At 36.9% G+C, this 72089-nt stretch overlaps 1 protein-coding gene across 1 annotated transcript; it reads left to right on the top strand.

Annotated features, from left to right (window-relative positions):
• The first annotated feature begins 24259 nt into the window (after positions 1 to 24259).
• LOC132904289 (uncharacterized) lies at positions 24260 to 27279 on the top strand. The gene has a single exon (XM_060954221.1). The coding sequence runs from the start codon at positions 24506 to 24508 to the stop codon at positions 25700 to 25702; it is 1197 nt and encodes a 398-aa protein (XP_060810204.1). The 5' UTR covers positions 24260 to 24505; the 3' UTR covers positions 25703 to 27279.
• Positions 27280 to 72089: the final 44810 nt, after the last annotated feature.

The following is a 72089-nucleotide window of genomic DNA, read 5'->3' on the forward strand; positions in this document are numbered from 1 at the left end:
TTAGAAAGAAAGAAGAGTATAAAGAGGATTTTGATAAAAGGCTATCAGAAGACTTTCAGTCAAATCTGAAAGTATTCTGGAAATCCGTAAGGTCAGCCCGAGGAAAAACTATAACCAGAGAGCTGACTAAAGATATGGAAGGACTATTTTGAGAGTTTATTTGAAAAAAAGGAAGAAAATAAGAAAGAGTTCTGCTATAGCGAAGAAAAAGAGAATGAGATGGAAGGCGAAATTGAAATGTTTGAAATTGTGGAAGCACTTAAGAGTATGAAAGCGGGTAAGGCTGCCGGGTATGATAGAGTGTCGATCGAGATGCTTAAAGCAGGAAAAGGCGTCGTAGCTAGACAGTTGTACTGCCTTTTCAATTTGTGTTGGAGGAGCGGCCGAGTACCAAAAGATTGGTGTAAGGCTGTTATTGTGCCACTTTACAAAGGAAAAGGGTCACAACTGGACTGCAAAAATTATCGTGGTATAAGCCTGCTTAGCGTCGTCGGCAAATTGTATGCTAAGGTATTGATTAATAGAGTCAGGAATGAAACTGATGACAAAATATAGGATGCTCAAGCGGGATTTCGAAAGGGAATGGGATGTACTGATCAGGTCTTTTCTTTGCGGTGCATAGCCGAAAAGTTTTTGGCCAAGAGTCAAAAAGTCTATTGCACATTCGTGGATTTGGAAAAGGCCTATGACAGAGTTGAGAGGAATGAATTGTGGTCAGCACTTTCTATGCATGGGGTGAGCAGTCTCTTGATACGAGCACTGAAATCCTTATATGAGGATTCGAGTGCTTGTGTCAGGATAAACGGAGCGCACACTGAGTGGTTTAAGATTGAGAAAGGTGTTAGGCAGGGATGTGTTGCGTCACCGTGGCTGTTCAACCTATTTATGGATAGTTGTTTGACAGATTTGAAAGAGTCTGAAAGTGGATTAAGGATGAATGAATTACTCGTCAAATGTCTGCTCTATGCCGACGATCAGGTTATACTGGCGTCATCAGCGGAGGAGTTACAGGAGATGGTAAACTGTATGCATGAAGCTTTAAAAGAGAAAGGAATGAAAGTGAACGTAAGTAAAACTAAAACACTGGTTTTTGAAATGGAGAAAGAAATGACAGCATGTAATATTTTGATTGGAGGAGAAAAAGTTGAGCAAGTGAAAGAGTTTGTATATCTAGGATCAAAGTTTACATCAGATGGCAAGTGTGATAGTGATATTGAAAGGAGAGTGAACGCGGGGAACATGGTGAATGGAGCTTTGCATGCCTTTATGAGCAGTCAGTAACTATCCAAAAAGGCTCGACTGGCTGTGCACAGGGGCGTGTTGGTCCCGACATTAATGTATGGGAGTGAAAGTTGGGTATGGCAAAAGAAGCACGAAAGCAGAATAAATGCAGTGGAAATGAGAGCGTTAAGGAGTATGTTGGGTGTGAAATTGAGTGACCCGATAAGGAACAGCGTGATAAGGGAATGTTGTGATGTGAAAGAAGATGTAGTTACAGGAATAGAAAAGGGTATGTTGAGATGGTTCGGTCATGTGGAGAGGATGAATGAAAACAGGTTGACTAAGCAGATATACAAGGAGAGTGTGGAGGGAAAGGTCGGGGTGGGAAGACCTAGACGAACATATCTTGATCAAATTAAGGACGTCCTGGTGAAGGGTCAGGTCAAAAGTGCCCGAAACCGCCGAGCTTGCATGAAGAGAGTTATGAATGTGGATGAAGCAAAGGAAGTATGCAGGGATCGTGGCAAGTGGAAAGAGGTAGTCTCTGCCTACCCCTCCGGGAAAGAGGCGTGAGTTTATGTATGTATGTATGTATGTATATAAGATATAGTGGAAGACCAAGAAAAAAATGAAAGTATAAAAAAAAGAAACAAAATCTAATACACAAAAATAAAATCTATTATAAGAAAATAAAGAAAAATGAAAAGATTATCCTCTCAGAAGAATTTAGTAAAAAACTTATAAAAAAGGTGCATGAAGATTTATGCCATACTAGCTGTGCCCGCGACTTCGTCCGCGTGGAATAGTTATTTTGTGCATCTTTGAAGCCCTCAAGGAGGAATAATTTTCCCCGTTTTTTTCACATTTTTCATTATTTCTTCGCTCCTAATAGTTGCAGCGTGATAATAAATAGCCTAAAGCCTTCCTCGATAAATGGTCTATAAGACACAAAAATAATTTTTTAAATTCGAACCAGTAATTCCTGAGATTAGCGCCTTCAAACAAACAAACAATTTCTTCAGCTTTATAATATTAGTATAGATTATGCAAAAAAATTGATGTACCTACGTGAGTGCGTGTTTGAGGATGCTATTCAATCACGAAAATTCTACTGGATGGATTTTGATGAAACTTACGTACACGGGAAGAATAATGCCTAGAATAGAACATAGTTTATTTTTCTTACAAAAGCAAAGTCCCGGGGGCGCAGCTGTTAAAAAACATATAAATTCTAAAGGCAAAAAAAGGAAATTATAATAATGGAAAGTTAAAGTATCTCTTTGTATACAACATTTGCTGTCTTGCCCATTGGAGACATCACAAATAAACTGTCACAGCTGGTGACCCGCGGAAAGCGACGTAGAGCTGTCCGTGTGAGAAGCAATTCGTCCTGAGGTCGACTCCGGCTGCTCCAAGCGTTTGACCTTGCAATTTGTTAATTGTCATCGCGAAACATATAGCCACTGGAAGCTGAACACGCTTAAATTGAAATGGAAAGTTGTTGGGAATGAGGGGAATGCGTGGTATAAAAATAATTTCACCAGCTGCACAACCAGTAAGAATTTTAGCTTCTATAATATTGTTATGAAGCGAAAATGTAATTGTGAGGGCAATGTTAAAATATTAAGGGTTTTGAAAAAATCTCTAAGTGAATCTATTTGTTTTAAGCCGTAGATAGCTCGAATTGCCCTTTTTTTTGTAAACTATAATAATACTTTTAATTCTCATGTGGCGCCATCTCGTATCCGGTAGTCAAAAAATAAATATCTAAACCACGGGAACTAAATCAATGGTGAAACGGTAAGTAATGGCGTTACTACATTGTGTGTTATTCCTGCTAATCTTGAGCGATGCATTGTCGCCGATGCGGGGCGCGTCAAACTACCTACATAAAAAAAAATCTTCTCAAAGATGTGGTGAAACGGTAAGTACTGGCGAAACTAAATCAATAAAAAAAAGAATTTCTATTAAATTGAAAATTTTGCCAGCGGCTACAATCGTGTTATTTCTTAAATTCTCATGAGGCGCCATCTCGTATCGGGTGGGAAAAAAAAAATAAATATCTAAATCACGGGAACTTAATCAAAAAACAAAGCATAATGAATTAAATCAATAAAATGCTATTTTTTAATCATCATCATCATTATAAATATGATAATTAATTATTTATAGCTCTTTATATCGATTCAAAAATGACGAAGTTCCATACAAACTTGCACCCCCTATTTCTTCCTCTTGGGATAGAATTTCAGGATAAAAAGTAGCCTATATTCTAATCCAGGTTAATAGCTATATCTGTGCCGAATTTCGTTCAAATCCGTTCGGTAGGTTTTGCGTGATGCGCGTACAAACATACAGACAGACAGACGGACAGACAGACAGACAAAAATTCTAAAAAAAATTGTTTTGGCTTCTATTGACCCTAAAAAGACCCCTTATAATTTTTTTTCTTAAATATCTTCAATGTACAGACAAAGTTGAGTTACAGTTTTATTATATGTATGGACTATTTTTTTAATCATCATCATCATTATAAATATGATAATTAATTATTTATAGCTCTTTATATCGATTCAAAAATGACGAAGTTCCATACAAACTTGCACCCCCTATTTCTTCCCCTTGGGATAGAATTTCAGGATAAAAAGTAGCCTATATTCTAATCCAGGTTAATAGCTATATCTGTGCCGAATTTCGTTCAAATCCGTTCGGTAGGTTTTGCGTGATGCGCGTACAAACATACAGACAGACAGACGGACAGACAGACAGACAAAAATTCTAAAAAAAATTGTTTTGGCTTCTATTGACCCTAAAAAGACCCCTTATAATTTTTTTTCTTAAATATCTTCAATGTACAGACAAAGTTGAGTTACAGTTTTATTATATGTATGGATGTCCACACATATTTTGTAAAAGTATCTATTACAACTAAAACATATTTATATCCTTTGTTAAAATAAGAATATTTCTGAAAATCCATAAGATCAGCTTGCAATAAGTCGTCTATTCCTTTTATAATTGTAAATCGACGAGGAAAATTTCTTCTTGCTGCTTTATGAATTTCATCCACTATGTTTTTTTTTGCTCATTGTGTTGGTTCAATTTAAGTTCAATTAAATTATCTCTTTCTTGTTTTGTATAAAACGATTTTGACAAACGGTCTGATGTAGCTTTTTCCAATTTTTTTAAATATCCATACATATAATAAAACTGTAACTGAACTTTGTCTGTACATTGAAGATATTTAAGAAAAAAATTTATAAGGGGTCTTTTTAGGGTCAGTAGAAGCCAAAACAATTTTTTTTAGAATTTTTGTCTGTCTGTCTGTCTGTCTGTCCGTCTGTCTGTCTGTATGTTTGTACGCGCGTCACGCAAAATCTACCGAACGGATCTGAACGAAATTCGGCACAGATATAGTTAGTAACCTGGATTAGAATATAGGCTACTTTTTATTCTGAAATTCTATCCCAAGGGGATGAAATAGGGGGTGCAAGTTTGTATGGAACTTCGTCATTTTTGAATCGATATAAAAAGCTATAAATAATTAATTATTATATGTATGGATAATGATTAAAAAAAATAAAAAAAAAATAGCATTTTATTTATTTAATTCAATTTGCTTTGTTTATTTAGTTCCCGTGGTTTAGATATTTATTTTTTGACCACCCGATACGAGATGGCGCCTCATGAGAATTTAAGAAATAATACGATTGTAGCCGCTGGCAAATTTTTTAATTAATTAAAAATTCTTATGGAGATAATGTAACTGTATCTGATGAAAGAGTTATCAATTATTGCCTTTGTTCGCTTCAAGGTGTTGTCTTATCAATTGATGGCCATTATTTGAGTCACTACGGTCTTCCGGAACCACAGGAAACCTCTGACGATCCACAAGTGAGTCGCAAATATTCAGCAGATACAAGTTATGACGCTGTTGCAATGGCTGAGATCGTAAATAATTGTATTGGGATGATTTCCGATGAGCAAAAGTCTGTGTTTGACAACGTATTGAGAAGTGTTAACGAAGAGCAGGGTGAAACAATTTGCCTTGACGCGCCTGGTGGTACAGGCAAAACCTTTTTGACTCGCTTATTACTGGCTGAGGTCAGAAGGCAAGGAAAGATAGCGTTAGCTGTTGCGTCTTCGGGGATAGCTGCCACCTTATTACCTAGAGGGAAAACAGCGCACACTATGTTCAAGATCCCTTTGGACCTGGATATAAATGAGACTCCAGTTTGTGCAGTGCAGTGTCGCGGAACAGCGACAAAGCAAAAATACTTACTAGCAGAATGTAGCCTAATCGTTTGGGACGAATGCACCATGGCTCATAAAAAAGCAGTGGAAGCAGTCGACCGTACGCTTAAAAATATCCGGCGAAACAATCACATTATGGGAGGTACCACTGTATTATTTTGTGGTGATTTCCACCAGACTCTACCCGTCATAAGCCGAGGTACCAGAGCTGATGAAGTAAGCGCATGTCTCAAACGTTCCATACTCTGGCCTCAGGTTAGGAAATTAAGTCTAACACGTAATATGGGAGAATATGGGTGGTAATCCTCGAGCGCAAGAATTCTCAGATGTGTTATTAAAAATCGGTTATGGTACGTTGCCTGAATCGAACGGATTGGTGACTCTGCCAGAGAACCTCTGTCAAGTAGTTACTTCGGTGGAGGAACTTATTCATTTCGTTTATATCTCAAACCTATCTCAAATAATTCATCACGAGGATTCTTGGATATGCGAGCGAGCAATCCTAACACCCAAAAATGAGCAAGCAGCTGCTATTAATTTAAGTATTTTGAAAAAAAAATATGGGAGCGAGGTGGTATATCAATCCATAAATACAGTTTTAGATAGTACCGATGCTACAACTTATCCGGTAGAGTTCCTTAATTCACTTTCGGAATCTGGACTGCCCGCGCATACAATTGCACTAAAAGTAGGCTTTCCAATTATGTTGCTACGCAACTTAACCCGGCCGAAACTTTGTAATGGGATTCGTCTTAAAGTGATGTCGCTTCAGAACAATATTATAGAAGCTGAAATACTTACTGGTTGTGCAGCCGGTGAGATTGTTTTTATACTGCGCATTCCCCTCATTCCCAACAACTTTCCATTTCAATTTAAGCGTGTACAGTTTCCAGTGGCTATATGTTTCGCGATGACAATTAACAAATCGCAAGGTCAAACGCTTGGAGCAGCCGGAGTCGACCTCAGGACGAATCGCTTCTGACACGGACAGTTCTACGTCGCTTGCTCGCGGGTCACTAGCTGTGACAGTTTATTTGTGATGTCTCCAATAGGCAAGACAGCAAATGTTGTATACAAAGAGATACTTTAACTCTCTATTATTATAATTTCCTTTTTTTGTCTTTAGAATTTATTAGTTTTTTAACACCTCCGCCCCGGGACTTTGCTTTTGTAGGAAAAATAAACTTTGTTCTATTCCAGGCATTATTCTTCCCGGGTACGTAAGTTTCATCAAAATCCATCCAGTAGAATTTGCGTGATTGAATAGCATCCTCAAACACGCACTCACGTTGGTACATCTATTTTTTTTGCATAATATTTGTTTATGTCAATGTAAGGCTCTTTATCTAAGCAATCTTTTTATGAAAGCGAAATTAACGCAGGCGAAGCCGCGGGCAAAAGCTAGTACTTGTATATTATCATTAACCACTCTTATTTCTTTTCTTAACTCTTGTAGTATATTATCGACGTATGCTTTGTTCACTGCTTCATCGGCTTCATTTGGAGATGAAAGACCTTTTAATTTAGATGTTTTCAAATCATAGTGTCCAGCATCAGTTTTCACCAATGTATCGTTTAAAGTGTCGATAAATTCCAATAATCGCAAACGTTTATGGACGTGATGACCGAACTTATCTACATTCATTGCTGTCTTGATGATTAGAGATCTCGAATTATACTGCTCATTTTCTGTGGCGATAGCTTTGATGTTCTATATTTATAATTCCAGCTTCTCGTAATTCTTCTATGACTGCAATAATTTCATTATCTACACCACTATTGCCAGCCGCTCGTGATCCTAACAACAATTTTAATCGTTCTACCAGTTCGTTGGGATCATCCCAATAAACATAATCAGTATATTTTTTTACTTTTTTCAGAAGTGGAATACCTTTTCCTTGAGGGAGACTTTCTACACTTGAAGTCATATGTTTTGAGAATTTAAATAAAGGCTTAATGACATTAATGTATTTAAAACCTTTGTTACTGTTTATAGGTTTAGATGACTCATAATTACGTCGATGTGCATTAGTATCAATTAGTAACAATTTATAATTTTGCAAGTCCTCTTCTCTGACTTTTTCTAGATCAGGTTTCCTTTTAAATAGTAACTCTCTTAAACCATCTGTCTTCTTTAAAATTCGAGTTCCTATTTTCAGAATGTTATCATTATCGAAAACACGAATATTATATACGCGCCGCCCGCGCGCCCTCTCGCCGCCGCCGCCGCCCGCCGGCGACACGCCCGCGTGCACCGCCGCCCCCATCCGCTCGGCGAACACGACGTCCCGCTCCTCCAGGGTGATTCCGAGTTTGGCAGCCAGGACCGTCACCGTCTGGTAAATGTTCTCACCCTTCACCTCAGGGAGTTGTCCGATGTCAAGATCGGAGAGCAAGGCATCCTGATCGCGGTCGTTAAGATCAGACTTCAGTTGAGCAACTGTTCCTTCTAGCTCAGAGATCCTCTCACTCCCCGCTCCATCCACCCTTCCCTCAAGGGCCCCCAACCGCCGATCAAAACTATCCAACCTATCGTTGAGCCGCGAAAGGTTAAAATTTAAGGTGTCATATATACCGGACACGTAGGTTTTGATCTCCTTTATCCCCTCCATATCCCTGCGCATCTCTCCTATTTCCCCCATGAACCTCTTCAATTCTAGCCGCAAGCTGTGCGACTCCAAATCAGCTGTAGGAGTGAGAGACACGGAAGGAAGTGGTAAGCTCGGACCAGCAATTCAGGCATCCAGTCCAATCTCCAGGCTCCCGCAAACACCCTTTACAGGCGTAGAGCTATTATCCCCCTTCCGCTGCTTCTTTTTACATTCCGGGCACACCCATTCTTTGGGTGTATTTGCCTCTGGTATCGCAACGCATCCCTTGTGGTACACGCGAGGGCATTGTGTACATTCCATAGTACCCGTAGCGGATAGAAATTTGCCACAAGATCCACACTTAGCCATTGCAAAATTCATTAAATTATCACAAATCTTCATGTTTATACATACATACATACATACATATGATCACGTCTATATCCCTTGCGGGGTAGACAGAGCCAACAGTCTTGAAAAGACTGAATGGCCACGTTCAGCTATTTGGCTTAATGATAGAACCGAGATTCAAATAGTGACAGGTTGCTAGCCCATCGCCTAAAAGAGGAATCCTAAGTTTATAAGCCTATCCCTTAGTCGCCTTTTACGACATCCATGGGAAAGAGATGGAGTGGTCCTATTCTTTTTTGTAATAGTGCCGGGAACCACACGGTTTATAATTGTAATGCTTCAGGGTCTCAATAGATGGCGTTATTGGTTTGGCGAGTCCCGTATATGTACCGTGTATAATTTTAACTTATGAGAATTTAGTGAATAATGCATCCACTGTTTGCTCCTTTTGTTAATTATCCAATAAGATAACCCTTGAAATTGTTTTAATTATTCACCCATGTAAAAGTTACCCTCCGATAAATTGTTAGTGCAATAAGTTGCCGCAATCTAGACTGCTCACACTAACACACTTTATAGGGCAGGAATACGGCTGCGCACACTCACACTACAGCTTAGCACACAGAACTAACGTATGAACGTAATAATGCAAAGAAGAGAGACTATTTACTATTTTTACAGACAGCACTAATTGCAGAGGTATCCACTCGCACGCGAATCCGTGACGTCACTCCTTCCTCAGATTTGCCGAATTGCTTCCAATATAAATTCCATCAGTTCGCTGCATTGATTCCAATATATCGTGTTTCCTCGGATTCAATCTTTTGATTTCCATACCTACGTTGCGTTTTCTCAGATTCGCAGCATTGATTCCAATATGACCTTTATCAGTTCGCAGCATTAATTCCAATAAGTCATGTGTCCTCAGGTTCGCAGCATTGATTCCAATATGACCTCTATCAGTTCGCAGCATTAATTCTAATACATCATGTTTCCTCACGTTCGCACCATTGATTCCAATATGACCTCTATCTGTTCGCAGCATTAATTCTAATATATCATGTTTCCTCACGTTCGCACCATTGATTCCAATATGACCTCTATCAGTTTACAACATACGTTCCAGTACATAATTTTTCTCGAATTCGTAGTCTTGATACCAATACGTTGTATGTCCTCAGGTTCGCAGCATTGATTACAATAAGACCTCTATCAGTTCGCAGCATTAATTCTAATACATCATGTTTCCTCACGTTCGCAGCATTGATTCCAATATGACTTCTATCAGTTTACAACATACGTTCCAGTACCTCATTTTTCTCGAATTCGTAGTCTTGATACCAATACCTTGTATGTCCTCAGGTTCGCAGCATTGATTCCAATATGACCTCTATCAGTTTACAGCATTAGTTCCAATACATCATTTTTCTCGAATTCGTAGTCTTGATACCAATACGTTGTGTACCCTCAGGTTCGCAGCATTAACTCCAATACCTCTATCAGTTCGTAGCATTAATATTTCTCGAATTCACAGCCTTGATTCCAATACGTCGTGTTTTCTTAAATTCGCGGCATTGATTTAATAAGTCTTGTTTTCTGAAGTTCGCAGCATTCGTTCAAATACATCGGTTTTCAGTATTTCCTCCAGATCATAGATTATAGCGTTGATTCCAATCTGACTTCTCCAGTTCTTAGCACTGATTTCAATACTCCATTTTTCCTAAATTTTTTTTTCAGCACTCAATTTTGATTCATGTCGTATTTCCTCCAGATTCCAGCATTGATTTTGATGTGTTGATTTTCTTCAGCTCGTCCTACTTTTACTTGCTGCGTGAGCTTGCGGCATGGCTTCCAATACTAATATACAATATTATGAGAGTTAGTTATGTCTTCTAGCTCCAGCTCGGCAACGGAGGCCGTATTTTTGTGACGTGGTTCTTTTCTATTGCATTGTGTTTGTATTATTATAATCTGAGGTTATTAGTGAGATTGACGCGATCTGCCTTTTTGTGTTTACTGTCGCGTTTTGCTAGGATTCTACCTAACCATTTTGATACGCCTTTATTTTTTTTGTTTTTCTGAATATTTGTTCTCTATTTCATTTGTTTTATCATCATATTCAATATTATATACTATGTATGGTAGGTATGTCATGTTTCTATTCGCTACGGGGCGAACGTTCGTTTGAATTTATATAAAGGTTCCATGCAGCAGATGGTCCAGATTAATTTTATTATTTTACAATCGATGATGATGTTGTGTGTGCGTTGTTGGTTTTATTTTATATAATGGTGTTCTTTAAGGGTTGGTAAGATCTGTGGAAGGAAAGTTGTCTGGAAATATAAATGCATTAGTATAATTAATCTTGTGCAATCTGAAAAACAAAACACAATGTAGTGAACGGTCTAAGAGCCGATTTTTTGTAATGATCCCAGCTTCTATTGTTTTTGCCAGATGTGAATTTTTCGTCCCTTGGCATTGTGGAGCAGGTAGCTGGAATGTGATAGGAGAACTTTCTATTTGACCAACTGCCCAAGCGGCCTTGTATTTTAGTATTGTTTGGATTTAGTTATGATTTTTAATATGTAGATTTTAGGTTTATGAAAGCTCACGTGGTAACGGTATCAGGGAATTGGACATACAGAATTGTTTTTAAACAACCTAGTTAGTCTTAGTAATAAATATACCCGTTAAGTGTCTTCAAGATAGAAAATAGAAGCATATACTTACGTATAGAAAAAATATTTCTTATACGTCCTTGAATAGAATTAGGTACTTAAGCGACATCAAGTGGTGATATTAGTTTTGGCTTTATGCAGTTATAGAAAATTGTTAACATCTGACGCTTGTTTTTGGCTGCTTAGTACGACAAAAGCCAATTTAAAAAAGGAAAGATCTCACCAGGTTTTCTGCCACACGAACGCACGTATAATCAGCTAATCTCACACATCACAACACAACACTTCGCAATACAGTTTATGCAAACCTTTATATAATATTATAAGGTTTGTAATTTCCCGCCAAAGTAGCCTAATTGCAACCGGCACTGCAAGTGGCCAACAGATGTTGCAGTCTATTGTGCTGGACACGACCGTGTTCGTCCGATGTCCAAACAAGACCTAAATCTGTATTGCCCACCTTGTCAGTAAATGCAAGGGCAGCAAGTACAGTCAATCGGGGTAAAGCCAATCTCCTGTTTGATTTCCTTCTACCCAAAGGTTGACTGGAAGAGATTGCTTTAGCGATAAGTCCGCCGTTGTACCATCTATATCTGCTTTGTGTTGTTTTGTATGTTTTATTCTTATGGTGCAATAAAGAGTTTTATCTATCTATAATTCACAAGTTCGTCAGTTATGGTAAGGATATAACGAATATATAAGGATGTAACGAATGTTAAAATTGGTACTGTAGTGTTGATACATGAAGACTATGTTCTTCCATTACGATGTCCAATGGGAATCATAGAAAAGACTTATCCAGGTGCAGACGATACTGTGAGAATAGCTTTAGTTAAAACTCAGAATGGTTTTAATAACAATACCGCATATTCTCAAATAGGGGGTGCAAGTTTGTAGGGAACTTCGTCATTTTTGAATGGATATAAAAAGCTATAAATAATTAATTATCATATTTATTATGATTGAAAAAATAGCATTTTATTGATTAAATTAATTATGCTTTGTTTATTTATTTAGTTCCCGTGGTTTAGATATTTATTTTTTGACCATCCGATACGAGAGGGCGCCACGAGATTTAAGAATAAGTACCGATGCTGCAAGCATCGGTACTTATTCTTATTCGTACTTATTCGGTAGAGTTCCTTAATTCACTTTCGGCATCTGGACTGCCCGCGCATACAATTGCTCTAAAAGAAGACATTCCATTTTGTAATGGGACTGCCTTAAAGTGGTGTCGCTTCATAACATTATAATAGAAGCTAAAATTCTTACTGGTTGTGCAACTGGTGAAATTGTTTTTATACCGCGCATTCCCCTCATTCCCAACAACTTTCCATTTCAAATTAAGCGTGTACAGTTTCCAATGGCTATATGTTTCGCGATGACAATTAACAAATCGCAAGGTCAAACACTTGGAGCAGCCGGAGTCGACCTCAGGACGATTTGCTTCTCACACGGACAGCTCTACGTCGCTTGCTCGCGGGTCACCAGCTGTGATAGTTAATTTGTGATGTCTCCAATGGGCAAGACAGCAAATGTTGTAAACAAAGAGATAGGTACTTTAACTTTCCATTATTATAATTTCCTTTTTTTGTCTTTAGAATTTATTCGTTTTTTAACAGCTGCGCTTCCGAGCTTTGCTTTTGTAAGAAAAATAAACTATGTTCTATTCCAGGCATTATTCTTCCCGTGTACGTAAGTTTCATCAAAATCCATCCAATAGAATTTGCGTGATTGAATAGCATCCTCAAACAAGCACTCACGTAGGTACATCAATTTTTTTGCATAATCTATACTAACATTATAAAGCTGAAGAGTTTGTTTGTTTGAACGCGCTAATCTTAGGAACTACTGATTCGAAATGAAAAATTATTTTTGCGTTGAATATACCATTTATCGAGGAAGGCTTTAGGCTATATAACATCACGCTGCAACTTTAACGAGAAAACAAAAAATGGACTATGTGAAAAAAACGGGGAAAATTATTCATCCTTGAGGGCTTCAATGATGCTCAAAATAACAATTCCACGCGGACGAAGTCGCGGGCACAGCTAGTACTTAATAAAAAAAAAAAAAAATAACCATCCATGTTAAATCCAACAATGGTATGAGTCCGAGTCAGAGATAGGACTATTATAATAAACAAAAGATGATAGTCGTAGCTTAGCAGGCGTGCTACGTAACTTATGCTGTCGTACATAAGTAAGATCGTAGCACTCACTAGATTCAAAGCTACGACACGGCGATGACGAATCTCGTAGATGTTCATAGCACTAAACTCTTAAAACTTGATGTATTGAAGCGTCGTAGTAGCTGCAGCGGTGGTGGGACTCATAGGTGGGGCGCCTTCACACGGAGTTAGAGAAAGATAAAAAATAGCAACCGTTTCTTCCCGCGGGGGTGAGGTGAGGGCCCCGCGCTCGCATTTATTTGCCGCGGACAGTTTTTTTAACCGCGCACAATGGAAAGTTTTATTATTTTTTCGATGATGATGTATCGAAAAAGCGCACTTATTACAAACGTATGTAACACTGTTAGTTGCTTGCACTATATAAATAGTATTAAAAGGATAATTAGCGACACGACCACTCAGCAAGCAAGTCACGGACGAAGAGGACGAAGAAGAAGGAGATGTGTTTTAGGATGATGAATATCGACGATATACGACGGCCGCCACAGACGCAGCGGTAGTACGCTTGTCTGTGACACCGGAGGTCCCGGGTTCAAATCCCGAATTCGAATGTTTATCTATATAAGTATTTATTATAAAATATAGTATCGTTGAGTTAATGTCTCGTAACACAAGTCTCGAATTACTTCGAGGCTAACTCAATCAGTGTAATTTGTCCCAAAAAATAAAAAAAATATAAAAAAAATTTATACAATACATTGATCGTCAGATCTTGCTATGAAGAGCCAGTCATCAAAGCTCCGCAGAGCGAAGTAATCTAGTGACTGTTAGGGTAGCGGTAAAACAATTATTGAGGTCACTGAATTTTTGGTTTAAAGTGTAGATTGAAAATCCGAAAGGAAGAATAAGCGGGAAGCGAGAATGTGAAACGCACAACACGATCCTTAAATTCTTGTTTGTTGACTTCTTGGGCCCTGGCCAGGGGCCTCTTCTTCTTGTTTTAGGAATCAAAACACGCACTTTTACTATTTTTATTAATTGTGAGCGGAGCGGTCAATATGCGGCCGTATTTTTCTTCAATCACTAGTTTAAATTTTATGTATTCTATGGCTCCATTAATAAGCCATCAAGTGTTTTCGACCTCCGAAGAAACCACATATGCATCACTATCGTATTGTGCGGAATGCCTCCGGCGCGGCGCCTTGAGAAACATCGCTTTCTCAAAAAAAAAATAAAAGGAAATCACTCATAGAGTAGCGTGAATAGTAGTTAATATTAATGTTAACTAAAACGGGGAAAAAACATAATAATAACCAGGATTGAAGTGCATTGCACGTAATGGCATAATAGCGGGGAAACCAACGGGGTCATACTTCGTGCTCGTGAAACCGGGGCCGCACCTCTGTGCATTCTATAGCTGCTTTAAGGTGCTGCATCCTGGCCGCTGCATGGTGGTTTATTTAGAAAAAGACCGACATCCGCGCGGACGGAGTCGCGGGCGAAAGCTAGTTTCAGGATAAAAAGTAGCCTATATTCTAATCCAGGTTACTAACTATATCTGTGTCGAATTTCGTTCAGATCCGTTCGGTAGATTTTGCGTGATGCGCGTACAAACATAAAGACAGACAGACGGACAGACAGACAGACAGACAAAAATTCAAAAAAAATTGTTTTGGCTTCTATTGACCCTAAAAAGACCCCTTACAATATTTTTTCTTAAATATCTTTAATGTACAGATAATGTTCAGTTACAGTTTTATTATATGTATGGATGTATGGATATGGAATATGGATGTATGGATTAATAATTTTGCCAGCGGCTACAATTGTGTTATGTCTTAAATTCTCATGAGGCGCCATCTCGTATCGGGTGGGCAAATAATAAATATCTAAACCACGGGAACTAAATAAATAAACAAAGCATAATTAATTTAATCAATAAAATGCTATTTTTTCAATCATAATAAATATGATAATTAATTATTTATAGCTTTTTATATCGATTCAAAAATGACGAAGTTCCATACAAACTTGCACCCCGTATTTCATCCCCTTGGGATAGAATTTCAGGATAAAAAGTAGCCTATATTCTAATCCAGGTTACTAACTATATCTGTGCCGAATTTCGTTCAGATCCGTTCGGTAGATTTTGCGTGATGCGCGTACAAACATACAGACAGACAGACGGACAGACAGACAGACAAAAATTAAAAAAAAATTGTTTTGGCTTCTATTAACCCTAAAAAGACCCCTTACAATATTTTTTCTTAAATATCTTCAATGTACAGACAATGTTCAGTTACAGTTTTATTATATGTATGGATGTATGGACTAGCTGTGCCCGCGACTTCGTCCGCGTCGAATTGTTATTTTGAGCATCATTGAAGCCCTCAAGGATGAATAATTTTCCCCGTTTTTTTTCACATAGTCCATTTTTTGTTTTCTCGTTAAAGTTGCAGCGTGATGTTATATAGCCTAAAGCCTTCCTCGATAAATGGTATATTCAACGCAAAAATAATTTTTCATTTCGAATCAGTAGTTCCTAAGATTAGCGCGTTCAAACAAACAAACTCTTCAGCTTTATAATGTTAGTATAGATTATGCAAAAAAATTGATGTACCTACGTGAGTGCTTGTTTGAGAGAGGGCACGCCACGGTAAACATTGGCTCCGTGATAAAATATTTAAAATAAAATTGGCGAAACATGTTGTGAACAAGGACTTAGTGAAAAACCTACTAATTAGTACCCAAATCAGCAGTACAAGTGAAATTATAACAATACTATAGTGGATAAGAAGTGATATTCAATGTTAAAAACTCAAATGTAAAACAAGTGATTTAAAACCCTGGTGAACAAACTTTTCATAAACTTGGTTAATTTTGAAGACTGTGTAACTGCTTATACAATAAAAACTAGAAAGTAATAGTGCATATCAGCCATAAACACCAAATAACATTTTAAAATCAGTTATAAATTTAAAACACGATAAGTAATGTCAACATAACGAGTGACTCATCAGCTGTTCGCAACATTTGATATACCTGCTAACAAGTTATAACTAACACAAAGCAACAAGCAACGATGCAGTGCTGCGCAAGAGCAGCATAACTAGCGCCATCTGCTGATATTAAGTAAAATCATTACTACAAAAAAGTAACCAGGATAATGCTGCTATTTCACCTATTTGCGAACTAACTTCACACTCTCATAAATGTATAGAGGGCGTTACTTAAATATTAAGTTGAAATTTAATTTTATTGAGAAGTTAAATAACATACAATAATGTCTGCAGAACATGTCACCGTTAGGAAACGAACTACCAATAATACTAATGTTCTAAATCAGTCACATGACAACGACTCATTTACTTCCACAATGTCAGACCTTAGGTCAACAACCCCTACTGAGTTAACTTCAAATCCTAATGAAATAGAAGAATTGAAGTATACAGTACAACAATTGCAAACTCAATTAAAGAACGCAGACAATGAAATATGCAGATTATCAAAAGAAAATAATAATTTATCAGTCATAGTAAAAACTCAAGAGGAAAAAATTAATGAGCTGACAAACAGCTTCGGATCTCATCAATATATACCAAAGACTCCAAATTCAAAGCGGAAAAGAAACAGAACCCGTTTGAACTTCACTAATACCGACTTGAAGAATGCGAAATTAGATATGAGAGACGAATATGAAATATTATCAGATCCACCGCGAGAAAAACCTACAAGAACACCATTGCGCAAAACGAAATCAAATACAAAATTAAACAAAAATAAACTTTGTATTATAAGTAGCAAAAATAGCAATGATATAATTCAAATACTTGAGGAAACAGAGTTCAATAAAACTTTTTCATTTTGTCACTATATTAAGAATGGTGCTAGAATAAGTGATCTACTTTCAGGAATAAATAAGAAACTTGAAGGTTTCACTAACAAAGATTATTGCATTATTATGATAGGAGAAAATGATTTTAAGACATCTCAGCAATATGCAAATTTAGTATTTTACATAGGTGAAATCCTCAGAGACATTAAACATACAAATATAATTGTGACATTACCTACCTACATATGTGGGGCAATTATATATAATTGTAGAGTAGAGAACTTTAACTCACTTTTGACCCTAGATGCATATAGAAATAAATATGCATGGATATTTGACTCGAATGAAAACTTGACATTGGATATGTTCTCGACTTCTACAGGAAAAATAAAGAGAAATGGAATTGGAAATATTATGGAAAATCTAAAATTATTAATTCAACATATTGAAACAACAAACAAGTCCGGTTCGCCAGACATCACTTTGACATCTGTATCTACAAATGTTTCACAGTCGACACCGAACCAAAAAACCATGTCATATCAATCTCAGGATCTTTTTCGTGTATAATACAATAAATTTATTACATCAAAATATTGACGGATTAATAAGTAAATCAGATTTTATTGCTGAATGTTTGGACAATTTTCATAGCAATGGGAATCAAATAAATATTTTATGTTTTACAGAACACAACATGATGCCTTGTGATGTGGAGTTCCTTAATATACCCAATTTTAATCTAGGCTCATTTTATGCTAGAAATAATAGACATGGCGGGTCGTGTATATTGATTCATAACAACATAAATTACAAACAGCTAGATATAGTGAATAAATTCTGTGAACCCAATACTTTTGAATGTTGCGCGGTAGAGTTGATAGATCACAAAATTATTGTAATATGTTTGTACAGATCACCAATTCAAAGCAATGTTGGAGGGTTTTTTGAAAGACTTTACAAGTTACTGCAATTGTTTGGCTATAATAATAGCAAAAAAGTAATCATTTGCGGTGATTTCAATATAAATATTCTTCAAGATTCTCCTACTTCATTGAACTTTCAGCGTCTAAGCAACGAATTTAATCTTAAAATTGCAATAAAAAAACCCACCAGACCTAAAAGTGGGACATGTATCGACAATATTCTGTATAGCATATGTGGATGCAAATTTGAAATAATTGAGCTGGGTGTTTCAGATCACACAGCCCAATTAATGACTTGTCCAGTAAAAAAATCTTGTACTTTAAAATACTGGTATACATTTAAACGTGATTATAGTCAAGATAATATAAGTCTCTTCAAAAATTATTTAAAATCTTTAAGTTTTTCTGAATCGTTTAACTCAAATGATGCAAATGAGAGTTTTGACAGTTTTTATAATCTTTTTACACTTTTTTATAATTTATGTTTCCCAACAATTAGATGTAAAGTATCCACAGAAGTCAAACCGAGGTGGATTACACGAGGCATTAAGCTATGTAGTAAAAAGAGGCGTGAAATTCTTTGGAAATATAGATTAAAACCAAATAAAACAACGAAGATTAAGTTTAAACAATACAACGAAAGATATAAACAAATTATTAAATTAACTCAAAAAGCCCAAAACAGTCATTATATAAATACAAATCGTAATAAGTCAAAGGCAACTTGGAAGGTTATTAATTCAATGAAAGCTAATATACCTAGAAACTATATAAAAGGAATACATATAAATAAGAAATACACAATTAATGCAAAATTAATAGCGGATCATTTTAATAATTACTATGCAACATTAGCCCAAGGAAATGTATCGAAATGGAAATGTAATAAATCAATCTACAACTCTAAATCCAGTAAATCTGTTTTCATGCAGCCTACTATACCAGATGACTTAGTCAAAGTTATAATGAATCTTAAAAATACGAATAGTACTGGATATGATGAGATTCAGACACGTATATTAAAAGAAATGGCACCTACCATAGCTCCCGTTTTAAGTGACATTATGAATAAATGCATTGTAAGTGGAATCTTTCCAGAAAAATTAAAGATATCTATCATTAAACCATTATTTAAAAAAGATGATAATACCAATGTAAGTAACTACAGACCGATAGCATTGTTATCTATTTTTTCTAAAATCTTCGAAAAGGTTATATATGACTGCCTATATGAATATTTTGAAAAGAATAACATCTTTTGTGAAGAGCAAATGGGATTTCGAAAATGCAAAAACATTAATATTGCAGTTTTCAATTTTCTCAATAAAATTTATCATAACTTGGACAATGGGAAACCAGCGGTATCAATGTTCATGGATATGACCAAAGCGTTCGATCATGTAGACCATGACGTGCTGCTTAAAAAACTTTTTGCTTATGGAGTTAGAGGAAATATATTAAATTTAATCAAATCTTATCTAAAGGACAGAAAACAATTGACTCAAATTTCAAGAATTGATATAAGATCAAAAACCGAAAAAACGTACTCCTCAGGCTATGTAACCGCACAATATGGCGTTCCACAGGGCGGAGTTCTTGCTCCTTTGCTTTTCCTAATTTATATTAATGACTTTCCTCAAGCCATTACTCATCAAATGTCTTTATTTGCAGACGATAGCACTGTAGTTTATAATAACGGTACAATAAATGACATTCGAAATGATATTAATGATAGTCTAATTTTAATAATTGATTGGTTAAATAGAAATAATCTAAAGATAAATTTAAATAAAACTACTATAATGAATTTTAAAATACGGCCAAAGAATACTATGACATTAAATATTAATTTTAATGGAAATATTTTACAAGAAACTAATGTAACTCGATTTTTAGGACTAATGATTGATGATAACTTGACATGGAAAACTCAAATTGAATTAATTACCAAAAAGCTGCATCAATTTTCATATGCTCTGTATATGTTGCACAAAGTTGCCAATAAAGCAGCTCTTCTGACAGCTTATAATGGTTATGTTGCTTCCACATTGCGATATGGAATCATATTTTGGGGTAATGCGACAAACTGGCACGAAGCATTTGTAGCTCAAAAGAAATGCCTACGAGCCATATGCAAACTAAAACAGCGTGAAACTTGCAAACCACATTTCCAAGAATTAAAAATATTAACGCTACCGTCACTGTATATTTATGAAGTTGTCATGTTTGTAAAACACAACATTCACTTGTTTGAACAAGTGAATAGTGGTCGCCGTCGTGGCAAACTTTACCTTAAGCAATGTAACACTGTTTTTTTGAATAAAAGTGTATTTGCGATGGCGCCTAAATTGTACAACTCTCTGCCTAATGATATAAGAAATATTGAACATGTCAAAACATTTAAGGAAAAGTTACTTAATTTGCTAATAGAAAAAGCATACTACTCAGTAACTGAATTCCTTATATATTAAGTATATTATTGTAAATTAATTATTTATAACAAAGCACATTTCATTTGATTTAATTTAATATACATTTTGAATAATTTACTACCTATCTGACTAACAATGACGTAAAAAAAAAAAAAAAAGAAAATTAGAAATGCATGAACATTTTTTTGTTTTTGTTAATTGATATGAGGCAATGTAATTTTTATTATTTAATTTTAAATATTAATTTTGTATGCCCAATGGCGGGACATAGTGTACATTTTCACAATAAAATGTCAACCTGTGATAACCTATGTTCACAAAATAAACGATTTGATTTGATTTGAGGATGCTATTCAATCACGCAAATTCTATTGGATGGATTTTGATGAAACTTACGTACACGGGAAGAATAATGCCTGGAATAGAACATAGTTTATTTTTCTTACAAAAGCAAAACTCGGAAGCGCAGCTGTTAAAAAACGAATGAATTCTAAAGACAAAAAAGGAAATTATAATAATGGAAAGTTAAAGTATCTCTTTGTATACAACATTTGCTGTCTTGCCCATTGGAGACATCACAAATTAACTGTCACAGCTGGTGACCCGCGAGCAAGCGACGTAGAGCTGTCCGTGTGAGAAGCAAATCGTCCTGAGGTCGACTCCGGCTGCTCCAAGTGTTTGATCTTGCGATTTGTTAATTGTCATCGCGAAACATATAGCCATTGGAAACTGTACACGCTTAATTTGAAATGGAAAGTTGTTGGGAATGAGGGGAATGCGCGGTATAAAAACAATTTCACCAGCTGCACAACCAGTAAGAATTTTAGCTTCTATTATAATGTTATGAAGCGACACCACTTTAAGGCAGTCCCATTACAAAATGGAATGTCTACTTTTAGAGCAATTGTATGCGCGGGCAGTCCAGATGCCGAAAGTGAATTAAGGAACTCTACCGAATAAGTACCGATGCTGCAAGCATCGGTACTATCTAATTTTGCCAGCGGCTACAATCGCGTTATTTCTTAAATTCTCGTGGCGTCATCTCGTATCGGATTGTCAAAAAATAAATATCTAAACCACGGGAACTAAATCAATGGTGAAATGGTAAGTACTGGCGTTACTACATGTGTGTTATTCCTGCTAATCTTGAGGAGCATGGCAACCGTCGCCGATGCGGGGCGCGTCAAACTACCTAAACACATAAAAAAAAATTCTTCTCAAAGATGTGGTGAAACGGTAAGTGCTGGCGAAACTGAATCAATGAATAAAAGAAGTTTTAATTATATAATTAATTAAAAATTTTGCCAGCGGCTACAATTGTGTTATGTCTTAAATTCTCATGAGGCGCCATCTCGTATCGGGTGGGCAAAAAATAAATATCTAAACCACGGGAACTAAATAAATAAACAAAGCATAATTAATTTAATCAATAAAATGCTATTTTTTCAATCATAATAAATATGATAATTATTTATAGCTTTTTATATCCATTCAAAAATGACGAAGTTCCATACAAACTTGCACCCCCTATTTCATCCCCTTGGGATAGAATTTCAGGATAAAAAGTAGGCTATATTCTAATCCAGGTTACTAACTATATCTGTGCCGAATTTCGTTCAGATCCGTTCGGTAGATTTTGCGTGATGCGCGTACAAACATACAGACAGACAAACGGACAGACAGACGGACAGACAGACAGACAGGCAGACAGACAAAAATTTAAAAAAAAAATTGTTTTGCCTTCTATTGACCCTAAAAAGACCCCTTACAATATTTTTTCTTAAATATCTTCAATGTACAGACAATGTTCAGTTACAGTTTTATTATATGTATGGATAGGAAGTTCTGTTGTTTTTCTTACGGCGCAAAATGAAGAATTTCAAAATAGTATTCAGAAATTAGAAGATAAAATATAGAAAAACGAATATCGAAATAAAAAATGTACCGAGGAAACCTAATGAAACTAAAAAAGATTTGGTAGAAATGGTTGAGAACTTATCAAACTCCGTGGGCTGCAAGGCAGACAGGTCTGTATTTCGTGACATTTATAGAATACGAGCAAAAAAGAATTCGACCGCAAACACTCCCATCGTAGTTGAGATGAACTCGACTTTAATCAAAAATGATATTCTTTGGTCCTGTAAATCGTATAATGTAAAACATAATACAAAGCTATGTGCCAAACATGTGGGGCTGCGTTCCCAAGAAGAGACTCCTATATTTGTTTCGGAGCAGCTGACTTCCAAAGCTGCTAGACTGCATTTCTTGGCACGCGACCTCGTCAAATCCAAAACATACAAGTACTGCTGGACCGCGTACGGAAGAGCGTATCTAAGAAAAGAAGGCAATTCCCCGGTTATACCCATAAAAAGTGAAGTGCAAATACAAAAACTTATAACAGATAAATGACTAGTCTTAGTTCTGAGCTATAGCAGGTGTTCTCTAATACTATTACATAGAATAGTAAAAAATTATAACATGTGTGTCCGCTTATATTTTAAGTCTATATTGAATATTATATAGCGGGCAACATTGTAGGCTTTTCCGGGGAGACATCGCGTCACTCTCCGCCCCCCTCGTCCATACCACGCCGTTCCCAGCGCCCGCGCAGAGGACCGCCCGTGCGCCTCATTGAACAAGTCAGTCTTTAAACAACGCGCGGACCGGTGCGGTATGCACTTCTTATTAGCGAGCGAGTTTTGTTATTTCTTTTTATAAGTTACCGAAGTAAAGTTGTTATCCCGTAGTTGGCTTTTACTTCTCGATCTCGCCCCGCTATATTGGCGCTCCAACGTGTGGGCCGTGTGCTCTTTTAGTGATTCGCGTGTGTTGTTTGTTGTTCACGTGTTCTACGACGGCAAGACGCCGTTTGTCACGTAGTCACGAAGACTCAAAAGCTGGACATAGTTTCGCAACAGAAGTGTCTGTTATATTCCGCGAACAGCATAATTTATTTAGGTTTTGTATCTAAACTGTTTTGTGTACCTATCGTGACAGCGTGTCTGTTTGTTCCCACGATAGTGGACAGTTTACGAACCTAAATACCGTTTTAATAATACAAAAACTTACCAAAAATAGTTTCGTGTACCATAAAAAAGAACCGTTTGTGAGGTTAGACTAAGTACCTATTTAATCTTCTATTATGTTAATCTTTGTACCACCTATATAATTGTGTTATTCCTTCAAATATAGTAGTATTATTCGAGCATTCACTCGTTTCATTTACCTGACTACGTCACACCCTTATATGGCGACCCTGCCTATGGAATCTTCCACCGCGCCGCGAATTTGAGACGTTACTCGTGTAATCGTTAATAAGGACAATGGAAAAGTACCAGTTCTATCTTTGTTTCGGACTAAACGCTAGTGTACACGTGAATAAAAAATTTCACAAAAATAATGGGCTCCCCACAGTCTAAAGAAGAAACCCTGGTCATCCAGAATGCTGCGGCTGGCGATAATAAAGCAACTACAGAACAAATTCGTTTTCATATGAGCACCACAAATATTATCCTGTGTGTTATCCTGTTAATTATACTGTGTGGCGTGCTGTTCTTCATATATCGACTATATAGAAAATGCCATAGAAAATGGATTGTTAAGGAGATAAATCGGGCGACTATAAGAAGATCACTTTTCCGGCGACAGTTGGAAGACCTTAACCCACCCCAAAAAATCTATTCAAAAGAAATGGTGTAAAAAATAAATAAAAATAAAAGTGCATAAATATATTTCAAAAGTGAAAATTTATTATATAAAAATAAATATTAAAAAAAAAAAAAAAGTGAAAATAATAAAATACAATAATCTACTTAAAAAAAAAAAAAAAAAAGTATCTTAAATATATAATCAAATATCCTAATAATAATTTTATGTACGAGATATAGGTCACCGGTAAGGAATGCAGCGACTTTCCATATACGGACGGACGGATGATGCACTGTGACTGAACTTTGGACTTGATAGTGTTAATTGTAATCGCGATTATATTTTAAAGTCTATTTTTATTTATTTTTTAATGTGTTATGTTCTTTATGTGCACAGGTACAAGAATATTTTACTCTACGTTATGGTGGTAAGTGACTAATGGAAACTATTATATCATTGTATGAGGAATTAAAGAAAATTAGAGTATATTTAATTAAATTAGGAGCCAGTCGAAGAACGGAAAAAGTGTTAGTAAACAAATTAAATGAGATTAATGCAATCTATGAGAAATATGAGACGTGGCTGATAGGTTTTGAAGAAAAACTTAAGAGAAAATATTATAGTTCGGATGATATTATATTAATCAAAAATTATTGTAGTCGATTTTTAGAGTTACATGAAAATATTTTAGTGTTGTGTAATAGTGATAAGCCGAAGTCATCGTTCAACATGAATTCTTTTGATTTAAAAACGGCGTTAAATCTTTTACCTATTATGACAAATGAGGAGTCGAATACAAAACAGTTGATTGATAACATTGAATATTATAATACTTTATTGAAAGAAGATACATGTAAACAAAATTTAATTAATTTCGTATTAAAAAGTAGGCTTTCTCCTGAAGCTAAGTTAAAATTAAAATCAAAATATGAATCAGTTAATGAGTTAATTATTGATATGAGAAATGTATTATTGTGTAAGAAAGCTGCAACGGCAATACAAAATAAATTACAAAAAATTAGACAAAATGACTTGTCAATTGCTGACTATGGTAAAGAAATAACGGAACTATTTGTTGATTTAACGATAACGCAAGCTGACGGGAATGATCAATGCTATAAAATATTAAAACCTATTAATGAAAAAATGGCTGTTAAGCAATTTGCTGACGGCTTGCGTAATCGTCGACTTAGTACGATTATTTCTGCCAGGAATTATAGTTCACTTAAAGATGCTGTACAGGCAGCCCAAGATGAAGAAGTATCAATTCCTTCAACATCTGGAGAAATCATGGGTATGTACAAGAAACCATACCATAATAAATATTTCAACAATGGTTCAAATTATTATAGAAGCTGGCGTGGAGGACGTTGCCGCTATCCTGTACATAGAGGAAGAGCTCGAGGACAGCAAGCAGCTCATCTAGCTTCTCGAGGACAAGGGTCACGAGGTCAGTACACGCGAGGAAGTAGCGGAGGTCCACAGCAGAGAGGTAAATTTTTTAATTCAACTAGAGGAAATCAAGGGATGCGTAATAATCGTAATATTCATTTAATGCATGATAATGATAATAATAATTTCGAAAAATTTGAAGAGTCAGAACTTTCTTTGAATCAGTTTTTTCGTGAGGAATAGTGAAAAATTTATTTTAGCCAGTGATAGTAATTGTTATATTTCTTTACTTTCATCATCATGTAATAATTATAACAAAAAATATTTTTTAGTAGATTCTGGAGCATCAATATCGGCATGTACGTATAAACATGCTATAGAATGTAACATTCCAATCCATAAGGAGAATGTAACAATCAACGGTTTAGGTGGAAGTGTACAAGCAATAGGATACTTATTTTTACCATTAACTTTTAATAATGAAACATTCAATCATAAGTTTTTTGTTTTTCAAAATTTACCAATTAAAGGAAGTGGAATTTTAGGCCGTGATTTTTTAAATAGATGCAAAGCTCAATTAGACTTCAGTAAAAATACTTTGACATTATTTATTAATTCGAAAATTACTTTACCTTTAATAAATACATGTAATGTTATTTTTGAGATCCCAGCTAGAAGCGAGTCAATACATTTTATACATACGGACATTAATGAAGATTGTGTCATATTATCTCAAGAAATAAAACATGGTATATTTTTAGCAAGTTCCATATGTTCACCAAAAGATGGATTGATTCCTGTTAGAATACTTAATGTTACTGAAAATGATGTTCAACTCACAGAAATAAATCCAAAAATTGATAAAGTTAGTAACTATAATATTTGTGAATTTGAAAAGTCAACGACCGATTCAAATAGAGTGAAAAAACTTTTCTCATTAATGAAATTGCAACATTTAAATATTGAGGAACAAAAAACTATTGAGAACATTTGCGCTAAATATTCAGATATATTTTACCTCCCTGGTGATAAATTAAGTACTACTGATGTATACACACATACTATTTCTGTCAAACCTAATACAAATCCAATCTTTTCAAAACAATATCGTTTGCCATACTCTCAAAAGGACGAAATTAAACGCCAAATTGATAAAATGTTAGAGGAAGGGATAATTGAACCTAGCAAGAGCGATTGGTCTAGTCCAATACTGTTAGTACCTAAAAAATCAGATTCAACAGGAGACAAAAAATGGAGGCTTGTCGTAGATTATAGGAAATTGAATAATCAGATTGAAGACGATAAATTCCCACTACCAGATATTACTGAAATTCTGGACTCGTTGTCAGGTAGCATTTATTTCACACATTTAGACTTGCATCAAGGATACTATAATGTTAATTTAGATGAAAACAGTAGAAAATTTACAGCTTTCCATTCAGGACAGTATCAGATGACACGTATGCCAATGGGACTTAAAACTAGCCCAAGTTCATTTTCCAGAATGATTACATTGGCAATGGCTGGTCTAAATTATGAAAAATGTCTAATTTATTTAGATGACTTAATTGTTTTTGGCCGTAATTTAACAATTCATAATAAAAATTTACAAGATGTTTTTGAAAGATTACGTCAGGTCAATTTAAAATTGAACCCAGTAAAATGCGATTTTCTTAAAAAAGAAATTTTGTATTTAGGTCATGTGATTTCTAATGAAGGTATAATGCCGGATCCTGCAAAAATATCTGCAGTACAAAATTATCCAGTTCCTACAAATTCAGACGAAGTAAAAAGATTTGTAGCTTTCACGAATTACTATAGAAAATTCATACCAAAATTTGCAGAAATTATTAGATAAAATAAAAAACGATAAGAATAGGTCCGGACCGCGTATATGTATTTTAAGTAATGTAAAAAGAATTGAGAATAAACATGATAGAAAAATAATTTTAAATGATTTTCATCTCTTGCCTAGCAGTGGCCATGCTGGTATGAGAAGAATGTCAAACAACATAAAGAAATATTATTTCTGGCCTGGTATTGATAAAGATGTTAGAGAATTTGTAAAACGTTGCGACAGTTGTCAACGTCAAAAACATTCAATACCAAAGAAAGAACCAATGGAAATTACTAGTACAGCGCATACTGCATTTGAAAAAGTATTCTTAGATCTTGTTGGTCCTTTGGAAAGAGATAATGATAATTATTCTTATATACTAACGTGTCAATGCGAACTGACAAAATATGTAGAAGGTTATCCCTTAATTTCCAAAAAAGCTGATGAAGTAGCAAGATCGTTTGTTAATAATTTTATTCTCAGGTATGGTGTGCCAAAATGTATAGCTACAGATAGAGGGAAGGAGTTTTTATCAGAAATTTTTCAAGAGGTATGTAAATTATTAAATATTAAACAACTCAACTCAACAGCCCACCATCACGAGTCCATAGGAGCTCTGGAAGTCACTCACAAACATTTGAATGCGTTTCTACGTATTCAAACAGAGAATCACCCGGAGATGTGGAGTAAGTGGATTCCTTTTTGGTGTTTCTCTTACAATACAGGAGTTCATACTGAAACAGATTTCACCCCGTACGAGTTGGTGTTTGGTAAGAAATGTTCTCTCCCTAGTAATCTGACAAATGATGTAGAACCTCTTTATAATTATGAGAGCTATCCACATGAATTGAAATACCGTTTGCAACTTTCTCAAAAAGAGGCTAGAAATAATTTGTTAAGAAGTAAGATAAATAGAAAGTATGTGTATGACAAAAATATTAATCCTGTAAGCTATAAGGAAAATGATTTAATTTTAGTAAAAAATAATACACCTAGTAATAAATTAGATAATATATATTTAGGCCCTTATAAAGTTATTAAGGACATACCACCAAACGTAGAGATAATAAATAAGTATGGTAAAATAGACATTGTACATAAAAACCGTACAAAACCTTATTATAAAACGTAAAAAATAGATTATATTTTATCAATTTGACTGTAAAAAAAAAATATATTATATAAATTCATTTTTTTTTTCAATAAGTGCGGTGATGTGAGGTTAGACTAAGTACCTATTTAATCTTCTATTATGTTAATCTTTGTACCACCTATATAATTGTGTTATTCCTTCAAATATAGTAGTATTATTCGAGCATTCACTCGTTTCATTTACCTGACTACGTCACACCCTTATACGTTGTTTGGGTACGTGAACAGTTAACGTACCTAAATACTCTTTTGTGTTGAGACTTTACCTACCTGCAGTGAACAAAAACTTACCAAAAAGTTTTAGTGTACCCAAAAAAAAAAAAAAAAAAACCGTTATCGCGACAGTGTTACTGTTTTGTCTCGCGATACATGTGTAGGTACTACAATAGTTACGACTTTTTACGCGGCCTGACTTTTTTTAAGACTTTTTATACAACTATTGTGTGTGTTGGACATTATTTATAAAGACTGGTAAACGTTGTGATAGTGCGTCTGGACTTTCGTGAACTCTTATTTCGACATACACGTATTGCTTCATCGTGTTACTATGGTGCTTACGAGATCTCGCGCAGAGAGTTCGTCGGCGGGCGCGGCCCAAGCTAATGTGGTGGCGTCGCCGCCGCCCACTCCGGAGGCTGTACAACAACCTGCACCTGCGCCAGAGGCTGTTCCATTGCCTCCGCTTGCTCCGATCATGATAACAACCGAGCAGCTGAGATTTTTAATGGAAAGGGTAAATGGCCCACCAACTGTAAGTAGTTCCTTACATGGTAATTTCGCAAAATGCACAGCACGATTCGACGGCGAGAAGTCTAGCAACGTGGAATCTTTTGTAGACGCCATAGAGGTCTATAAAGATTGTGTTGGAGTAAGCGACGAAAACGCCTTGCGTGGCTTGCCTATGTTACTCACCGGGTTGGCTGCGACATGGTGGCAGGGTGTGAAGGATCATACCCCAACCTGGTCTGCCGCCATCGAAGCACTCAAACAAACGTTTGGACCAAGGTTGCCCCCACACAAAGTTTATAGAAAAATATTTGAAAGGGAACAGCGTAGTAACGAAGCTACAGACCTTTTCATATGCCACATCAGGGCATTAATGTCACAGTTACCACTTCATTCCCTGTCGATGACCGTGCAATTGGATATGACGTACGGTTTGCTACATCGACGTATTCGTGAAAAGGTTTCGCGTTTGGAATTTTCTACCTTCGCTGAGCTTATTACTATGGCCCGTCGTGTCGAAGATATTTTGGATGAAAGCCGAACATCGACCAGCGATGTTAAACCGTTATGTTTGACGGCAAAGCCTACTACTGTACCCATTTCTCCGACGGCTTCGCAGTCGACAATATCTTATAAGAATAAATCTCGGCCACACTGTAATTACTGTAAAAAGTATGGTCATCTGAAATATGCCTGTAAAAAGTTAGCCAAACAGAAACTTGGCACTGATGGAGAACCACGCGTCTCAACTATCACGTGTTTCGGGTGCGGTGCGCCTGGCGTGATCCGATCCAACTGCTCGACTTGTAAAAAGACAAAACCTGTTCCGTCCGTATCAACTTCGTTTCAATCTGTTTCTGCAAATAGTGTTAATATAGATTCGCGAGTGCGACCTTTGTTAGAAATAGAAATTTATGGTGAACGTGGTAAAGTGCTTATAGACACAGGTGCTAAACATTGTATAGGCAGTGTTAGTCTTAGAGCTCATTTAGTTAAGTATGGCCATAAGTTTGAAAATGTATTTACTGAGCTTAAATACGCGGACGGGCGGGCAGTTGCGCAAATTGTTGAACGTACGCAAGTTAGGGTTAGGGTACGCGATGTCTCTTTAGATGTTATGTTTATAATGTTGCCCAATGCTACTGAAAGTTTGTTGGGAATGAATTTTATTCAGGACGCTGGCATGGTATTAGATTTTTCTCGCGGTATATGGTTTATGAACCACGATAGGGTCTCTCAGCCCATCGTCTTTGAACCTAATGGTGGTAGGTCATACAAACCTTTACATTGCTCGTCTGTGGATCTTCGCGACGATGAAGGATTCCACTTAGGTAAGGACGAACGACAGCAGCTGTCCAACCTTCTGAATGTCAATGAGGACATTTTCACTCCAGGGGGAGGACCCACTCAGTTTGCTGTTCACCACATTGATACCGGAGATGCCAGCGCCTTAACGCGTTACGTGGGTAAATCTCCTGTTATTGCGCATCAGCGCCATCGCGGTAGACTAGCCAAGTCACAGTCGGGTCGACCATGTAACTTGGAGGGGGAGGATATAGCGGGCAACATTGTAGGCCCTTCCGGGGAGACATCGCGTCACTCTCCGCCCCCCTCGTCCATACCACGCCGTTCCCAGCGCCCGCGCAGAGGACCGCCCGTGCGCCTCATTGAACAAGTCAGTCTTTAAACAACGCGCGGACCGGTGCGGTGTGCACCTCTTATTAGCGAGCGAGTTTTGTTATTTCTTTTTATAAGTTACCGAAGTAAAGTTGTTATCCCGTAGTTGGCTTTTACTTCTCAATCTCGCCCCGCTATAATTACTATGAATCTCAATATATTTAGTATATTGTCTTATGTTATTTATATATATAATACATACATAATCATACATTTTACTGTGATGAATTTTGTCCAATATTTAATATACATATATTTGTCTCACACCATATATAGGGAATATGCATATTTGAATGTTGCATATAGTTTTTATATATTAATGAATTATATAACTAGTAAAAACGATACACTAACATATAACTACTTTTATTCATACTTGCTTTCTTGCGGATGTTCACCTTCACTAGCTGGAGATTATAAATACACAATATTCACGTGTACCTTAAAAACACAAAACAGTTATATAATTAGTCACTTTTGGAATAAATATATAACACTACAGCTTGAATACAATACCATTAGTTTGAAATATCAAAATGTGTGATAAATAAATAATATAACCGAAATGGATAACTTTAATGTTGCGCGATCAATCTCATGTTAAGCCGCGGACCTTACAAAACACTTTCAATTACATAAAAGTGATTTTACTGTTGTTTCTCAGAATATCCGGAGCATATATGCCAATTTTGAATCAGATGTCTTTATACTGACAGAGACTCATATTGATGTCGACAAACCTATACCTACCTACTTTAAACAACTAAACATCTTGTGCAAGCACCATCCATTTAAATCAGAGCGACGGTGTTGTTATATTTGCAAAAGAAAAACTTAAGCCTAAAATTAAAGAAGTCAAATTAACCCAAGCATCTTGTCTCCAAGTTGATATTCTCGGCCACACCATACTTGGTATATACCGTTCTCCTTCCAACACAAACATTGAGGTTTTGTAAATTCCCTATCTAAACACATAAACGGTCTTAAATCTTCTCCTAATATAATTATTGCCGGTGATATAAATATTAACATTTTACCTAAATCGACAGGAAGGTCACATGAAATACAAATAGAACATACTATTTGAATACGCTTGCAGTTCGTGGCATTCTGTTTGGACACTTGTTGCCTACAAGAAATTCCCATTCTTTATGTTGAGAATTAAAAATAATAAAAAACACTCAGCACTTGTCGCTATTCTAAACATCACAATTACTGACCATGCTACGACGGTCCTTTTGATTAACAAAGTAAAATTAAATAAAACAGTACATAAAGCAACTAATAAAATTCATTATAATACTGCACTAAGTTATCTAAAACAAAAAAGTCTGTCAAATCTATTAATGTGTGAAGACCCAAATCAAATAACGCATATCCTTATACAAACGCTAATGGATGCTCTGAAGCAAAGTACTACCATCATCAACATTCCCAAGAGCCAACGAACTATCAAACCATGGATGACCAAGGGTATAAAATGTATTCGATATTGCAAAAATCTACAACAACATTCGCGAAACGACCCAGATAATTATATTAAGATAATTACTTATATATAGGTATAGAAATTTTTGTAATAAGCTGATAAAAAAAATTAAGAGAAATTATGAAAGAAATTTAATTTATAGTACAATTATTAACAATATTTTTTTATGGAAAAATATTAAAGCAATAACTTATAATAATAAATATAAAAATCTTAATTCAGAACTATCTAATTTAAAATCTACTCCGATTCAATCAGCTGATTATATAAATGATTATTTTGCAAACATTGGCAATCAACTCGCTAACAATATCCAATCAATTACAACCACAGACGATATAAATAAGTATCTCAACGAGCTTCCTAGTCAAACCCAATCCTTCGTTCTTCTGGAAACTGATTGTAAGAAAGTTGATAGTATCATAAAGAATCTAAAACTAGATAGTGCGCGGGGATGGGACGGGATTCCGACACGCTATATTCAATATATATAAAGGATGAAATTACACCTATCATAGTTCAGCTAGTTAATACATGTTTTAAAAAGGGTGTGTTTCCCACTGCACTTAAAGAATCTATTGTCACTCCAGTACATAAGGGTGGGAAGGGAGATGAAATTAATAATTATAGACCGATATCAGTTATTTCAATTTTGGCAAATATACTGTAAAAATTCTAAATAGTAGACTTTTAAATTATCTTGATATATATATATATGGTCACGTCTATATCCCTTGTGGGGTAGACAGAGCCGACAGTCTTGAAAAGACTGATAGGCCACGTTCAGCTGTTTGGCTTAATGATAGAAATTGAGATTCAAATAGTGACAGGTTGCTAGCCCATCGCCTAAAAGAAGAATCACAAGTTTAATAGCATATCCCTTAGTCGCCTTTTACGACATCCATGGGAAAGTGATGGAGTGGTCCTATTCTTTTTTGCTATTAGTGCCGGAAACCACACGGCTAGTAAGTTACTTGATCAGTTTCATGACTTGCTTAGAAAATTTCGATACTGTTTCCCCGTACATAAAACTATTCATTTATTATTTTAATTTCATAAAAGAGCACTCAACATACATCCTAACTAAAAACCGTCACAATAATTATCACATCTATTTCACGTTGGAAGATTCCAAAAGGACAGTGTTTATTAATTATTAATAATTAATAATAATAATAACATACAACATTATATTTTACAAGTAAATTCGTGTTAGTATAGTGATCACATATAAGTTTAAAATGGTGAAGGCACTTCGTTTCTCCTAAACATTTTTTCATCGAATTGTCTAATTCAATTCGATGAAACGTTTTTTATTTACGAGGGTAGCTAGTACCGAGGTCGGTATAGCTAACATTATAAACGTAAGATATGTCTTCTCACTCTCTCTTACCAAAGGATAGAAAGAGATATAAAACTTCTTATTACCGTTCGTGATTAGACCGCCTGTATTCATACGAGACAAAGGCAGCTCTTGCGTTCTCTTTACAAACGTAAGACATGTCTTCTCACTCTCTCTCTCTCTTACTTTGACCAAAGGATAGAAAGAGATATAAAACTTCTTATTAACGTACGTGAATAGACCGCCTGTATTCATACGAGACAAAGACGACAGCCATTTTTATTTACGTTGAATGTAGCGGTGTGGCCGTCGCGTTAGGTAGATATATACTTAAAACAAAATTGCTTCAGTGTGTTAAAAGTTTTTCGGCAAATCGTACTAACCACATATAAAAACCGTTAACAAAAATACATAGATTATATAGTATGTTTATGTGTGGCTCACAGTACTTTGATATGGTGTTTTTACACAACTTTGTGTAGAAGCTTAGTCTAATGGCGTCCATTTCGTGACTCAAGTTACATACATACATACATATGATCACGTCTATATCCCTTGCGGGGTAGACAGAGCCAACAGTCTTGAAAAGACTGAATGGCCACGTTCAGCTATTTGGCTTAATGATAGAACCGAGATTCAAATAGTGACAGGTTGCTAGCCCATCGCCTAAAAGAGGAATCCTAAGTTTATAAGCCTATCCCTTAGTCGCCTTTTACGACATCCATGGGAAAGAGATGGAGTGGTCCTATTCTTTTTTGTAATAGTGCCGGGAACCACACGGCACGACTCAAGTTTAAAGCAAATATGGCGACGATGTGAGGGCCAAGGCCTTATAAGGAGATGCGGCAAATTGTTTTTTTTTTTAATATCAAGGCGTGAATAAATAATAATGCATCTTGAAGAAGCTGTGACGTAGATAATTTTATTTTTACATAACTAATATGATTTATTTATTTCGGAAAACTAATCATAAAAAAAACGGAAAACTAATCATAAAAAAAATACAAATTTGACGCATCTCCTTTGTGTCTTATTAAGGTCAAGTCATGTCTAATCTAAGTTATCTTGATACCCACAAAATACTTTCAGGTTCACAGTTTGGTTTCAGAAAGGAAACCTCTACTGAAGATGCAGTGACTTCAACCATAGTTGACAATTTAGACAAGGGTCTCAGATGTCTTTCATGTTTCATTGATCTTAAAAAGGCATTTAACACAGTCTCCATTCCCATCCTTCTCGCTAAATTAGAAAAATACGGTATAAGAGATCAACAATTAGATATTTTTAAGGATTATCTCATGAATCGAATGCAGAAACTAAAGCTAAATGACTGTATTAGTAAAGAATGTAACATATACTACGGAGTTCTTCAGGGAAGTGTCCTAGGCCCAACTTTGTTCCTTATATATATAAATGACTTGTGCAATATGGAAATCAAAAATGCCAAAATTATATCTTATGCAGATTATACTGCTATACTATTTTCTGGTTCAAGTTGGAAGGACACTCGACGAAACGCTGAAAAGGGGATGGCTAAAGTTAATAAATGGCTCAAACACAATCTTCTCAATCTTAATACATCTAAAACCAACTTCATATGTTATAGTATTTATAATAGAACACAACCTAAAGATAATTTCAATATAAAAATACACTCATGTGACATAATTACAAATAGTGTTTGTGCATGCCCCATGATAGCAAAGGTGGATACTAAATACTTGGGTGTAGTTATAGATCAGAACCTATCTTGGTATCCTCAAATAGAACAACTTTCGGGTAGAATACGTAAATTCATCTGGCTGTTCAAGACTCTTAGACACATAGTACCAAAATCCCTTATAAAAAATATATATTAGATTTTACCAGAGATACTCTGGTACAATCTATAATTTTATATTGCATCCCAATCTGAGGTGGAGCTCTAAAGACCAAGTTTTTGGATATTGAGAGATCTCAGCGCTAACTTCTGAAAGTAATTTATTTTTAAAAAAGAACTTTCTACTGATTCTCTGTACCAAATGTGTAGTTTAGTTTCGATCAGGAAACTGTATATATAACACTTAATATTAAAAAAAACATAAACTCTTACCGCTAAGACCTGAAATGGCTGGAAGAAGAAGACAGGCTGCTACACTTATACCAATTGCCAGAACTGGTTTCGCAAGAGTACAATTCAATACCCGATCTTCTGACTTATATAATAAAATAGATAAAATAATATATATATATATCATCTTATAAATGTAAAGTAATACTAACGACTTGGCTTCACTAATTAGGCTATGACGAATTGGAGACGTTTATAAATAGATAATACCTTGCATAATTATTCAGAAACTAACTACTTCACATACGAAAAACCATAAAGCATATAAGTATATAATTACAATTTATATAATATGTGTTTATATATGTACATATCATTCATCACATACGTATATATTTAGATTATATGAATGCATATATTGCTAGTATTTGGGTATGTATGCATGGTATTTATTTATTTATTTATATTTTATTGAAACAATTACAATTTGTAAAGTACAATAGGCGGACTTAATGCTAATAGCATTTTCTAACAGTCTTCCATTGGGTTAAGAAGAGAACCTTTGTGTGGGTGATAATAATAATGTATAACAAACATACTTACTATATGATATATACTAAAAACCTATACATGATATATACCTATATACTACACTAAACATACATATATACATATATATATATATATATATATATATTTGCAGCAGATTACATACACAGATTATTTACTCTCTCATGACTGGGTCAGAAACAACTGGGCCACGTGCGACTTAAAACTGGCGTGGCTCGGAGAAGCTTGATCGGAATCGGGAAGTGCATTCCAAAGTCTAACAGCTGTAGTAGCGAAAGAATTCGAATAAAAACCTGTACGGTGAAAAGGTGTTGCAAGGGTCAACCTGTTAGAGGAACGTAGGATTCTTTCATGAGTGGAACTTAAAAGTTGAAATTCGGATCTAAGATAACCTGGAGCTAGGGCATTATTAAGAATATTATAAAGTTGGCAAAGAATATGAAGATTCCTACGTTGTCGGATGGTATATCAGTACTAGTACTAGTATATCATATTTGTGTTGCAAATAACTAATACAATTAAAGAATATTAAGTACACACAAAATTTTAGAATTTTAACATACTAATCGCACAAATTTTCAGTACATACATGACCTAGCGATATAAAAGAGCGGAGTCTGCTGGCACAGGCATTCATATGCTTAAAAGTAGGCTCCAACAACAAACCTATGTAAAGACCTGTAATTACTGAATAAATACTTTTTTCTTTTTTTTCTCTCACAGCTCTTAGTTTCATTATTAACGCAGTGAAGCTGCTTTACGCCACACAAGAAGTATTCATTTCTCGGTTACAACATTGACTCAGATTCTTAGACTTGGCCAGTCAAAGCGTACGGCTGAGTATACATTACACTATTCAAACAAATTAAATTTTTAAATATGAATGGTAATGATGATTACGAAAGATTCATGAATGTTTAGGAATCAATTTAACCTAACTTAATGTGGTGGACTATCAGTAAAACAATCACCTTGAGATTTTTAACTGACATGGATGTGTCCTGAATGTCTCAGCAGAATGCCAAAGCAGGGAATCTGAATACGCCTGTTCGTGTCAACCAGATGGTGGGTACAAAGGACAGCACGGCCAGCATTGAAACTCCACTAGATGATATTCAAAATGTTACGATGAGAAATAGACCTAAGACGGCGGCTTATGAGATATCAGCATTAAATAGCTCATCTGTTGAATGTTCACCTAACTCCGCGGTTCAGGCTTTTACAGAAGAGTTGCGAGCAATGAGGTTAGAGTTAAGCAAAGTGTGTGAAAAGATAAGCAACTTTACAGAAGCAGTTAACTCACGGATATGGAAAACAAGTAAAGTGAGTTTGAAGAAAGCAAATTAAAGGAATTGGAAGAAACAGTACTACAGATGAAGATGGAAATTCAGGACCGCGATCAAGTAGCTCTGGTCAATGATATAGAAATCGCAAGTTTTCCCGAGGAAAAAAATGAAAACAGTACCCATGTGATTTTGGCAGTGGCTTAGAAATTGGGTGTAGACCTCGAAGAGCGAGATGTAGTAAATTTTCAGCGTGTGGGACCCATTCCGGCACCAGTGGAGGGTGGCGGAACGCTGCGTCGTCCGCTGGTCGCGCGACTAGCACGCGCGCCACCCGTGACGCGCTGTTGCGGGCGGCGCGCGTCCGTCACCGTGTCACGACTGAGGGAATGGCCGTCAAACAGCAGGAACCGCACTGCGCCTTCTATGTCAACGAGAGGCTTACGAGACCGAATAGGCAACAGTTTGTAAAAACGCGTAAAGCTGGTAAGCGCAATGGCTGGAAATTCATATGGACCAGAGAAGGGAAAATATATGCGAGGAAAGACCAGGGTAAGACAAGCGTCCGCCTGCGTTGTGATAATGACGTCGTAAAGGTTTTTGGTGACCGCAGTGTTAGCTCGGAACAGGTGTCAGTGCGATAGAATTCAAACAGTGATAAATCTGAATGATCTCGAAAAATTGTTAGCCTTATGCAAATATTGAGTTTTTTATAAGAATTTTCCTTTAAATACGTCTTATTACAATAAATATTCATTTAGAAATTGTTTTATGATAGTAATGTATAATTTGTCTTTGTTATATTTTCTTAAAGTTTATTTCTGCAAAAAGTCTGATCTAAGACTTTTTGAAGCAAGTATCAATGGTTTATTTTTGTTTGTATTATTTTGTTATTTTTTTAAACATCTGTCTTATGTAACCTGCGTTATTAATTGTAATGGTATGGTGTATCTTCATAATAATACTGCAATTTGTATAGTGATCACTTTGATTAATGATTTTTTATCTGCACCATATTACTTATAGTTCCTTAAAATTTTGTTATATTTTTATAAAAAATTTTGTTCTACTACTATTGCATAGAGTTTTTGTAATTTTTAAACTTGGTTGGCGTCATATAAATATTTTGTCATTTTCCTTAAGTAATTGTCAATATATACAAATGTTTAGTTTTATAATTAGATTTATTAAGCGGAATAATTTTACAGCAGGTTTGCTAAATCCTGGCTCTCTCGGTAATCGACATCGCCATGACGAGTTTATGGTCGCCATGGAACGCCATGCTGTAGACGTGCTAGCAATTAATGAAACGTGGCTTAATGAGGGTGAAGATGCGCGCGCACCCGCAGTTCCCGGCTTCAGACTGCGACATGCTCGGTGCTCGTTACATGCACCCCGTGGTCGCGGTGGTGGAGTCGGCTCTTACTTAAGGCGCGGGCTATGTGCGCGCACCCTTGAACGCCACCTCACGAACATGTTGAACAAATGTGGATTAGCATAAAACACGGTGGCTATAGACTCGCTATTGGTGCGGCATGTCGTCCACAATGGATGAGTGTTGATAGTTTCTTGGTCGCAATGACTGAATCAGTTGTCTCTTTTTCTCAATTTGACCACATTTTTCTCATGGGTAATTTTAATATTAATCTCTTGGTTCCATCTGAAAGTAATTCAAAAAAGCTTCTCAACTTTATTGATTGCATGGGCCTATACCAATACGTACAAGAGGCTACCCATTTCACAGACCACTCAGCTAAACTATAAGATGTTGTTTATAGTACTTCTAAAGTCTTGAATCTCGTGGTTGATTACATGCCAGATTTGAGTCATCATGCATTTATATCTTTTGAGCTAAATATAAAAAAGCCAAAGCCATAACATCTAGCTCCTGCATTTTTATATAATTTAAAATATAAAGAGTACATATATTTACTTCAACTCCATTTTAAAATCAAGCCTGAAGCACTATAAGACCACCGCAGTGTTTGTAACTTCATATATGAGGTAATTCTCTTTATTTTAAGCACTTACTGCCGGCTACAACACTTTGTACTTTCCAACTTCGCTCGCCACTTCAATATGACCTCAATTGCCACTGTACACGAGCTACAAAAGTCTATTGAGTCCAACTTATTGAACAGAATGGCTGATTTTGAGAAGCAACTCCATTGCAGCATCAAGGGAGCCAATGACTGTTGCTCGGCTCGCTGAGGACTTTAAGTCTTTTAAAAACCCATGTCTCAGGCATCTTGCAATTGCTTCATGAACAGATGAACGAGCTCACTAAGTCCTTTGATGAAGTTGAAATGCGGCACCGTCGGAAATATCTATTGTTAGGCGGCATTACAGAGTCCGATAATAATGGCAAGGATGATGTGGTGGCCTCTGTTTCTTCTATTATTTCCAATGATCTGGGGATTGACGGAATCACCCCATCTTCATTTAAAGCATGCCACAGGATGGGCCAGAGAAGGGATGGCCGGCCTCGACCAATCTTGGTACGGTTTGCAGAATATTCCCTTAAGTCATCGATTTGGCGTAAGAAGACTGCACTCAAAGGAACTTTTGTGATTTCAGAATTTCTTACACGCAGACGGCAGGCACTCTTCATGGAAGCACGCAAAAGATTCGGGATCACCAAATGTTGGTGTCAGGAAGGCAATATATTTGTTAAACCTCCAAATGGTAGACCTCGATTAATAAGCACTGCTAATGATATTGAGCTGGCCGGTGAAGCATTCAAGATCCCAAATGTCCAAAAATCGCCACTACCTATGGAGCGTGCTGATAATAGGACTGACAAGGCGGGCACTTCGAACAATGATAAGCAGCGGCCTAAAAGGGCGGTGAAAGTAAAATAGCGTGCTACATAGCCACCCCCTAGTGATAGTTGCAGAAGTTCTGTTTTATAGTTTTATTTTGAGTACCTTCCTACCCTACCGACCTGAGATAGGTACCGACCACTCAGTAAGTGACAGAACAACTGCCAACTAATTTGTGGCATTGACAGTGACAATTCGTTTTGTTTTTAGTTTGCTTTCAAACGGTGCGTTCCGTCTAATGCAATTTTCTCGGTACGTTCCTGGTTATGACTAAATTTAATTTCTTATTTTTTTTTTTCTGTATACTTTTTACTGTATACTGTTTTGTTTTGTTCAAACCTAAGTTTTTTACAGTGACAATTTACTTTGTTATTTTTTATAATATTGTTAAGTTCGTGAATTGAGTTGGTTGTCTGGAATGCTATGTAAACATTAATTGACTACTTACGTTGTAAGCCGGCAGGCCATTGCAGATTTGGTGGTAGTGCACTTATTTAAGACTTGTATTCTGTTTTAAAATATTAAGTACGGTAAAACACCCAATCATCGACACTTTAACCCTGTGACGCACAAAACTTGTACGCGAATATTTTTATGGGTATTAATGGTTTAAATTATTTATTTTGTGGTACTAAGAGGTTATGTAACATAAAAAATAAAAATATACTAGTACTTTTTTTGGAATTTCTTGGGACAATATTGTCCCAATATGCGATAAAGGTCGACATCTGTTAGGTTCTAGCGTTTTTACAATACAGGTAATTTATATATATTTTGTCAATAAAACAGCATATAATTTTGAAATAATATTAATTTATTTATGTATCAAGCATTTTCATCAGCAAAACAGTTCCTTGTTGCTGTAAAACATAAATTGAGCTTACACAAATCACATACATTGTATGATTTTCAGTGCCAGTTTATCATCACGTGTGATGGTAAGGAATGTTTATTGCACATATTTTGTACACGTTTTTTCGTCATAGAGGTCGAGGGTAGGGCATGTTTTCTTATGCTAAAATTACCGATCATTGTTCGAGCTATTACTTGCCGGAATTCGAGCGATGTAAGAAAATGATCATCAATACGATGATCGGCGTGTAATTTTTCGTATACGATGTATGCATTATTTACTGCAATGTCTAATAAATCAAAAAACAGTCGAAGGTAAATACTTTATTTTCGACTTTCTATCAACTTCGTAAGTAACTTTTTTTTGATCCATTAGATCGACTCCACCCATGTACTTGTTATACTGACAAACTATGTTGGGGCATGTAATTTCTAATTTATCCGAAATGCAAATTTCGCCTTAGCTCCTCAAATCTCGATAAAGGCATAACTTTAGCTATAAAAGGCACATCCATGTCGGGTTCTGTGGACCAATAGCTTCGCAAAGAAGGCAACACATGATAACCCATGACATAATTCATTCCAATAAATGCGGTAATTTCTTGGACGTCAGTTGTAAATACAGACCCCGTTTGGTTGGCATAGCGTAGAGATTCGGGAATTATTATTTCTTCAATTAATTCATTCATATTGGTGAATAATTTCTAAAGGCGTGAGTGAATTTTGTATATGAATATTGATCTTACTAAATTCATAATCAGTTTCGGAAAATGTGTATGGCTGATATGTATTCTTCTTCCACTTGAAAATTGGAACTGATATGGATTTTTGTGACGATGTTTCGGAACGCGCCGACGAAGTGATGGTTTCGGGTTCTGGATCCAAAGACGTTATTTCAGGGGGCTCAATTATTACTTCTGAGACACCAGCTTGCATATCCTGTAGTAGGAATGACTGGTCCTCTTCATCCAACAACAGCGCATCTTCATCAACACTGTTGTCGGCCATCAAATAGATATTCTTCCACTTCAGTGTCCGTGAAGCGAAAAATTCTTGTTCCTCTACGAGCCTAAATAACTATAAACAGCTTATAAATTTAATATGAATGTGCAAAACAAAGGCTAAAATATAGTATTCATTTATACTTGGGACCCGACCTTTTACGCATATTGGGACACCTAGCTCCCACACAAAAAAATCAGTATTTTACATATACAAATGTAATTAATTAATTTTTTTATATATACAAATATAAACTGTACTTACCATTCTAATGAATAATCACGTAAAACAATGTTAAAAAAATATATTTGTATTTTAAATCACCAGCGAAAATTGTTTTACGGAGCGCGCCAAAACTATCATAAACAATGTAGAATTTCTCGCATTTTTTTCTCACGCAGTGGTACCAACCACACGTAAAAACAAAATTTCGTTCAGAAATAATAATGTAGAATGGCTATTTATAAAAAACAGTCATCTGTATTGAAAAAAAAAACAAATTTAATTTTGGGGACACCCATGTCCCATTTACGTCAAAGGGTTAACGCACGAACTCTAGTATTTTTACAATATTTGTTTTATTTTCATTATTTTATCATATTTTGAAGTTTTCAGTAAAATTTTAGGGTATTTTGCATGATATATTAAAGTAGAAATGAATGTGATATAAAAATTTACAAGATATACCAATATAGAAATATGGTATTTTTGGCCTAATATTCGACTGCAGAAATCCAATAACCGACAACCGGTATTCGACATGTTCCAATAATCGAGATCTAGTCTAAATCGACATGTTCTATTTATGGACACCCAATATTTAACGGTCCATTAATCGTGCACCCAGCCTAAAATTTTCAAATGGTAGCTTTAAACCGAAAAAAGTTATGAGCAATAAACCTTACTCACCTCCTTAGTGATTTCACTAATAAAACTGGCTTTCCGTTAAAAACTTCTGCCGGTCGATATTTAAAGCTCCACCATTTTTTATCAAAATAACTGAATGTAGAAAGTGACACTTGCAATGAGAGCTGGATGAACCTTGTGTATAACCTATGCTTCGTTTACGTTCAAATACACAACATTAGTATATCCTTTTTTTATTTTACTTTTTATGTGTCGATCATTGGTGGTCTGTCGGACATTGGGTACTTTACGCTAGGTATATCTTATTATATTTTAAGTAGTATATAACTAATATCATTTATTTATGGATGACTCTTTTGAGTCGGCTGAGGAAGATTCTTTTCATGATGCCGTCTCACTTGGTGATTTAGTGCGTAAAGATTTGATGCCCGTTAGAAAATATTTTAATGTTTGCCACATCAATGCTCAAAGCTTAGCAGCCCACTACACTGACCTCCTAGAACTTGGAACGGTTGAACATCTCCAAGCAATTCTGGTTTCAGAGTCTTGGCTGAAGCCTTGCCTTGATTCATTTTTGGTTGCATTACCTGGCTATATACTGATAAGAAATGACCGCACTGATAAAGTTGGTGGAGGTGTAGCCATATATTTACGCAGCAATCTTTCGTATAAAATTTTGTTCCAATCTCCCTCTTCTTACTCGGCATCAGCCGAATACATCTTTATAGAAGTTGAAGTGAGCCACCAGAAAATTGTATTGGGGATTATGTATTGTCCACCAGGAATAAACTATTTTTCTTCTCTTGAGACAGTACTTGATCCTGTTGCTTCTGTATACTCTCATTCCCTTGTATTCGGTGATATCAATACTAACCTCTTACTCGACACCTCTTCTTCTTGTAAACTCCGTGATATTGTTGACTCCTTCAATCTTTCGGTTCTTCCTTTTATTGCCACTCACGTCAATAAGGACTCCCCTGACACCTGGCTTGACCACATATTTACCTCATCATTCGATAATATCATGCTTCATGGTCAGCATCCTGCTCCAGCATTTTCTCGACATGACCTTATCTACGCTTCTTACAGGATTCACACCACTAAGATTAAGGCAAAGTCAGTTTTAATGCGCAACTTTGCTGGGCTGGATATTGAAGCGCTGCGTACTGATGCTGCTGGCACTGACTGGGATGCCATATTAGCTGCTGATACCGTGGAATCCAAGGTTGGCCTTCTTAATAGCTCAATTATTTCTCTTTTTGATCGTCATGCTCCATTCCGTCGTGTAAAAATTAAACGACCTCCTTGTCCGTGGATGACCAGGGGAGTGCGCATGGCCATGGCAAAACGTAATCGAGCGTTCTTAAAATTTAAACGTGATCGTTCTGATGACAATTGGGATATATTTAAGAGGGCACGAAATCTTTGTAATCGTATGGTGAGGTCCGCGAAACGTCGGTATTTCCATGAAAGCATATCGAATTCTTCTCCTGCTGATGTGTGGAAGTTCCTCAAAAGCCAAGGTGTAGGTAAGGGTAATTCCAAGGTATTCAATTCCTCCTTTTCTCTAGATGAGATAAATGATCATTTTACTTCCACTACTTCTCTGGATCCTTAATCTAGGTTGCAAACTATTTCCTATTTAAACTCCTTACCTTGTTTGCTACCTGACACGTTTTCCTTTTCTACAGTGACCATTGAAGACGTAAAAAAATTGTCCTTTCCATAAAAACAAAAGCCATGGGGATCGATGGAATTAATCTCCGCATGATTCTTCTTCTTTTGGACTTCATTCTTCCGGCTCTCACTCACATCATTAACTATTCCCTTAGTTCAGGTGTATTCCCTTCTTTATGGCGGAAGGCATTTGTGATTCCTCTACCTAAAACTAACAATCCTGGCAGCTTAAATCATTATCGTCCTATATCTATTTGTTTCGTATTTAATCTGTGGTTGGATACTTCCTTTTTGAATGTTGAGGGCGCCACCGGACTAATGTGTGGTAGAAAGTACCAGTTTTAGCCACCGAGAGAAAAAGTGGCGCTAGAGTAGTCTGCTTCAAGCGCGCTCGCAATCACCATCGAAACTTTTAATAAATTTTGTTTTAAGTGATTTTGGACAGAGTTGTGTGTGTGTGGTATATCTTCAATTACCCGGAGGCCTCCGTGAGGAACTGGGAAATCTGCCGTGCAGAGGAAAGGTGAGTCGTACTCAAATTTCATTGGGGATTTGTCCAACCCGGGCAACCACGTTACATACCTACCTACTCTAATTTATCTCCTTTATTAAATACAGTCCATTGTTATCCCACATTTTTGGTTCTTCGAGCCAAGATTAATCTTATTTTGAGACATACTTTTGCTTTTTGTGGACTAAGTGTACATACGTAATTTGCCGGCAAGCCGGCAAGTGTTATCAACATGGCGGAAAGCGAAACTTTGCAAATTAAAATAAATACATTGTTAGCAAAAAAAGAATATCTTTTCATTAAAATGCAACGTATATATGATATGTCTGGAAAGATTGAGAGTAACTTAGATCGATTGCCTTCATTTTTGGTCCAATTCTCCGATATGGAAAGTGTTCGGAGGCGATTTGAAACGGCCATTTTTGATTTATACGAACTAGAATTACAAAAACAACCGAAGGCAAAATTAAATAATCGTGAACTCGAAACTTTCGACGAGATGTACAATGCGTGTCAGTTAATCGTAAATAAATACAAGACAGATAAATCTCCAGTAGATTATTCAGTAAAAAAGGATTTAGTGGTCCCAGCATTACCTAAGATACAATTATTTCAATTTGACGGTCAAATTGAAAATTGGACAACCTTTTATGACACGTTTGTATCATTAGTTCATAACCGAAACTTTACTGATATCGATAAATTTCATTATTTACTGTCATGCGTTAAAGGTTCAGCTTTAAATATAGTTAAACAACTACCTATTACATCTGCTAATTACGCGGTAGTTTGGCAAAGTTTAATCGACAAATATCACGATAACAGAACTCTGGCGTGTAGGTACTTTGATAAAATGCTTAACTTTACGCCGCTCACTAAAGACACGACGGCTAATCTCACATTATTTATTGAAACTTTTGACCATTCATTAAAGGCTATTCAAGCGTTAAATATAAAAAACTTGAATGATTTTTTAATTTGTCATTTAGCATTACAAAGACTAGACCCTCATACAAGAAAATTATTTGAGGAAAGTAGGGATCAACATTCTTTACCTACATTCTCCGAACTTATTGATTTCGTAAACAAACAAGTAAAAGTTCTAGAACATACACTTTCTAGCACCTCTGTAATATCTAAACCTACCAATATGCATAAAAGTAGTCATTATGTAAATAAGACATCGTCTTCAAGATCAGTACTTACGACTTCACGAGTTCAAAATCGTAACAATCGTAATAATAATAACTCTAATATAAACATGACTTGTCCACATTGTAATCAAAGTCATATGATATATCGATGTGACCAATTTCGTAAATTGTCCGTCGATGATCGCAAGGACCGTGTCCGTTCATTGAAGCTCTGCACTAATTGTCTCAAACCCGATCATGAGTCTAATTTGTGCAAAAGTACAATCACTTGCGGAGTGTGTGCTTTGTCGCATCATTATTTATTGCATCAAGATACAGGTAAAGCGGAACGTACAATCGCAGCGGCCGTGCCGCCAAGTACTTCGTCCGCGCAACCGTCTCCGTCACACACACAGCAAGCGCTCGTTTCTTCTCACTCCGTGAGTGACCGAACGATTCATCACGCACTACATTGTGTAGATGAAAATAAATACGGGGTAGTCTTAGGAACTACACTTACGCACATCACTGATATTGATGGGCAATATCAAAACTGCCGTGCAGTCTTAGATTCCGGAGCTCAAAGTTCATTCATCACTACAGAGTGCGCTCAGAGGTTAGGTTTGCCGCGTAAAAAATGCCCATTTACTATTAATGGTTTAGGCGGGAACATAGTGAAAAATCAAGGGATGATTTCATGCACAATAAAACCAAAACATTCAGACGGTCCTACATTTAACGTCAACTTAATCGTAGTATCCAAGGTCTCATCTGATATGCCTAATGTCAATTTTCCTAAACATGTAATTAATGAATATAATTCTTATCAACTAGCAGACACATTTTTCTACAAAAAATCGCGAATTGATATTTTATTGGGTAATGACATTGTGCCAGATCTTATCACGGGTAAGCCGATATTAATTAATTCAAACATTCCAAGCGTAATTGAGACTGTTTTTGGTTGTGTTGTAAGTGGTAAATTATTCCCACACAGAGAGAATAATTCCCAAAATTTTCATTTATCTGTCTCGCATAATGAGGAATGTTCATTAGATAAAATATTGCATAAGTTTTGGGAACTGGAGGAAGTGCCGTGCACACCTGTCGTTAGTTCTATGGACCAACTTGCTGACAATATTTTTGTTAATAATCATTTTCGAGAATCGAACGGGCAGTATGTCGTACCACTACCGTTCGTAACCGACCCCGCGCCACTGGGTGATTCCCGCGCCGCGGCCGAACGTAGGTTATTGTATACCGAGCGTAAACTTGCGCGTACTCCCGAGTTACATCAGAAATATAACGAATTTATGCGTGAATATGAAAAACTTGACCACATGGAACGTTATCAGGGCGATATTCCTAGCAAATATATTATTCCACATCATAGTATTTTACGTCCAAGTAGCGCGTCAACTCCATTACGTGTCGTGTTCGATGGATCGGCAAAAGGTAGCAACAACGTTTCGTTAAACGATAATTTATTGATTGGTCCGAAGTTGTATCCTGACATTACTGCTATCATATTAAAATTCCGTTTTTTTGAATATTGTTTAGTGAGTGATGTTTGCAAAATGTACCGAGCTATATTATTAAGAAAGGAAGATAGATGTTATCAACATATTTTGTACCGGTATTCGCCTAACGATCCCATAAACTTATATGAATTAAAAACGGTTACATACGGACTTAGCTGTTCACCCTTTTTGGCGATCCGCACACTGCACCAATTGGCTGAAGATGAAGGGAAACGTTTTCCACTCGCTGCTCAAGTTTTACGTGAATGTGTATACATGGATGACATTTTGTATTCTTGTGAGTCTTATGATAAAGCGTGTTTAGTTCAAGACCAACTAATAGGTATTTTTGAAAGCGCAAATTTTACTTTAAAAAAAGTGGATGAGTAACTGTAAGGATTTACTGTTGAGAGTTCCTGAAGAGAATAGGGAAGGTTCTGTAACATTTATTAAAGATGATATCGATAGTAGTATCAAAGTATTGGGTCTAAAATGGATTCCCACTTTAGATTGTTTTATTTTTTCAGTTAATAAGACAGACAGCGTTTCTACTAAGCGATCCGTTCTGAAGTTATTAGCGTCTATATATGACCCCGTGGGTTTTATCTCGCCATGCACTTTCTTAGCTAAATTAATAATGCAGGATCTTTGGAAATTAGGTATTGGTTGGGATGAAAAGTTGCCAGATAATATTAGTACAACTTGGCAATGTTATATTTCAGAACTTCCGATATTGGCGGAGTTACGCATTGAACGTCATATGTTATTACCGGGACAATCGGACTGTGACTTAGTTGGCTTTTGTGACGCGTCGTCTAGTGGCTACGCTGCCTGCGTTTACGTCATCAGTCGCGATTGTGACAATAATGTTAAAGTTCGCTTAGTTACCGCCAAATCTAAAGTCGCTCCCATAAAACCCATAACAATTCCGCGATTAGAATTAATGGGCGCTGTTTTGTTGAGTAAATTAATAAAATCTGTCTGTGATATTTTTACAAGAGTTAAAATAAACAAAATTACTGCTTTATCAGATTCAACAATCGTGTTGTCGTGGTTACAAACGGAACCATATAAATTGAAAACTTTTGTTTGTCACCGTGTGACACAGATAATAGAAGTTTTACCTCCTCATTATTGGCGTCATGTCTGCAGTGAAGATAATCTAGCAGATCTTTGTTCCCGCGGAGCATCTCCGTCGCAACTTATCAGTTGCACTCAGAAATGGTTATACGGGTCAGATTGGATGAAAAAGGATTATAAGGATTGGCCTATTTGTACCTTCGTTATCGAAAATAATAGCAAACTACCAGAAGTGAAATTAGTAAATTTATTTTCAAATAATAGCTTGTGTCAAGAAACTAAACAAGATTTTTGTATACGAATGTTTAGTCTGTTTTCATCTTTCACTAAATTACAAAGATCGTGTGCTTGGATTTTAAGATTAAAAAATAAGGATAAAATATCCACAACTTTATCGACAGTTAAATTAAATGAAGCACTGGACAGGTTAATTCGTTTAGTTCAGAGTGCATATTATGAATCTGAATTACAGTTATTAAAGAATAATAAACATGTAGCTTCGCTCCGAAAATTATCGCCATTTATTGATACCTCCGGCTTTCTCAGGGTAGGGGGTCGTATAGGTTATTCTGAACTTCCATATAATGCTAAACATCCACGTCTGTTACCGAAGGATAGTCAATTTACTAGATTATTAATAGAATATTTACATAAAAAATATTTACATGTAGGTCCACGTACCTTACAAAACATTATTAATGAAAATTACTGGATTCCATCCGCTCGTAGCGTAATAAGATCCGTTTTATCCAAATGTAAAATTTGCTTTAAATGCAAACCGTCTTTGTTACAACCTGAGATGGCACCGCTACCACCTACCAGGTTGTTACCCCACAAAGTATTTGCTCACGTTGGAGTAGATCTCGGTGGTCCATTCTTAATCAAAACTAGTTTATATCGTCATGCTAAAGTTTCTAAAGCTTATTTAGCATTATTCATCTGTTTTTCCACAAAAGCAGTACATCTAGAGGTGTTATCTTCTTTGTCCGCCGAATGTTTTCTCGCTTGTTTAGATCGCTTTGTTGCTCGTCGGGGTCTTTGCTCGGCACTTTATTCAGACTGTGGTACCAATTTTATAGCATCGAGTAAGCATTTGAACGAAATTCAAAAGTTTTTGCGTGATAACTCAAATTCAAATTCAAATTCAAATTCAAATTCAAATTCAAAATTTTTATTCATTATTATAGGATATTATTATATCGCTTAATAATTGTCGTATGGTTTAACAACTTGGTTGACGTCAAATAAATTACTTAAAAACTAAGTTTACTGCCGCTTCCAAGGCGTCAGTGCAGAAGAAGCGGTAACAAACTGCACTGCAGCATTTTCATCAACAACGTCAACTTCACAATATTAAATTATACTTAGAATAGAATGTGGACGGGAGAATACATTGTTCACGGGAGATTTATATATTTATGAGATTTAATATTGAAAAAAGAAAAATATATATATATATTATGGATTGCCAATTTTAAAAAGATTTATGTACAGAGTGTACTGAAATTTTGATTTAAGTTCAAATTAAACTACAATTAATTACGAGGTTCCTGTGCCAAGCTCGAGCCAGATGTTTTTATCATTAAGGTAATCATCAGTCCTATAATAAGCCTTCCCACAAAGTACTTTCTTTACATACTCTTTGAATTTTCGGTTGGGCATATCAAGAACAGACTCCGGCAACCTATTATAAAATCGTATACAGTTTCCCCATAAATGATTTACTGACTTTGCTAAGCCTATGAAACGGCATGACTAATTTATGTTTATTACGTAAATTTCTATCAGTTGTGGCACTAACTTTTTGAAAAAAAGAGGTATTTTTCCTAACATACATTATAAGATCAAAAATGTACTGGGACGCTACTGTAGGTATGTTTATTTTCTTAAAGAGTTGTCTTAACGAGTCTCTTGGTCCTAAGCCGTAAATTGCGCGAACGGCCCTTTTCTGAATTATAAAAATAGTTTGTATATCAGCCGCGCTACCCCATAAAAGTAAACCATAAGATAACAAGCTATGAAAATAGCTAAAATAAACAAGCCTAGCTGTAGCTACATCTGTCAATTGTCGGATCCTCCTAACAGCATAAGCGGCAGAGCTAAGTCTATTGGATAGTTTAGAAATATGAGCACCCCACTGTAGCTTTGCATCAATTATAATTCCTAAAAACTTTGTATTTTCAACAAATTCTAATTTCTGGCCTTCCAGTGTTATGTCAGTATTGGCCTGCCTTACGTTTGGAAGGGTAAATTTAATGCATTGGGTCTTATTAGCATTTAAAAGAAGATTGTTGGTTGAGAACCAGATAGATATGGCCGACAGTATATTATTAACCGAACTTACATTTTCGCTATGGCGATCTAATTTAAATATTAAAGAAGTGTCATCGGCAAACAGCACTATACCCGCCTGTTTTTCCACCATAAAAGGCAGGTCATTGACATATACCAAGAAGAGGAATGGTCCTAAAATTGAGCCCTGAGGAACACCCATTGAGACGCTTGATCCGCTTGACTTTACTCCATTAATATCTACAGTTTGAAGCCTATCAGTCAAATAGGATGCCATTAGTTTAGTTGATTTGTATATCAGCCGCGCTACCCCATAAAAGTAAACCATAAGATAACAAGCTATGAAAATAGCTAAAATAAACAAGCCTAGCTGTAGCTACATCTGTCAATTGTCGGATCCTCCTAACAGCATAAGCGGCAGAGCTAAGTCTATTGGATAGTTTAGAAATATGAGCACCCCACTGTAGCTTTGCATCAATTATAATTCCTAAAAACTTTGTATTTTCAACAAATTCTAATTTCTGGCCTTCCAGTGTTATGTCAGTATTGGCCTGCCTTACGTTTGGAAGGGTAAATTTAATGCATTGGGTCTTATTAGCATTTAAAAGAAGATTGTTGGTTGAGAACCAGATAGATATGGCCGACAGTATATTATTAACCGAACTTACATTTTCGCTATGGCGATCTAATTTAAATATTAAAGAAGTGTCATCGGCAAACAGCACTATACCCGCCTGTTTTTCCACCATAAAAGGCAGGTCATTGACATATACCAAGAAGAGGAATGGTCCTAAAATTGAGCCCTGAGGAACACCCATTGAGACGCTTGATCCGCTTGACTTTACTCCATTAATATCTACAGTTTGAAGCCTATCAGTCAAATAGGATGCCATTAGTTTAGTTGATTTGTGGTCAAACCCATATTGACGAAGTTTACGCAAAAGTGTCTGATGATCTACGCAATCAAATGCTTTAGAGAGATCGCAAAAGACTCCAACTGAATCCTGTGAACTCTCCCACGCGTCATAGATTTGAGTAACAAGTGCTACTCCCGCATCAGTGGTGGACTTCCCGGCAGTGAACCCATATTGTTGGGAATGGAAAATGTTATTGATTTTAAAATATTGTTGCATTTGATTAAGCATCATCTTCTCAAACACCTTGCTCAAAACTGGCAATATAGAAATAGGTCTATAATTGCCAAGGACTGTTTTCTCCCCTTTTTTGAATAGAGGTATTAATTTGCTACATTTCATTAAATTTGGAAAAATACCCTCATCAATACATTCATTAAATATAAAAGCTAGATCAGATGCAATAATATCTATGATTTGACTTATGATACTAACAGACATACCCCAATGGTCTTCAGACTTTTTCAAATTAAGTTGTTTGAACGCCTTTAATATATTATCAGAGTTAACATATTTAAATTTAAAGACAGATTTGATAGGAGTTGTGTTATTATTAAGTAGGGTTTCAGCGCGCAATGGACAAGAGTCAACGTCAGAAGTTAGCTCCACAGGGATTTTTGCAAAGAAATTATCAAAAGCATTTACTATGTCCTGAGTTTTAGACGAGTTTTAACGAGAATGACATCACTGATGGCTGCGCCAAAAGACAATTAGTGTGGAGGTTTAATGTTCCAAGTGCTCCTAACATGGGTGGACTCTGGGAAGCTGGCATAAAGTCAGCTAAATATCATTTATTACGTAGCGTAGGTGAAAAGTCCTTAACGTTTGAGGAACTTACTACTGTATTTTGTAAAGTTGAAGCAGTTTTAAATTCGCGCCCGTTGTGTCCACTGCCAGCTAGTGACAACCCTAATGAATTTAACGTCTTGACTGCCGGACACTTCCTAATCGGCAGAAGTTTAACCTCCTTACCAGAGTATAATTTCCAAGAAGTGCCCGAAAATAGACTGTCACGATGGCAGTATGTACAAAAGTGCTCTCAAATTTTCTGGAAACGCTGGAGTCATGAATATTTAAATACACTTCAACAAAGAGCAAAATGGTTTAATTCATCCACCAACCTAAATGTTGGAGATTTAGTTCTGGTTAAAACCGATAATGCCCCTTCATGTAAATGGCCATTAGGGAAAATAGAAAAATTACATCCCGGTCCTGACGGTGTTGTCCGTTGTGTTACCTTGCGCACTGAAAAGAGTGTTCTGCAAAGACCAGTCAATAAACTTAGTCCATTACCCTATACCAATTAGTTTCTTAAACTTTAAATACCTAAGTAAATCTTAGTTTTTTAATTATTATTATTTTTTTTTTTTAAATATATTGTTATATATACCTTTGTCAATTTTCATGACTTATTATCTCTTTAAAGTATACTTTCTTAATTATTAGAAACCATAACTATGGTTTCGGTAGGGGGTATGTTTCGTATTTAATCTGTGGTTGGATACTTCCTTTTTGAATGTTGAGGGCGCCACCGGACTAATGTGTGGTAGAAAGTACCAGTTTTAGCCACCGAGAGAAAAAGTGGCGCTAGAGTAGTCTGCTTCAAGCGCGCTCGCAATCACCATCGAAACTTTTAATAAATTTTGTTTTAAGTGATTTTGGACAGAGTTGTGTGTGTGGTATATCTTCAATTACCCGGAGGCCTCCGTGAGGAACTGGGAAATCTGCCGTGCAGAGGAAAGGTGAGTCGTACTCAAATTTCATTGGGGATTTGTCCAACCCGGGCAACCACGTTACATACCTACCTACTCTAATTTATCTCCTTTATTAAATACAGTCCATTGTTATCCCACACTATTCTTCAATTTTTCTCTAAAATTCTTGAAGCAGCAGTGTATTCTCAACTATCCTCTCTTGTTCTTTCTAATGGACTGCTCAGTGAATTTCAATCGGGATTCCGCCTGGGACACAGCACGGGTACTGCGTTGTTGAAGGTGACTGAGGACATCAGAAATGGCATGGAGCACGGCAAGGTGACCATCCTTGTACTTATTGATTTCTCCAATGCTTTTAATACAGTAGATTACGATGTTCTCCTTGCTTTACTTGCTCGCCTTAATCTCTCTCCAGTGGTCCTCGATTGGTTCGCCTCTTATCTTCGTGGCCGACAGCAAGCAGTCTGTGTTGAGCAAAATATCTCAAGTTGGCGTGACCTTGTTTCTGGCGTTCCACAAGGTGGCATATTGTCCCCTCTCCTGTTCTCTATCTTCATCAACTCTCTTACTTTACTCCTTTCTTCCTCTTTTCATCTATATGTAGACGACCTGCAACTCTACCACTCATGCGATTGTGAGGATATTGACTCTTCGGTTGCGCTCATTAACAGGGATCTTGGCATTATTGCAGACTGGTCGACTAAGTACGGAGTAGTTGTAAACCCGGGTAAATGCCAGGCTATAATTATAGGAAGCTCCCGGCAAATTTGTAATATTAATTTCGAGGCTATCAATCCCGTTAAATTAAATGATGCTACGATCCCTTACTGCCCCAGCGTAAAAGGCCTTGGACTGCAGATCGATTCAACTTTTAGCTGGGTTCCTCACGTCACTGAGGTCTGCCGTAAAGTAACTGGTATGCTTCGTTCTCTTTATAGACTAAAGAACTTCCTGCCTCTGAGAACCAAAATCTCCCTCGTCCAATCTTTAGTAATTCCTACTATTGATTATGCCGACGTGTGTTACTGCGATCTTACTCAAGTCCTTCTCATTAAACTCGACAGATTAGCCAAGAACTGTATTCGCTTTATTTTTAATATCCGTAAATACGATCATATTTCTTCTTTTCGTTCGCAGTTATCATGGCTTCCTATTCCTGAACGTCGTAAAGCTTTCTTTGTTTGTTGTACTCTCTACTCAATGATGCTCACTCTCCTCTTTACTTAAAATCTAAATTCCCGCTTCTGAGTTCCACCCATTCCCGTTCTCTTCGCTCTTCAGACAACCTGACTCTGCGTACTCCTCTGTTCCGGTCTACTTTTTTGGAGAAATCTTTCCAGGTTCAGGCTGTAAGGCTCTGGAATGCTCTTCCTGAAATCATTAGGAGAGCTCCTAGTCGCTCTGCGTTCAAATATGCTGTGAAGGGGTTCTTTCTTCGGCAGATTAATGATGGGTCATCCTAATTATATATCCTAATTATATATTTTATGTATGTATATGTATTTATAGTGTATATTATGTATGTATATCTTGTATGTATTTACGCATTTTTTTTTAGTATGCATGTATGTATTTTGTTTGTATGCATGTGCACTTTATCGCACCACCAACTTAAAGTTTTTTCTGTTTGGTCAGCTGGTTGACTGGTAGAGAATGCCAAACGGCATTAAGTCCGCCTTTTGTACATTTTTTTGTTTTTTGTGCAATAAAGTTTAAATAAATAAATAAATAAAGCCTAAACCACATTGGGTGATGTACCGCTGAAAGATATTGATATTGATTAGTTTAATAATGATGTTAATGCATTGACTTGGGAGACTTTATAGGGTGAAAATATTAATGAATCTCTTGCTGCCTTTAATGAACAGATAATAGCCTTGTTCGACTGTCATGCTCCAGTAAAATCAAATAAAACAAGAAATGATGTCGCTAAGAGACAAAGCGCACAGTAAAAGCCGAAAAACTAAATTGGAAAAGGACATAGCATACTATAAAGATTTAAAGAGAACAGTAAGCATAGCATTACTCAATGAAAAAAAGGCTTTTTATCAATTTAAAATAGATAGGAATTTAAAAAGTACGCGTATACTTTGAAAGAATATTAGGAACAGTATTGATTTTAATAAATATCAGTCAGATACACACACACACACATAATCACGTCCATATCCCTTGCGGGGTGACAGAGCCAATAGTCTTGAAAAGACTGATAGGCCACGTTCAACTGTTTGGCTATAAAGCCATAAGATGGAATTGAGATTCAAATAGTGACAGGTTGCTAGCCCATCGCCTAAAAGAAGAATCCCAAATTTATAAGCCTATCCCTTAGTCGCCTTTTACGACATCCATTGGAACGAGATGGAGTGGTCCTATTCTTTTTTTATTGGTGCCGGAACCACACGGCACATCATCAGTCAGATCTACCTCATAATATGTCTAATCCTGATCAAATTAATAGTCATTTTCTAAATGTGCCAGGTAACACTGAAATAAATATGAAACAGTTAACTTTATTTTGGTTTAATAGATTTAGCCCATCTGTATTTAGCTTAAAACCATTAGACGAAACTACAGTATACAGAGTCATTAAACAAACAAAATCGAATGCCTTAGGTGTTGATGGCATATCATTAGATATGATCATACTAACTCTACCACTAACTCTACGCACGTTACGTATTATTACAGATATTGTTAACCAGTCTATTTCAAGTGGTGTTTTCCCTGACCAGTGGAAAAATGCTATTGTTAAACCCCTCCCAAAAGTAAGCAATCTAAAAGAATTTAAAGGTCAAAAATAGTAGAAAAGGTAGTTTGCAATCAATTGATAGGATATTTGGACGCAAATAACATACTTCCTTCTAAGCAATCTGGGTTTCGATCTAGCAGGAGTACTGCCACTGCACTCTTAGATGTTGTTGATGACATATTGGTAGGAAAAAATTTGGGTGAGGGGTCAATTCTTACATTACTTGATTACTCACGTGCATTCGATACGATCAATAGAACAGTACTCATGGCCAAGCTTACGTATTACGGGTTCGATAGTTGTACACTTCAATGGATTTCAAGCTATCTCACTAATCGCTACAAAAATAACTAAGAGTGACGGTGCTAAACAAGTCTCAAGTAACGAAACTGTATGTAAATGTGTACCACAATGGTCTATTTTGGGACCAATCCTTTTATATACTGCTGATTTGCCTAATGTTATAAATAATACTAAACACCATCTCTACGCGGATGACCTACAAATAAAAAGCTTTAAGCCATGTGATACCGTATGATAAGCCATGTGGGAATCGCATGGATGCAAATTTTTTGAAAGAGCACCTAAATGGCGGCGATGGTGTCCGCACCCCATCACGTCTCGTTCCCGGCGGGAGCGGTATGCGGTCTGCTGAAAGCCGCTTTGCGACGATGAATGTAAGAGGAGGAATGAAGGATAAAATTGAGGAAGTATGTCAGATGATGGGTGAAAGACGGTTGGATGTGTTGTGCGTGAATGAAACGAAGCGGAAAGGATGCGACGCGACACAGCACGGCCCTTACACGGCGTATTGGTCTGGAATTTCCAGTACCAGCCGAGGCTGTCAAGGGGTCGGTCTAATCCTTTCTGCACGAATGGCTGAGTGTGTGAATGAGTATGAGTGTGTCAGCCCTCGTCTTCTATGGATTAGGCTGAAAGTTGGAATCACTCGGATCTTCGTTTTAGGTGTTTATGCACCGTGGGATGTGGGTTCGAGGGGTACAACATCAGCAAAAAGCGAAAACGAGGAGTTCTGGAATAGTGTAAGAGAAGTATTGAAAGTTACCAAGCCAAATGAGAAGATTATTATGTTAGGTGATTTTAATGGATGGGTGGGTGTAAAGCGTGATGGATATGAAAAGGTGCTTGGTGCGTTTGGTGACGAAAAGGTGAATGATAATGGAAGAAGTGTATTAGAAATTTGTCTAGAGTGGGATCTTTTTGTGTCGAACTCAATGTTTCAACATAAAGAGATCCACACCTATACAAGAGTGGAAGGTATTTTAAAAAGTATGATAGACTTTGTGATTGTGGATGAAAGATTGAAGAACAAAGTGCTGGATACCCGTGCATATCGCGGTGCTGGCATTGACTCGGACCATTTACTGGTGATATCCCGGATAAGGGGTATCTTCAATCGCTGGCGGCACAGGGTAAGGGAGCAAACCAGCGCTTTGGAAAGAGTGAAAGTAGAAAATTTGCAAGATATGGATGTAGGTAAGAAGTATATTAATAGACTGAAGGATGAAATTGAAGATTTAGATGAGAGGAGCAATATTGAAGATGGATGGAAGGAATTTAAAGAAAGAATTGTGAAAGTAGCTGTTGAAGTGTGTGGTGTAAGTAGAAGAAGGAAAGGGAAAAATCACAAAAATGCGTGGATGAGTAAAGATGTGCAAGAACTTGTGCGATTAAAGAAGAAAGCATGGCTGGATTTGTTAGCAGCAAAAGCTAACTTAAGAATGCAAGAGGTTATAGATGAGGATGTGAATGAAGCACGTAAGGAATATAAAAAAATGAAAGATTTGGTTAAGAAAGCTGTGATTAGAAAGAAAGAAGAGTATAAAGAGGATTTTGATAAAAGGCTATCAGAAGACTTTCAGTCAAATCTGAAAGTATTCTGGAAATCCGTAAGGTCAGCCCGAGGAAAAACTATAACCAGAGAGCTGACTAGGATCAGATGCCAGGATGGTAGCGTTGTGAAAGGAGAAGAATGTGTGCTAAAGATATGGAAGGACTATTTTGAGAGTTTATTTGAAAAAAAGGAAGAAAATAAGAAAGAGTTCTGCTATAGCGAAGAAAAAGAGAATGAGATGGAAGGCGAAATTGAAATGTTTGAAATTGTGGAAGCACTTAAGAGTATGAAAGCGGGTAAGGCTGCCGGGTATGATAGAGTGTCGGTCGAGATGCTTAAAGCAGGAAAAGGCGTCGTAGCTAGACAGTTGTACTGCCTTTTCAATTTGTGTTGGAGGAGCGGCCGAGTACCAAAAGATTGGTGTAAGGCTGTTATTGTGCCACTTTACAAAGGAAAAGGGTCACAACTGGACTGCAAAAATTATCGTGGTATAAGCCTGCTTAGCGTCGTCGGCAAATTGTATGCTAAGGTATTGATTAATAGAGTCAGGAATGAAACTGATGAAAAAATATGGGATGCTCAAGCGGGATTTCGAAAGGGAATGGGATGTACTGATCAGGTCTTTTCTTTGCGGTGCATAGCCGAAAAGTTTTTGGCCAAGAGTCAAAAAGTCTATTGCACATTCGTGGATTTGGAAAAGGCCTATGACAGAGTTGAGAGGAATGAATTGTGGTCAGCACTTTCTATGCATGGGGTGAGCAGTCTCTTGATACGAGCACTGAAATCCTTATATGAGGATTCGAGTGCTTGTGTCAGGATAAACGGAGCGCACACTGAGTGGTTTAAGATTGAGAAAGGTGTTAGGCAGGGATGTGTTGCGTCACCGTGGCTGTTCAACCTATTTATGGATAGTTGTTTGACAGATTTGAAAGAGTCTGAAAGTGGATTAAGGATGAATGAATTACTCGTCAAATGTCTGCTCTATGCCGACGATCAGGTTATACTGGCGTCATCAGCGGAGGAGTTACAGAAGATGGTAAACTGTATGCATGAAGCTTTAAAAGAGAAAGGAATGAAAGTGAACGTAAGTAAAACTAAAACACTGGTTTTTGAAATGGAGAAAGAAATGACAGCATGTAATATTTTGATTGGAGGAGAAAAAGTTGAGCAAGTGAAAGAGTTTGTATATCTAGGATCAAAGTTTACATCAGATGGCAAGTGTGATAGTGATATTGAAAGGAGAGTGAACGCGGGGAACATGGTGAATGGAGCTTTGCATGCCTTTATGAGCAGTCAGAAACCATCCAAAAAGGCTCGACTGGCTGTGCACAGGGGCGTGTTGGTCCCGACATTAATGTATGGGAGTGAAAGTTGGGTATGGCAAAAGAAGCACGAAAGCAGAATAAATGCAGTGGAAATGAGAGCGTTAAGGAGTATGTTGGGTGTGAAATTGAGTGACCGGATAAGGAACAGCGTGATAAGGGAATGTTGTGATGTGAAAGAAGATGTAGTTACAGGAATAGAAAAGGGTATGTTGAGATGGTTCGGTCATGTGGAGAGGATGAATGAAAACAGGTTGACTAAGCAGATATACAAGGAGAGTGTGGAGGGAAAGGTCGGGGTGGGAAGACCTAGACGAACATATCTTGATCAAATTAAGGACGTCCTGGTGAAGGGTCAGGTCAAAAGTGCCCGAAACCGCCGAGCTTGCATGAAGAGAGTTATGAATGTGGATGAAGCAAAGGAAGTATGCAGGGATCGTGGCAAGTGGAAAGAGGTAGTCTCTGCCTACCCCTCCGGGAAAGAGGCGTGAGTTTATGTATGTATGTATGTATACCGTAAATGCAGTTAATGAAATTAACGCGGATTTGACCCACGTTGCATAGTGTTCGGTTAAAAATGGTTTAGTTTTGAATCCAAAGAAAACCAAATATTTAACAATAGGCACCAAGGCTCAGGTTTCTAGGATTAGATCTCACACAACAATGATAAAGGTTAAAGTCACTAATACTGAAGAGGTTTGTGTCTTTCACGCACGCACTCTTTCACGCACGCACTCAATCTTATTCCTGTCCCACTCTTACTCTTTTCCAAATGTCAAAAAGAATTTAAAAGCGCACCCGTTTGTCTCCGCCGCGCAACGCTCGTTTGTAAAAATTCTCAAAATTGAGTTGTTGAGTGTTCCTCACGAGCCGAATCCCTATCTGCTATCCTCACATTTCTCTTCTTCAACGCAATACTTCTCACATGCTATTAATATCGTATATTTTACTTAATGCCAACGCACCACGCAACGTATCTTGATCGTACAGTTAGGCTCAAGTGTTGTGTTGTGCACATAAATTCACAATGTAGGCTATTAATATTAAATTATATTAAATAACAAGGTAATTTTAAAATATATATCATGGAAGATCATTACTTTTGGTTGACTGGAAGAAATTCCAATTGGGATAAGTCCGCCATTGTACATATTCTTCTAAATCCAATGATTGTTTTGTAATTTGTTTAAATTTATTTTGTAAATTTCTTATTTTATATGCAATAAAGAGTTTAAAAACAAACAAATATATTAATAAGAAGATGAAGTCGCATTATTTTCGCTGACTGTTTGTATGCGCTAATCTCGGAAATTTGTGGGTGGATTTGGTTCCTGTTTAAAATGTTGGAAAGAAGATCGGTGCTAGTGTCGTTATAAAGCTAACACTTCCTTTGCAAGAACAAGAAAAGATTATAATAGTCTCTGTGGCGCATCGGTAGTACGCTTGTCTGTGACACCGAAGGTCCCGGGTTCGAATCCCGACCAGGGCATGATGAGAAAAGAACTTTCTCTGATTGTCCCGGGTCTTGGATGTTTATCTATTATGTAGATTTTATTATAAAATAAAGTATCGTTGAGTTAGTAACTCGTAACACAAGTCTCGAACTTACTTCGAGGCTAACTCAATCTGTGTAATTTGTCCCGTATATATTTATTTTTAAGGCAATAAATAAGAAATATATTATTTTCGTGACATTTCCTATCCATATCTTTTTAATTGGTTAAATCTATATATTATATATATAAAACTCTTCCGTTACTGAGTGACTGACTGACAGACAACGCACAGTCGAAACTACTGGTCGTAGACAGCTGAAATTTGGAATGTAGGTTCCTTGGGATATGTAGGGGAGCACTAAGAAAGGATTTTTGGAAATTCAACCCCCAAGGGGGGGAAAAGGGGTAAAAACGTTTCTATGAAAAATTCCTTGGGTTTATAAACTTGAAACTTGGCATGAACACGTACATAGGCAAGTAAATATGTTTGACATTATAAGTTTTTTCAAACTACCCTCCAATCGTGATTTAGGGGGTGCGATTGGGTGACTGATTTATTAACGCACAGCCGAAACCGCTCGGTATAGGAGTCTGAGATTTTGAACATAGGTTCCTTTAGTAACATAAGTGAGCACTAAGAAGGGATTTTTGAAATGTCAACCCCCAAGGGGGGGAAACGGGATAAACTGAGCCGGGGCTGCGGGAAAGTTCTAACGAGATACCGTGGCCCCGGAACGCAAAGGGCAACTGAAGGAACGAGGTGGGTTTTAGTCAGTAAAAGTCTGACACTCCCTTCCGTTCCACCCAGAGCGGGAGAGGTCATTTGATGATTTCCCATCCTTAAAAAAAAAAGACTTTGTATGACAACTTTCAGTCGTCTCTTTAACATACATAATAACATACATAATTATGTACATACATGCATAACATTAATAACATCACGCCTTTAAATCCCTATTTTGTGTTAACACTACCCATACAAACAGCTAAAAGGAAACAAGTGAAGAGACGAAATTTGTCCGCATCCATTTTCACCTAAATTCTTAACGTTAATGAGATTTACTTTTTATTATCAGGTCAACCTAATAGCCTCACATGTACGTATAACTTCGTAAGAATTTTCTTTCAACTCCTAACCGTTGAGGAGTTGTACCTTCCATCATCAGCTCATTCACATGGGATGATGACTATCAGACGCAAATACTTAAACAGAAGGAAATCCTGTAAGGCCTCTTCGTCCTATAAATCCTGTTTTTTTTTTTTCTTTTGAGACGATGATTTTGTCTCGCTTTACTTTTTCTATATAGATTTGTATGTATATTAATATTATAAAGAGGAACAATCTATTTTTTTATATGTTTGTTTGTTTACACATGTAACCGATAAACTCCGAAACTACTGAATCGATTTCAAACATTCACAATTAGAAAGCTACATCATCCCTGAGTAACACAGGCTATATTTAATTCCAGTTGTAACAAGATTTCAGCCTGTGGAAGAAAAAGCCCTGTCGAGATCATTAAAAAACGCTATATATAACCGAATTACACGTGGGCGAAGCGGCGGGCGGAAAGCTAGTTATAAATAAATCTGACTAATCAGAACTTCAAACTTTTTAAATAACCTTGTGATATATTAACTTAGGTCTTATCACTATTTAAAAGTATAATTATACAATTTTTAATGGTATGTAATGTACTACATGTAATGTTATGAATAAATATATGGCATTGTCATAATAAAAAAAAACTCATGGCTACATACTTAACTACCTACCCCATTACGCCACACTTTCATTCGCTTAAAAACTCATAAAATCATATGTTTCCCTTATATATAATAATTTATTATCTTATAATATATATTACGCTTTACAACTATTCGTCCAATTGTATTTTTCGAGATACATACATACATACATAAAATCACGCCTCTTTCCTGGAGGGGTAGGCAGAGACTACCTCTTTCCACTTGCCATGATCCCTGCATAGGTACTTCCTTTGCTTTATCCACATTCATAACTCTCTTCATGCAAGCTCGGCGGTTTCGGGTACTTTTGACCTGACCCTTTACCAGGACGTCCTTAATTTGATCAAGATATGTTCGTCTAGGTCTTCCCACCCCGACCTTTCCCTCCACACTCTCCATGTATATCTGCTTAGTCAACCTGTTTTCATTCATCCTCTCCACATGACCGAACCATCTCAACATACCCTTTTCTATTCCTGTAACTACATCTTCTTTCACATCACAACATTCCCTTATCATGCTGTTCCTTATCCGGTCACTCAATTTCACACCCAACATACTCCTTAACGCTATCATTTCCACTGCATTTATTCTGCTTTCATGCTTCTTTTGCCATACCCAACTTTCACCGGGACCAACACGCCCCTGTGCACAGCCAGTCGAGCCTTTTTGGATAGTTTCTGACTGCTCATAAAGGCATGCAAAGCTCCATTCACCATGTTCCCCGCGTTCACTCTCCTTTCAATATGTCTATCACACTTGCCATCTGATGTAAACTTTGATCCTAAATATACAAACTCTTTCACTTGCTCAACTTTTTCTCCTCCAATCAAAATATTACATGCTGTCATTTCTTTCTCCATTTCAAAAACCAGTGTTTTAGTTTTACTTACGTTCACTTTCATTCCTTTCTCTTTTAAAGCTTCATGCATACAGTTTACCATCTCCTGTAACTCCTCCGCTGATGACGCCAGTATAACCTGATCGTCGGCATAGAGCAGACATTTGACGAGTAACTCATTCATCTTTAATCCACTTTCAGACTCTTTCAAATCTGTCAAACAACTATCCATAAATAGGTTGAACAGCCACGGTGACGCAACACATCCTTGCCTAACGCCTTTCTCAATCTTAAACCACTCAGTGTGCGCTCCGTTTATCCTGACACAAGCACTCGAATCCTCATATAAGGATTTCAGTGCTCGTATTAAGAGACTGCTCACCCCATGCATAGAAAGTGCTGACCACAATTCATTCCTCTCAACTCTGTCATAGGCCTTTTCCAAATCCACGAATGTGCAATAGACTTTTTGACTCTTGGCCAAAAACTTTTCGGCTATGCACCGCAAAGAAAAGACCTGGGGGCTTAGACAAAGTAACATTTTGAAAACGATGACGAAGTTCGGCAATAAAAAAATGTATGCGATGACATAAGCCTTCGCTTAAATCACGTGATCGATCGAGATCGATAACAAAATTGGTAGACAATGTTTACATTCATGTCGAAAACGAAGCGAAATTCTTTAGCAAGTACAGACCAACAAAAATTTATGGTTAAATATATTGTCTCGCAACTCGAAGGCAAGGCACAGCTAGCATGTGGTTTGAAGAAATTTGAAAGCTGGGCTGAAATAAAACAATTTCTTAAAGATACTTTTGGGGAGAAAAAGCACTCGACCTACTTATTAATTGACCTTCAAGGTTGTAAGCAAATGCCTACCGAGGATGTGACGCAATATTCTCTACGTTTAGAAGCATGTCTTACGCGAATTCAATTTGAAATTCATTACAGCTGTGAAAATGAAAAAGAATTATTAGGCAGATTAGCTGCAATGGAAGATTTAGCTTTAAATACATTTTTATTAGGTATGAATTCAAATTTCTCACATATAGTGCGTTGTCGCACTCCTAAAAATCTGGCAGATGCCATAACTCATGCTATTGAAGAAGAAAAGCTCTATAAGGCCTCTAAGTTATCACAGCGTCCTTTAAAGCAATGCACTTTTTGCCATAAATCTGGTCACACGGCCAACGAATGTTTCAAAAATAAATCAAAAAATTCGAGCTCAAATCTTCATCACGTAAATTCCTCTAATAATAATATTATTTCGCGTTCGTATAATAATCAAGGTCGTTCAAATTATTCTGATAAATCTTGCGCTTATTGTAAAAAACCAGGACATTTAATTAATGAATGCCGCAAGTTAAAATATAAAAATAATCATAACTCGACTCGAATGGTCCGAGTCAATGCCAGCACCGCGATATGCACGGGTATCCAGCACTTTGTTCTTCAATCTTTCATCTACAATCACAAAGTCTATCATACTTTTTAAAATACCTTCCACTCTTGTATAGGTGTGGATCTCTTTATGTTGAAACATTGAGTTCGACACAAAAAGATCCCACTCTAGACAAATTTCTAATACACTTCTTCCATTATCATTCACCTTTTCGTCACCAAACGCACCAAGCACCTTTTCATATCCATCACGCTTTACACCCACCCATCCATTAAAATCACCTAACATAATAATCTTCTCATTTGGCTTGGTAACTTTCAATACTTCTCTTACACTATTCCAGAACTCCTCGTTTTCGCTTTTTGCTGATGTTGTACCCCTCGAACCCACATCCCACGGTGCATAAACACCTAAAACGAAGATCCGAGTGATTCCAACTTTCAGCCTAATCCATAGAAGACGAGGGCTGACACACTCATACTCATTCACACACTCAGCCATTCGTGCAGAAAGGATTAGACCGACCCCTTGACAGCCTCGGCTGGTACTGGAAATTCCAGACCAATACGCCGTGTAAGGGCCGTGCTGCGTCGCGTCGCATCCTTTCCGCTTCGTTTCATTCACGCACAACACATCCAACCGTCTTTCACCCATCATCTGACATACTTCCTCAATTTTATCCTTCATTCCTCCTCTTACATTCATCGTCGCAAAGCGGCTTTCAGCAGACCGCATACCGCTCCCGCCGGGAACGAGACGTGATGGGGTGCGGACACCATCGCCGCCATTTAGGTGCTCTTTCAAAAAATTTGCATCCATGCGATTCCCACATGGCTTATCATACGGTATCACATGGCTTAAAGCTTTTTATTTGTAGGTCATCCGCGTAGAGATGGTGTTTAGTATTATTTATAACATTAGGCAAATCAGCAGTATATAAAAGGATTGGTCCCAAAATAGACCATTGTGGTACACATTTACATACAGTTTCGTTACTTGAGACTTGTTTAGCACCGTCACTCTTAGTTATTTTTGTAGCGATTAGTGAGATAGCTTGAAATCCATTGAAGTGTACAACTATCGAACCCGTAATACGTAAGCTTGGCCATGAGTACTGTTCTATTGATCGTATCGAATGCACGTGAGTAATCAAGTAATGTAAGAATTGACCCCTCACCCAAATTTTTTCCTACCAATATGTCATCAACAACATCTAAGAGTGCAGTGGCAGTACTCCTGCTAGATCGAAACCCAGATTGCTTAGAAGGAAGTATGTTATTTGCGTCCAAATATCCTATCAATTGATTGCAAACTACCTTTTCTACTATTTTTGACCTTTAAATTCTTTTAGATTGCTTACTTTTGGGAGGGGTTTAACAATAGCATTTTTCCACTGGTCAGGGAAAACACCACTTGAAATAGACTGGTTAACAATATCTGTAATAATACGTAACGTGCGTAGAGTTAGTGGTAGAGTTAGTATGATCATATCTAATGATATGCCATCAACACCTAAGGCATTCGATTTTGTTTGTTTAATGACTCTGTATACTGTAGTTTCGTCTAATGGTTTTAAGCTAAATACAGATGGGCTAAATCTATTAAACCAAAATAAAGTTAACTGTTTCATATTTATTTCAGTGTTACCTGGCACATTTAGAAAATGACTATTAATTTGATCAGGATTAGACATATTATGAGGTAGATCTGACTGATGATGTGCCGTGTGGTTCCGGCACCAATAAAAAAAGAATAGGACCACTCCATCTCGTTCCAATGGATGTCGTAAAAGGCGACTAAGGGATAGGCTTATAAATTTGGGATTCTTCTTTTAGGCGATGGGCTAGCAACCTGTCACTATTTGAATCTCAATTCCATCTTATGGCTTTATAGCCAAACAGTTGAACGTGGCCTATCAGTCTTTTCAAGACTATTGGCTCTGTCACCCCGCAAGGGATATGGACGTGATTATGTGTGTGTGTGTGTATCTGACTGATATTTATTAAAATCAATACTGTTCCTAATATTCTTTCAAAGTATACGCGTACTTTTTAAATTCCTATCTATTTTAAATTGATAAAAAGCCTTTTTTTCATTGAGTAATGCTATGCTTACTGTTCTCTTTAAATCTTTATAGTATGCTATGTCCTTTTCCAATTTAGTTTTTCGGCTTTTACTGTGCGCTTTGTCTCTTAGCGACATCATTTCTTGTTTTATTTGATTTTACTGGAGCATGACAGTCGAACAAGGCTATTATCTGTTCATTAAAGGCAGCAAGAGATTCATTAATATTTTCACCCTATAAAGTCTCCCAAGTCAATGCATTAACATCATTATTAAACTAATCAATATCAATATCTTTCAGCGGTACATCACCCAATGTGGTTTAGGCTTTATTTATTTATTTATTTAAACTTTATTGCACAAAAAACAAAAAAATGTACAAAAGGCGGACTTAATGCCGTTTGGCATTCTCTACCAGTCAACCAGCTGACCAAACAGAAAAAACTTTAAGTTGGTGGTGCGATAAAGTGCACATGCATACAAACAAAATACATACATGCATACTAAAAAAAAATGCGTAAATACATACAAGATATACATACATAATATACACTATAAATACATATACATACATAAAATATATAATTAGGATATATAATTAGGATGACCCATCATTAATCTGCCGAAGAAAGAACCCCTTCACAGCATATTTGAACGCAGAGCGACTAGGAGCTCTCCTAATGATTTCAGGAAGAGCATTCCAGAGCCTTACAGCCTGAACCTGGAAAGATTTCTCCAAAAAAGTAGACCGGAACAGAGGAGTACGCAGAGTCAGGTTGTCTGAAGAGCGAAGAGAACGGGAATGGGTGGAACTCAGAAGCGGGAATTTAGATTTTAAGTAAAGAGGAGAGTGAGCATCATTGAGTAGAGAGTACAACAAACAAAGAAAGCTTTACGACGTTCAGGAATAGGAAGCCATGATAACTGCGAACGAAAAGAAGAAATATGATCGTATTTACGGATATTAAAAATAAAGCGAATACAGTTCTTGGCTAATCTGTCGAGTTTAATGAGAAGGACTTGAGTAAGATCGCAGTAACACACGTCGGCATAATCAATAGTAGGAATTACTAAAGATTGGACGAGGGAGATTTTGGTTCTCAGAGGCAGGAAGTTCTTTAGTCTATAAAGAGAACGAAGCATACCAGTTACTTTACGGCAGACCTCAGTGACGTGAGGAACCCAGCTAAAAGTTGAATCGATCTGCAGTCCAAGGCCTTTTACGCTGGGGCAGTAAGGGATCGTAGCATCATTTAATTTAACGGGATTGATAGCCTCGAAATTAATATTACAAATTTGCCGGGAGCTTCCTATAATTATAGCCTGGCATTTACCCGGGTTTACAACTACTCCGTACTTAGTCGACCAGTCTGCAATAATGCCAAGATCCCTGTTAATGAGCGCAACCGAAGAGTCAATATCCTCACAATCGCATGAGTGGTAGAGTTGCAGGTCGTCTACATATAGATGAAAAGAGGAAGAAAGGAGTAAAGTAAGAGAGTTGATGAAGATAGAGAACAGGAGAGGGGACAATATGCCACCTTGTGGAACGCCAGAAACAAGGTCACGCCAACTTGAGATATTTTGCTCAACACAGACTGCTTGCTGTCGGCCACGAAGATAAGAGGCGAACCAATCGAGGACCACTGGAGAGAGATTAAGGCGAGCAAGTAAAGCAAGGAGAACATCGTAATCTACTGTATTAAAAGCATTGGAGAAATCAATAAGTACAAGGATGGTCACCTTGCCGTGCTCCATGCCATTTCTGATGTCCTCAGTCACCTTCAACAACGCAGTACCCGTGCTGTGTCCCAGGCGGAATCCCGATTGAAATTCACTGAGCAGTCCATTAGAAAGAACAAGAGAGGATAGTTGAGAATACACTGCTGCTTCAAGAATTTTAGAGAAAAATTGAAGAATAGATATAGGACGATAATGATTTAAGCTGCCAGGATTGTTAGTTTTAGGTAGAGGAATCACAAATGCCTTCCGCCATAAAGAAGGGAATACACCTGAACTAAGGGAATAGTTAATGATGTGAGTGAGAGCCGGAAGAATGAAGTCCAAAAGAAGAAGAATCATGCGGAGATTAATTCCATCGATCCCCATGGCTTTTGTTTTTATGGAAAGGACAATTTTTTTACGTCTTCAATGGTCACTGTAGAAAAGGAAAACGTGTCAGGTAGCAAACAAGGTAAGGAGTTTAAATAGGAAATAGTTTGCAACCTAGATTAAGGATCCAGAGAAGTAGTGGAAGTAAAATGATCATTTATCTCATCTAGAGAAAAGGAGGAATTGAATACCTTGGAATTACCCTTACCTACACCTTGGCTTTTGAGGAACTTCCACACATCAGCAGGAGAAGAATTCGATATGCTTTCATGGAAATACCGACGTTTCGCGGACCTCACCATACGATTACAAAGATTTCGTGCCCTCTTAAATATATCCCAATTGTCATCAGAACGATCACGTTTAAATTTTAAGAACGCTCGATTACGTTTTGCCATGGCCATGCGCACTCCCCTGGTCATCCACGGACAAGGAGGTCGTTTAATTTTTACACGACGGAATGGAGCATGACGATCAAAAAGAGAAATAATTGAGCTATTAAGAAGGCCAACCTTGGATTCCACGGTATCAGCAGCTAATATGGCATCCCAGTCAGTGCCAGCAGCATCAGTACGCAGCGCTTCAATATCCAGCCCAGCAAAGTTGCGCATTAAAACTGACTTTGCCTTAATCTTAGTGGTGTGAATCCTGTAAGAAGCGTAGATAAGGTCATGTCGAGAAAATGCTGGAGCAGGATGCTGACCATGAAGCATGATATTATCGAATGATGAGGTAAATATGTGGTCAAGCCAGGTGTCAGGGGAGTCCTTATTGACGTGAGTGGCAATAAAAGGAAGAACCGAAAGATTGAAGGAGTCAACAATATCACGGAGTTTACAAGAAGAAGAGGTGTCGAGTAAGAGGTTAGTATTGATATCACCGAATACAAGGGAATGAGAGTATACAGAAGCAACAGGATCAAGTACTGTCTCAAGAGAAGAAAAATAGTTTATTCCTGGTGGACAATACATAATCCCCAATACAATTTTCTGGTGGCTCACTTCAACTTCTATAAAGATGTATTCGGCTGATGCCGAGTAAGAAGAGGGAGATTGGAACAAAATTTTATACGAAAGATTGCTGCGTAAATACAAAGAAAAGTATACACAAGTTGTTCCAATTTAAATTTATTAATTAATTATTTTAAATTCCCTATTTTACCTTGCAATACTGTTATCTTGCTCCCCTTAGTGCCACTATTCTGGGGTATTATAATCCATAAGCCATATGCACTAATTAGCATATAGTAACGCACTCACTGTCGGCTTGCACAACACTTTCTCACTGCTTACTATTTTCTTCACATCACTTCTGTAAATCCCACAAGATGACCTCCATAGAAGCTGTCCAACAGATCCAGAAATCTCTCCAGACTGATCTACTACGGAGAATGACCGACTTTGAGAACCAGCTGAAGATGTCAAAGGAGCCAGCATCACTCAACAAGCTCTGGGAAGACTACAGCCAGTTTAAGAGCGATGTCCGTGATATCATGCAGCTTCTCCAACAACAGCTTGAGGAGTTAGTCAGATCTGTAGACAATATTGAGATGAGGCATCGGAGAAGATGTTTACTATTTGGAGGCATCAAGGAAGCTGAAAATGGCGCAAATGAAGATGCTTCTGCAGTAATCTCTGCCATCCTGGGCGAAAGGTTTTGTATGGAAGGGATCTCTTCTAGTTCTTTTGAAGCATGTCATAGAATGGGATCAAAAAATAATAGCCGTCCCAGGCCAATTCTTGTACGCTTTGTTTGTCCTGCCATAAAGAACACTATCTGGCGTAAGAAGACAGTCCTCAAAGGTACGACGACAGTAGTTTCCGAGTTCCTCACCCGTCGTCGGCAGGCGCTGTTCACCGAGGCTCGTAGGCGATTCGGCATGACCAAATGCTGGACATACGATGGTTCCATTTTTGTTAAACCACCCTCGGGGAAGCCCATCAGCATAAATGCACTGGAGGATCTGGACCGGGCCGGAAATGCATTTGCGGAAACTGCACCTGCTGCTCCCTCATCTGTCTGTCCCTCAATATCGCCAACATCCCCCCAAGACGGGCGAAGTTGCACCTGGGTCTGGTGACAGACAGCAGCGAGCGAAACGAGCGGCTACCAAACTTAAGTAGTAAATTGCTTTAATTACGTACTTATTAAATTCTTTTTTCCCTTTTAGGTAAATATTACTATTTCTTGTAGGTAGTTGTTTATTTAGTGTTGTTTAGTTTGTTTACATTTTTCGCCGTTCGCTATAGCTACCTACTTTGTTTTGTATGTTAACTGTCACGGGCTGTCAGTGTCATTTGTGAATGACATTGACATTTTGGTAATATTGTTTTTTTAAACTGTTGACGTGACGTAATTTTTGTGTAAGCCGGCAGACCAATGCTGTATTTGGCTTTTATTTTATTTTTTTTAATTAGTATTACATATTTTTTTTTTATTTATTCATATTTATATTATTATAACATTATTATGGATGATTCTTTTCATACTGCTTGTAGTGATAATGACTCCACATTTCACGACAGTGAT

Source organism: Amyelois transitella, chromosome W (genome assembly GCF_032362555.1).
Source record: "Amyelois transitella isolate CPQ chromosome W, ilAmyTran1.1, whole genome shotgun sequence".
NCBI lineage: Eukaryota > Metazoa > Arthropoda > Insecta > Lepidoptera > Pyralidae > Amyelois > Amyelois transitella.

Coding starts and splice junctions, on each gene's coding strand:
- LOC132904289 (XM_060954221.1), top strand. CDS start 24,506: ATGGAAACTATTATATCATTGTATGAGGAATTAAAGAAAATTAGAGTA.